Raw genomic sequence first — 71,711 nt, 5'->3', positions numbered from 1 at the left:
TTTAACATCAGCTGAAGCTGCTGAGGCACCTGTACCAGAAGAGCCTAAACCACCTACGCCCCCACCACCCAAAGGTAACCTTTTCATGAAAGCGAAAACTTTATTTAAAAACCTATTTCATTGTTTTTTGTCATTTGCTTTGTGCTTATTACAACATTAAAATAGGAAAATGTATTCCAACATACTATAAGCTTTGTCTTTAAAATTCATTCATGTAATAATTGTATTTTATGTGGCATCTGCAGAGCCCACAAGCGCTCCTGTGGATCTCTTTGTTGAGGATAAGAACGATACTTCGGTCACTATCATTTGGAGCCAGCCAGAGAACATTGGGGCTTCAGGTCTAGATGGGTACACCATTGAAGTCTGCAAGGATGGAAGTAAGCCCAGCTCTTCTCTGAACCACGTGCATCATATAGCAGCATGTCCACGAAAGGGGTCAGATAGTGGTATTAATATACCCTGACAGAAATGTCAGCTGACCTTTGAATTACTTTTTCAGCTGCAGATTTTAGGGTTTCACAACGTGCATCTTTAATTGCATCATAGTTTTTCATTTTTATTTTTTCAAAATATAGTCAGGAAATTCTTATTCTTTTCTGTTTTAAAGTGTGTCAGGCACATCAGCAGCAGCTGTTCCTGAAGTGTCAGCCGCAGAGTTATATCACGAGCTACCTAACTTCTCCCTACAAGGAAAGAGGCATTTCAGGAGCCGCTGCAGTCTTGCTGGATGTTCTGCATTTAGACTTACAGCACTAAGCTAATGTCAGCAGCAATACAGTGCAGGCTTGATTTAGCAGACCCGCACAGCAATTTAATGAATATGAACGCTGCAAAAAAGGAGTGCTCACTGTCCTGCATTTTTCTTAGTGCCTGATAATTTGTATAAATTCACTCAAAATCAAACTCACTCTTTCTACATTTTGCATATTGGGCAGACTCTTCCTTTGAAAAACAACAGCTTTTTAAACTCATTCATCATTGTGTGTAATTTTTCTCATCCAGCTGAGGATTGGAAAGCAGTTAATGAAGAACTGCAGAAGTCTTCCCGCTTTGTTATCAAGAACCAAACCACTGGTGACCGCCTGAAGATCCGAGTGGTTGCTGTGAACGAAGGTGGCCGCAGTCCTCCCGTTAGCCTCCCTGAGCCTGTGTTGGTGAAGGAGGTCGCTGGTAAGAAGTGTTTCCAATAGAGAACATAATCTGAACATTTTCTATAAGGGAATTTTACCTCTTGGAAAACCAATTATTTACAAGATAAACTAAAGGGTACTAAATCCTGAATTAACAATACTATTTAATATATTGTCCATACTATTTATGTATTTAATACCATAAACTAATTGTTTTACAATTAATCAACCATAAAAGCTGTAAAAAATCATTCCAAAATCAGGCCATTCTCTACTCTTATTTCCCAATTTTTACATCAGTGCTGTTTAATAAATCCACTAGATAAACAGACGTTCTACATCATATATATGAAATTAAACTTTCTCCCAGGTGCTAAATGATTAAATTTAGTGTTTTAAGAGGACAGTGCGTACCATCTGAAACAGATATAGCCTAAAGTTTATCACGAGAAAGGGGAGTTGCAAAGTGCAGGAGTCAAAGCTAAGAAGCTCAGCAATGTTTTTCCTCTCAGCTGTCCATGTCCTGTTGGCACATGCCTGCAATGTTGCATTTTAAAACTGTGGTGTTCTCTCTTGTTTCCACTTTAAGTTGAAACCCCGACCGAGCTGGCAACAGTGTGATAATTACACACTTGATAAGTGGACGGTTTTACTGTTGCTGCACACCTTACAGTGTTAATCATAGACAGTATATGTATCTGAGCTGAATTGCTGTGAAAGATGATTGGACCCTGAGGGCTTTATAAGGAGGAGCTGCATGACTCTGGGTCCCCTCACAAATCATCGTTATGTGTAATGGAGAGTCAAACACGGAGGGAAGGCAACTTGATCCCAGCTGAACTGGCAGTCTTTCAGTAGTCACATTAACCATCGTGTTCACCATAGCGGGTGGCCTCCATATAGAATCAACTTATGATTGGTTTCCTACAAAATTACCACAAAGCTTTAGAAAATAACTGGGATGTCTGTGCTGTTAACACAGACTTTTCTATGGAGGGTTTGGCATTGCTTCGTGATCCCTGCCAGGATTCACGCTGAGGGGAATGTCAGGCTCCCTTCTCTAAGATCGATGGTGTCAAGTGATCTGACTGCAAGCATTTAGGGAAGGGTTAAGAGCAGAGAGGGGGTGGATGGGAAATTCCAGCGTGTCCTGACTCAGAGTAGAGAGGGGGTGGATGGTATCCTTCTAACCTCTCAGATGACACCTAAATCTCATGACACCGCTGGAGATTCACTGTTTATCTTGAAACATGCCATGGACTTTACAGCACAAATCTTTATTAAGGTTAATCCTCTCCACATGAAGTGATAAGACACCTAACATGCAGTGTATACTTTCTAATACCTTAGCTTACCCTCTTTTTGATTTTTTTTTTTTATACAGTTAACAGTTTACATCCCATTTAATGTTTACTCATCATTTGCTTTTAGGAGTGTCCAGATGAGTGTCTGCTTATCTCATCTGCGATTTTAATGCATTCTGATGTGAGTGGGGGTAACCGAATCTCCAAATCATGCGTCATGAGAAGCGATATACTGACTAAAGTACGCCTGCTTTATTTAGAGACCTGACAAATGTTGCTGGGCTGCACTCAGCAGGTGTTGCTTCTCTGCAAATCACTTTTACAAACAAGCTACAGCAGGACACTTCCAAGTGTTTAACCATCTGAAACATTTCTGTTTTTCATTCACTGATTGTCAGCTTTCAGTTACATCGCACAAAAGAGACTACACAGCAAGGAACTAAACAACAAGTGTAGATCAATTTTTGTGAATACGATAATACATAAAGCAACAATTAAGGCATTCATATCAACTTTATGTTAATTTGATTTATATTGATTTTGGCATGAAAACATACAAATGTAATGTTTATAAAATTACATGTTCATAGGTCTCAGTTTCTTTCATATGCAACTTCATGTGTATGCCATATTAATAAAGATGCATATATATGAATTTACATGCCTGTACACTCAAATACTATCTTGCTTAAGTACTCTCCTATGTTGTAATGCACTAAATAGATCGAAAGACTCTATATAACTCCTAATCGCTCCCTCACTTACTTACTCAAGATCCTGTTGAGACTTTTCAAAACAAACTGAATCACGTGAAAGAGCAGATTGTTTACGGATGAGAAGTGAAAAAGAGCCGCCAGGTGCTAAAAAATAAACCGTAGACTCAAACGTTAGAACAGGCTTTTCCCCGCAGCACGCCGTGTAATAAATACTCACAAAGAAAACGGCGGCCGTTACAACTTATGTCTAAAAATGTATAGTTTCATGCATCTGTTAAAACACTCGACTCCAGCTACACGACGCGCAGCTGGAAACACTTCCCGCAAGTCGAGCTGCCAGAGAGTCACAGAATTTACAGAAAATGTTACATTTTTGTGATTTATATCGTTATCGGGACGATAGAATTCTTATATCGGGATATGAGATTTTGGTCATATCGCACAGCCCTACAGTCAACTATACAAACTCATCAAGAATAAATAAAAAAATATCACAGCTAGTGTAAATAACAATAAACCATTTTAAAAATGACTCTCTTGCTTGACAGAGACTGGAATATATTTTTCACACAACATAATGCAGGCAGCACGAGGATGTGGTGGTTAGAACTGTTATCTCTCAGCAAGAAGGTTCTGGGTTTCAATCTAGTGGGTGGGACCTTTGCGTGTCCTCTCTGAGTGTCCTGGCATCCTTCCATAGTCCAAAGCCAAGCATGTTAGTTTGAATAGTGATTCTAATATGTCTTTAGGTGTGACCTGTCCAGGGTGTATCCCTCCTTTCACCCTATAACAGCTGGGTTAGGCTCCAGCTCAACTGTGGCACTGAATTGTATAAGCGGAAGAAAATGAATCAAACAGATGGATGAATGGACAATGCGATGTTAAATAATGGTTCCCATTGAGAGTAAAACAAATGATAAATAATGATATCAGGCTAGTGTATAGGGCGACAGTACCTTATGATTCACAAGTCACTATCCTATGACTGAGCCTTGTTCTTGGTTTCTCTGTTCAATAAGGACAGATCATTAGAAGGAATTGAACGTGATTTATTGATCTACAGAATTCAATTATGCTATTCGCGATTAGACTGATGACTTAACACAAGAGAATGAAATTCCAGCGGTGATGGCATTAGGCCACAATCCTAGATGTTGGTGGTGGTGAAGATAAGATGGAAACTTAGATGGAGTGACTTGCGTGAGGCGGAGATGGGGTGGAGGTGGGTTCCAAAAGAGAGAAGGAATGATTTACACTAAGCAAGTTGGAGGGGTCCTGCATACATATATCTTGCAAACAGCATACGAAAGAAAATAATTCAAATAACCATTAATTATTTTCCTCATTGATTTCCTCTCCAGATCGTCCCAAGGTCCGTCTACCTCGTTTTCTTAGGCAGAGATATGTCGCTAATGTTGGAGACAAGATCAATCTGACCATCCCCTTCACAGTAAGATTGGAAGATTTCTGTGCATCGCTCCATGGGTAATAAATAACACACTGGAATTCACTGTCTGTTTGCTTCTTCTCTCAGGGAAAACCCAAACCTGTGGTCACCTGGACAAAGAACAGGCAGCCCCTTGACACAAAGAGGGTGAACATTCGCAGTACCGAAAGAGACAGCATCCTGTTCATCCGTGCGTCTGAGAGAGAGGACTCTGGAGTGTACGAGATGTGTGTGAAGGTGGATGACTTTGAGGACAAGGCTCAAATTACCCTTCAAATTGTTGGTGAGTAAATTTCTGATACTGTGTGAGATGCCTTTAAAACTGTCCTATTTGATACTCAACCCATGCCTGTTTGTTCGCAGAGCTGCCAGGGCCTCCTGCCACTGTAAAGATTGTGGATACCTGGGGTTTCAATGTTGCTCTGGAGTGGACTGCACCCAAAGACAATGGAAACACAGAGATCACGGGTTACACAGTGCAGAAAGCGGACAAAAAAACTGGAGTAAGTATTCTGTACCAAAGGGCCGCTTGTTTTCAGGTCATAACAGCTAACTCATTCTGATGATTAATAGTCGCATTCCACTGATAAATTACATACCGCATGTCCTGAATCCCCAATACGTCTGCTAATAATCCATCATGTCTGTGTGTGTGTGTGTGTGTTTAAAGGACTGGTACACTGTGTTGGAGCATTACAACAGACTGAATGCCACCATCTCAGACCTCATCATGGGCAACACCTACAAGTTCAGAGTGTTTGGTGAAAACAAGTGTGGAATGAGTGAGAGTGCTGCTGTTACAAAAGAAGAGGCCAAGATCTTGAAGACAGGTACTTTTTTTAAAAAGAGCTATAAGGCATTAGAAGGAAGATATCAGAAATGTTTTAATTTATTCATTCATTCAGCAGTGGATCCTGCCTTAAATTTGAAATTGTTGGCATCTGCCATCAGTAAGTCTTTTTTAAATTTAAACTAAATTTAAATGAGAGCAGGGACAGTTTTTTGTAATCATCATCATCATCATTGTTTATTTATATAGCACTTTAAAAACACACAAGGCTGACCAAAGTGCTGAACAATAGAAACATAATACATACCATACGAATAATAAATACGATAAAATAATAAACATAGCGAAAACAATAAAATACAAGTCAGTCAACCACTGAGTCAAAAGCCAGTGAATAAAAATGCGTTTTCAATCTGGATTTAAAAACCAGCACTGATGTCGATTGCCTAATGTGAAGAGGAAGATTATTCCAAAGCTTAGGAGCCACGATAGAGAACGCTCGGTCTCCTCTCAGTTTCAGCTGTGATTTGGGGACTGAGAGCAACAGCTGCTCAGCTGACCGGAGCGAACGAGTGGGGACATAGGGCTTCAGCAAATCAGACAGATACGCAGGTGCCAGACCATTTAAAGATTTAAAAACCAATAAAAGAACTTTAAAATGAATCCTAAATTCAATTGGAAGCCAGTGCAGGGAGGCCAGGGCCGGAGTAATGTGCTCAAATTTCCTTTTACCAGATAAAAACCGTGCCGCAGCATTCTGTACTAGTTGCAGGCGTGTCAGAGTGCCCAGTCCAACCCCTATTAAAAGGGAGTTGCAATAATCCAAGCGTGAGGTTATAAAAGTGTGGATAACAGTCTCCAAATCACACCTTGAAAGAAAAGGTTTAACCTTCGACAGACGCCTGAGTTGATAGAATGACGATTTCACCACCCCATTCACGTGGCCATCAAAGGTAAGTGCAGAGTCGATTTTTAACCCAAGATTGGTAATCGAGCTCTTCAGGTGAGGGGTCAGAGCAGCAAGGTCAACATCAGGGATATCAGAGGAACGATTTGGGCCAAACAGAATTGCTTCCGTTTTACGTTCATTAGAATAGAACTAAATGAATCAAAAATTCACTTCTGTAGCGTGAAGTGTGGTTGAAATCCCTGACAGCTAATCAGGGGACCAATAAACATTAAACTATTTGATTACTATTAAGAAAATGTATCACCCACTAGTACAGTATACTGTAATCCCTTTAATCTTAATCTTAAATGCAACAAGAACAGCTGGATTTCCATTTCCTTTATTGGGAGGAAATCAATTACAGGAACCGCAGACAATCCAGACAGTTTAAAATAAAAGATCTTGTGCAGACTGAATGCTCCACTTCTGAAATCTTTTTTTTTTTTTTTTTTTGTGTCCCGTTTGGATCTTTAGCCATCAGAATTGTTGTCTTAAGGCCAAGAAAGATGCCAAGCGGATTTATTTTACCAAGTGGATCATCATGGCCTTGCCATATTGGTCCATTTGATTGACCTTTATTATAATTATGAATTTATTTTATTTTCAGTTGCTACAAACGGGACAGACATGACTGGGGGATAGGACAGGGAGAAAGAATGAAAGAAAGAGGGAGAGAAAGAAAACCAAAGGGGAGAAGAGACGGTGAGAAGGGGGGGAAGAAAGAAAAAAAAAACAAAAAAAACCCCCAAAAACAAACAAAAACACCTGGATCACCTGTATGGAGAAAAAAAAACAGAAGAGAAAGCAAACAACAAAGAGCAACATAATAAAAAAAACAGCACCATCACAATAAACTTGCTAGCAGTAGATAACAGTAGATACTAAATAATAAACGATATTGTGCAGCACGCAAGATAGACAGCGCACAATGTGCTTTGAGGCAGCAGCCAAGAAAGCTGTAGTCCGCGTCTGTGAACACCCGTGTGCACACCTGTGTGCATACCTGTGTGGATCAGCATGCTTGTATTCCAAAGGTTTCTCCATGTAACGATCTGCTAGGGCGTGTGGGGAGCCATAGCCCCGTCCACCAGGGTATGAAGCAGGTATGGAGGAGATCCAGGCCCCAGATATCCAGAGGTCCCAGAGTACAAGGACCCGAGGAGGACCACCAAAGGGGGGGGGAACCGTGCCACCCTCCTGGGAAGAGCTGAGTAGAGCCCCAAAGGAGAGGTCACCCCGCAGCTATGGAGCAGAGGCCAGAGGGGGTTGCAGTGGCACTTCTGAAATCTTTGACAATTTTTGCATTTCTATAAAGGACAGTTCTGGAGCCAGAAATGAACATTTTGATTTGTTTTACAATAAAAACTAAAAAACAAAATCGATTTAGCTTGCTAAAAATTTGTATGACTTAAAATGGCTTTTGACCCCGTTAGTCACATTTCTTTCCCCGGACAACCTGGTCAGGATTTGTTTTTTCTCACATGTGGCACAAAACAGGAGACAGCCCACATTAGATGTGTTTCCACTAATAGAAACACATCTGTTATGTGATCCCTGGATAAAGTGTGATGCACAACGCAATATACACAACAGCAAATTGTTTTTCTGACATTTCACTGGATAATTACCTCTATTTTTCTTATGAGCGGACAGTCAGACATCACACTGACTTTTCACTCAGAAACAGGTTAGAACCCATTTGATGTGCGATATGACTGCATCAGACAGTTTTGTTCTCCATCACCTATGTGAGGGGATGTATAGAAAAGGCCATGGCTGCAATTCATGTTTCAAATTTTTTTCATTCTACATATTTTGTGTTTTCCTCTATTTTCAGGCATTGACTACAAGCCTCCTGACTACAAGGAACGTGACTTCAGTGAGGCACCCAAGTTTACCACATCCCTGGCTGACCGGGCCACTACTGTTGGCTATAGCACCAAGCTGCTCTGCTCCGTCAGGGGATCCCCAAAAGTATAGTAACATCTCTCTCTATTTGCACTCTATTAGCACTTCAACAGCACCAATTGTAAGCTCTTGTTGGTCTCAAGACAACAGTAGTGTGCTTTTTAATTTCAGTTCAGTCTACAGTCATTAACTTGATGGACCAAGTTACTGCTTGTAAGATAGATCACAGAGATCAATTGAAGCTTTTTTTTTATAAAACTTGCTTGATGAATCCACGTGAATTGTATTTACATTCTTGTAATTCTCTAATTCAGTTCATATATTCATAATATATGAACCGCTGTCTTAAGGTGCTTTATACTGTGAGGTGGAGAGTGAACATCAGTGATCAGTCTCCTCTGCTTGCTTAAATACTTTTTAATACGTTTTTCTTCTCCCACTAAATATCACATTTTAAAAGGACAAGCGAAATAAAAATGCTCTATGTCAACACCTCAATCCAAATATCTACTACAGACAGGTGTGAAAGCTATTTTATTGGCTACTTTCTGGTTGCAGTTTTGTTTGCAAATTATCGCCATATAAAAGTGTGGGGACGTACCCTTCTATTAAATTCTTCATACAGACTCTTACAGAAAGAAAGAAACATCACAATAATCGCAAGTAATGCTAAAAGGATAATAACTAGGTAAGAATCTTCGAAGTGCTGATCTCATGTAAAACCACACCCCAAATGTCCACCCGGGTTCATCATACTTCAGCACTGTAATTCACATGTATTATTAGGTCCCTGTTACTACTACCTGTTATTAACAAAATACAGAAGTTGAAGAATGTTTGCTTTGCTTAGATAATCGCTACATATGTAGAACCTCCGACACAGTTCTGGTCTTTAAAATATTAAAGTCTAAATGTGCATGCAGATTCGATTTTACCAGAGGTGCAAACTAGCTAGACTGTTCCATAGGCACCTTCTTCCTTAAACATACGAAAGCTGCACCCATTAGCTCATTAGCTCACTGTCTCAGTCCCTTACCTCTTCTTTCATGTCTGCAATCCACTAGGTCACCAACAGGATGTAGGATAAATGGTACTAAGCACAATACGATGCAAAGAGGCCACCAGATATTTATTATCTTTTAATGCCACTAAACTCCCAAGCTGTGTGTGTACGTTGTTTCTGCTTCAGTCCCAAAGCCACAAATATGTCAACAATACTTCTGTTCATAGTCTTTGCAAGGTGTTTTGCTCTTTACATCCAGTTATACTGTATGAATCGGTTTTTCTACAGCCCAAGATTGTGTGGATGAAAAACCAGATGATTATTGGAGATGACCCCAAGTTCAGGCAGATCTGTGTCCAGGGTATCTGCTCCCTGGAGATCCGAAAGCCTGGCAACTTTGACGGAGGTGTGTACTCCTGCAGAGCCAAGAATGATCACGGAGAGGCAACTGTCAGCTGCAAGCTGGAGGTCAAACGTAAGTCAGGATCTTAAAGCTGTACTAAAATCCGAGGTCTTTTGGATATGTGTAAAAACTCTATTTCAGCTGTAGGACTTGCTTTGCCAGTACCCAGTATCCTGAATATCACGTGTCTTTGTTATACAGAGCCAGTGATTGCAGATGCCGACAAGAAATAAGCTGACATCGTGACGCTCACAGGTGAGAAATCTGATTTATTTATTTTTTATACTTTGACACTTTATTTGCTCTCAGAATATCAGTACACCAAGTATACAACTTTGTCACAACACTTTTAACAGAACGGTAATATTTCGGGGTTAGCTTTGATTGTAGTGCTGTTGTAGCTGGACATTTGTGTCAAAACAATTAAATAAGATCCATTGGATAGGTTGATCTATGTGTGTCTTCACCAGCTGCCTAAATGACTTGGTGTCCATACTTGGAGAGAACTAAACTTGGAAAACATGGCCACTGCCACTGAAATGCTCCAATCAGTAGCACCCATAAATTAAAACTGTAATGACTCCCCATGCACTCAGTTTGGAGACTTAATCACATTTCATCAACTCAGCAGAAGTAGCTGCAGTAGCTTCCTTCAGGAGCATTTTATTTGTAGGTCACTTCTTAACACTTAAACAGTACAACACATTAAAAAAATACAAGAAAATTATTTATGTGTGCTTTGTTTCAAATCACTGCTGTTTTTGCAGCTTAATTTATTCCTTAGCATATGTTTTTGCTATTTGTTCAACTGATCCAATCCCAAATTAGACTCAGAAGGAAAGGGGCCTTTGCAGTCTCAGGTGCCTGACAGTGTTTCTAAAATGGTCATCCACACTGATAAAAAAAAAACTTTTGTAGTTTAAATAATGTCTTTGTTTCCCTGCAGGAAGGTGCTGGATTCCTGGAAGAACATGTATATATGGCTGGTGACCACACTGCCTAATGGATGTAGACTGATCTATCGCCAAGCGCTAACAAATATTATGATGAACAATGAATTATGATGAAAAATAATTACAATTAAATATTAAATATCATCAGTATCGCTACAACTGCATTTTTAAGTCCATATCCTTGCCCACAATCAGCTTTTTCCCCAACAACAAAGTCTATTGTAACTAAATTATGAATTTGTCAGACACTGTTCTTTCCTATTTTATCATCTAACACCAAGAATTTTGCAGGATGGATCTTCTGTTCCTCGTAGGAGAACTACATGTAACATCAATGAGTTTATACCAATAAACTATTTAATTTCTGGTTTTATTTTTTCAATACATTGTTTTCTGTAAATTGTAACCACTGCCATGTAATGGCTTCTATTGTGTACAGCAGTTTAAATAAAAACTTAATATTGTGCTATGATAATCTGTAAAAGCTCTATGGAGGGAAAAAATAAAGCAGGGATCATACATGGAGTACACTTATGGTGTTATATATTTATATAGATTGCAATTGTTTACGTTGATAAAACAAGCTATGCTTGCTGAGGTTTTTAGAATATAGTAACACTTCATTTTTTAGGCCTGTTGGTACTGATTTACTTTATTTACTAATTAAGTGTGCTACTAATTTGAGCAAAAATAAAGAATTCAGTTGCTCCAAATACAAATAATGGATTCCATGTAATTGTACACAAAGTCTTTGAGCAGGTTAGGTAAGCCAAACACATTTAAAAATGCTGTTTTTAAAATTCAATACTACCTGAAAGATAAATACAGGTTTAAACTCAGTTTTGAAATTCATATTTTCTTTATAATTTTTTTCCATATCCACACATTTATCTAATACCTTTCCCTTTCAATGCCAATACTGCTACTGAGTATATGAGGCTTCTGGATGAAGTCCAGTAAGAAACTGGAGACAGCAGTGTTGTTCATGTGACTCTTACAGACCCAAAAGTACTACAGCATGCCAGAACGTCCGTAATAATAATACCAGTGTATAATACTGAACTTGTAACTATTTGGTCTTGAAGTCATTGGCATAGTGATACAGTACCAGGCAGGATGCCAGAGATATCCAGGTTACAGAGACGCATGGGTTCACACACAGGCTGACAAAATTAGCCCTAGTGCTCCATCTCCCATGGGTTATTTTAGGGATCAGTAGCTCAGCTGGCAAAATGTGCTTTTAAGTCACAGTAGCCAACTGATATAAAATTTTTTAAAAGGAATGGATAAATAAAACTATTCTGGTGGCAAAGTAATAAAAAAGGGAAAAGTGTTCAAAACCTACATCTTAATGAGTGACCCAGCTAAAAAAGAAAAGTCAGCTTTATTCAGATTATTTGAGTGTGGCGCCCTCTAGTGTTTCAATTAAGTAATGACATCTAGAGGAACTAGAAATAAAAGGATAGACTGTCAAATGAAAACTATATCCATAAGTCACAATAAAACCCGCAAACATGACTTTTAGAGGTCAACAAAGATCAACACAGTCAAGTGTAATTTATATGTCTTTAAATAGATAGGCTCCATTGTTTCCTGACATTTTAAGGTACTTGCTTAATTTGCATAGTGCAGCTTTAACCTGTGGGCTATGAGCCATAATGGGTCTCAAGCCTACTTCTAGCTGTTCCCTGGATGCTGACATGCTGCAATAGGGTCATGGAGCAAGAGACTTCCTGTCTAATTTAGATCCTGCACTGAAAAGGTTTCCAGCTCCCAATGAAAGGCGTCATTATATCACAGATGGACTGTGTAAAAACATGCATTAAATAATATATTATATCCACCAAAAAATATATTAATAGTAGAGTGAGGATTACGGGTTTTTCTTCTACTTTGAGATCAAAACATTGCTGTAAGGCAAAAAATATATACTGCAGATATCCAGAAATTCTGTTAAAAAATTGTTAATGTAGTTTTTGGATATATTCCAAATAGCAGAAAGAACTCCCTAGAAGAAAGAGGTCCGTGGACGGCAGCCATCTGTCTCAAACAGTTACTCTGAGTGAGTGGAGGGAGCATTGAGGGAAACCACAAGGAAAAGCACTGGATATGTTGGTGAGGCCAGCAACTGCAGACCAAAAATGTGTGGTTACAAAGATACCTGTAGAAAGGTAGCAGGGAGACGTTTGGTTCAAAGCACAGCTGTTCATCCTCATAGTGCAGCTAACATCATTGTATTCTTTGTCTCGTTTCACTATTACATCTTCATTTTATATGTGAGCCTCATTAGACTCCCTGCTTCACCTTTATGAAACCAGACCTTCACAGCTGCTTCAGGCACATATTCTGCCTCTAATCTCCATGTTGAATTACCACCTTTCATCTATTCCAATTTATTGCTATAACGTTCAGCAGGAGGCAATCACCAAATATCTTCTGGCTGAATAATTGGATTCTATCAAAACTTTTTTTTCTCCATCATCCTCCCCTCTGATCAAGAATAGGAGCAAATCAGCACAGCAGAATGTAAAGTTCATAAAAAACCTGGATGCTTCAGTGATGCAGCATCTGTGACACATCTTGCGGTGTTGCTCTAATTGTGGGTAATGCGCCGAGCACTGCCCGGTCACTGCTACAGGATGTCAAGGGTAACGCCAAAGGCAACGAAATGGTGCGTCGCTCTTGAAGGGTAGCCTGACTGCCATTTGCTGCAGAGTTTTGGCTATGGTCCCAGAAGGTTTAATAAGCGTAATGGTGAAACTGGCCGTCACAACAGTGTCCTGTCGTTGCTTTTCATTAACAAATGTTGCACCAGTAAATCAGCTGGATAGACTGTCTGAGCACACTTTTCATTTGCCAAAGATTTAGGCTGTTAAGGAGGAATGAGAAGTGGATACTGTTATGCGCAAACAAACACATTCCTCCTCATTTCTTTTAAACATTTACAGGTACTGTTTGGGGAAATTGGTGCTTCTGGAAATTGTGTATTTTTATGCTTCTCCCCGACCACACAGTACGTGGATTTTTCTGGAGGAAACTGCAGAGGAAGGCTGTCCAGCTACCATATTTCAAATTAAGATGGCAGAATGAGATTTCATTTAGTCAGTTTCATTCTTTAAAAACCAAGATACTAAATAAATATGTGAAAAGTAAAAAAAAGAAAACAAAAACAAAAAAACAGCCGTCTTAAAGCTTATGGTATATCACAAAACCTTAAAGAGATGGCCAGTAGACAAGTATACAGTAATATGCTGTCAAACCAAACTAGACATTTCTCTGCTGGCATCCTGCTGCATTAAAGCTCTACATATATCACCTTGACTCACTGACCTTTGCACTTTTTGTTGTTGAATACTATCTCCCATGTGAATGACACAGTTATGTGTCTCATCCTACTTTCTAAATTATTTACCAGTTACATGTTGGGTGCTTCTGTAGAGTGGGTGAACTACTTTGCCATTTCTGCTTCACATTAACTGCTTCAGAAAAAAAACAACAAACTTCCCATCTGTGTTCTGCTTGCCTCTATACTGCAGCAAAAACAGCCCAAGTCACTCCCCCTCTTCCATCCTCTCTCTCCCTTTCACCTCCTCCCCCTTTTCCTCTATCCTCTCCGCTCACACCTCACTGCACTCAGGTCCCCATACAGTTCCTGCAGCAGGGAGGTACAGCACCTTAAATCGAGCTCTGTTTTGAGAGGCACTGCAGACTGCTGGTTTCCACGTTCACCCTTCTTTTCATCACTCATCGATCCCCCTGTTTTTATACTCCCTCCTGCTCCTCTCTTTGTCCCCCCCTTTCTGGTTTTCCTCCTGCGTCTAATTCTCAAAGCTCAGCAGTCCCTGTCTGCTTGTACTGAGGGAAAAAGTGATAGAGTGAGGAAGAAAAGAGGAGGAGCACAGCTATTAGTGTGCCAAAGAAAATCTAGACCCCTCCCTATCCAACTGATGACGAGGAGAGGTTTTATTGAGTTGCTCCTTAGCCAATGAGCATGCAGTGCCGGGAAATACAGCAGTGGACCTGCACCGGCTCTGGTGCTTGTGCTTATTTCACTGTGTTAGAACAATGTTAATGAGTGTATCCTCTCCTCCCTGCCCGATCTGAGCACGCATTAGCAACAAACTGAGTCTCGTTTATGTGTGTCTTCTAGGACAGAAACCTCCCCCAGGTGACACTGGGACCTGCTACTACTTTTTTTTTCTTTTTTTGCAATGTATTTCAAGGGTGGGATGAGTCAAAGGGCAGACTATTAAGACTTCTCTCATCTCTTTAAGAACATATCTGACCCTGTTTTCCGCTCTCCTTGGTTAGGAGACATCTCTCTGCAAGGTAAGCTGCATTTTCCCTCTATGTCCAAGCATTCTGTTACTGGTTCTTTTGCTGTGTGGCAAGTTGTCACAGAGGCACCTAGCCTCATTACACACATCCTGGATGAATGTAGAAAAAAAGCCCTGCACAGAGAAAAAGAGAGAATAAATGGCTCAGGGGTAATTAGAGCAGACAGTCTTAGCACTTCTCCTTTTAATGCAGGGTCTCGTATTAGAGAATCTGCTATAGTGGAACTTTTAAAGCATGCCAGTAAGTCCCTTAATGACTGGTGCGTAGCATCATGTAGCGCTGCAGTATAATGTTACATAATAAACAAAGCAGGTATGAGTGAGATAGAACTTGAGAACTGAATTTTATTTCACTGTTAAACAAATATTAATTGACTTTCATTGGCTGATTATGACAAAGATGATTATAAACTGATTAACAGTGAGCGACGATAGATTTTTAGTGCACAAACATTAAATTGTTATATGTAACAGATTTTCATTTGTTTCATTTGTTTCATTTTCTCACTGTTTTGTTTTTGTTTCTGTTATTTTATTGGTTTGCTTTAGTGTGCGGATGCTCTATAGGGATGATGGTACTCAGTTTAATGTTATACAGTAAAAATACACTGGGAGTGTGTGCAAAGTCAAATTTGCTGAGCCAGCAAGAGTGAAGGGCCCACATAGAGTCTGCAGAACTCAGTGTTTCAAATGAATCTGAGTGATCTTATTAGTACTTAGATTGGTGAATTTAAGTACTCCATTGCAGCCTTTTCTTTAAAAAAGATTAGATTTGCTTGGCTGAAGGTGATTGAAGGTAAAGCTCTCTGCATTACAGCCTCTGATGGATACTGAGTTGGGAGGCACATTCTATATGTTAAGCCCCATATCTCATCTCCAATATCTGTTTTTTTCTGTTTTCTTTTTTAGTTTCTAATCAATTAAAAGTGACTCACGTTTTGCTGCAGAAGAGGGGGAATACTCTCTTTTGCATCGTTTGTTCCTGGGCTGATTATGATGCAAAGGTGTGAACAGGTCAGGTGATGCTGTAGTCTCTTTACTCCCCAGGGATATTATGAGTACATGACAGGAACACTCCTCAGAGTGTGTGCCAAATGAGGATTTTCTTTATGCATTAGCAGAGATGAATCAGTGCATGTGCAGGTGCAATATGTTAGCAGCTGCATACATATGGCGCATTTTGTGCTGCAATAGAGTAACATCTTGTTTTTTGTTTGGTGATTTTTTTAAAAACATGTAAACAGTATACCGAAAGCTGCATGAAACAAAATCAAGCAAAATATCACATTAACATTTGCTGATTAACTGTACATATCTTAAAAGCAGTGGAAGACATGTACTCTTGTTTAATCCTAAGCATTCTCAATAAAATATGCATTACTTTTTATCCAGTTTCCTTAATGAAACCTTTCTACGTAGCACTCATAATTCTTATTCTCATGTATATATCTCATGTATATCTCATGCACATATCTTTCTTTCTACATAGCACTTTAATTCTTATTGTCTGCACTGAAGCACCGCAGCAATTTCCTAATGTTGTAAACCTCAACATCTGGCAATAAACCCATTCTGATTCTGATTCTGATTCTGATTCAAAATCAACACTAAATATATTTCGGATTACACAGAATTTATACACCATGTAAAATAAAAATATAATCACATATAGTTTTGGCAACTTTATGACTTTACAGCCACACATCAATGCTGATTGCAAAATCTGAATAAACCTGGAAAACGAAATCTTGTAACTTTTATTATCCCAAGTCTGTTTTTAATTTACTCTTTCAATATCAACTCCATTGATTTAAATCTGCACATGCATATTTCTGCTTTCATGATCATAATAACATTATTTTAGTTTTATTCAAATTGCATGATGCTTTTAAGATGTATTTTGTAGACCCTTTGTTATCCATGGACATTACATTTATATGCACCACTGACATCACATGTCATTTTTTTTCTATTCTCATCTTATTTCCACCCAGCTCTGTCATTCCATTGTTTTAAAAGCATTTAGACATTTATCTCTTACACACCTGCATTGTTATTTTTTCTGTTCAGTTTATTAATTGTACAGTTCTTATCATAAACTATAAAAACTGGAAGATGGTCAATGATTTCATTTACCAGTTATCAAATATCAGCTATGCCAGTTAGAAGCTCTATCTTCATATATCATGGATGCATATATATCAGTACTGTGGCCTAACAGAGTCTAGAGTTCTTCTTCTTCTTCTTTTAAATAAACACAAATGACTAAATATTGATTTGTTTGCTTTCTCATATATTTTATACATCTCATCTGTAGGACTTTTAAGATGGTCCAGATCAAGTTGCTATGGTGACTAATCAAAAAAGAGTGACAGATTTTGAGATTAACAACAAGACTCCAAAGTTGTACGACACATTAAAAAAATGGTTCAACTACATCAGTTGAGTCATTTCTAAAATGTCTAAAGAATCTTTGGACTATGAGAAGAAGAGGATAACATCAGTGTGTATTGTTTTGCACTGCACAGTTTTTGTTGCTGCAGTAGCAAAGAAGCTGCATACAAAGAGGACACACAAGGACTTGGTGTGTTGTGATGAAATCAGTATGGCATTTCACTCGGGGGGGGGGGGGGGGGGGGGGGGTGTCCAGTTGTAATTTGACGGACGTAATGTATCTATTAAATGGTTAAGTGTTCAGTGTGATTTCCTAGTGACAGTGTTTTGATCTTTTTTTTGTTTGAATATCAAATCAGTCTTACAGAATTTATCATAATTTCACACAAAATGAGGTAGCCCACTGGCATTTGTTGTTCCCAATAACATGTATCACAACAATGTTGGTTATTGTTTTAATTTTTCCCAGAGTATCACATGGGCTCCAACTTTGCAGATTAGTATGAAATGTTTGTCCTCAGTTATTGGATTACTATGGCATTCAAGTTGGCACCATCATGAGGAAAAGATCTACACTGTCCAAAATTTACTTTGTGACTAATTACTACAAATCCACCAAATATTAGAACGCAACTATCCTACTGATGGTTTCCTTTGAGGCCTTGTCTCACATTTTAATGCTGATAGCAAATGGGATGCTAACCATGTAATTATGAACATTTCTGATAAATTTTGTCTTTGCAGTTCGTAGACTAAGCGATTTGCAATAAATAAATATATGATAGCTAAAAGTAATGCCATGACTTTTTCATGTCAGTATGCTGATGTTAGCATTAAGTTCCCAGCTGCTGTTAACATAGTTTTATTGGCCCATTTCCACTCTTACCCGTACACACTCTTCCTCCACCACATTAAGTGCTTTTCAGGCCAAATAGCCTCAAATTAAAGTGTGATATGAAGCACTCCAAGAGCAGGTCTGCACCAATGGAAACTTATCAACCAGACTCAGTTAAGGAGTAGCATTAATTGTCCAAACAAAATAGAAATTTTCTATAGGTTGGTAAATGGTTTTAAAAATTGCTTCATGCTTTATTCATTTTTAAATGTTTTTATTATGCTAATAATAAAGAACATGAAAGAAAAAAAAAATTAAAAAGCTGCAGCATTAAAAAAAAAAATTGCCTGTCTGAATATAACTGGAACAGAAATTTTTTTTTATTAGAATAGTTTAACATGATCTTAATTTTGCTGTATCCTAAATGGAGCTCCATTAGAGAAAGGTTGTGGGATCTTAAAACATGCTTCTATATTTCTGCCTTATCTCTTAATTCAGAGGACTCTTTAAAAGACGCAACTCCACATGGAATTACAATTATCATACAGTGGGAGGTTGTAGGGGAATTAAAATATCCTTAATTAAATATATTAAAATATTAAAATAATATGGTTTTAAATTTGCACGTTTTTTAATTAATTTTTTTTTTTATTCGAATGACCCTACTGGTCTATAACCAAATAAACCAAACAAACCATATTTTGCTGCATGCCATAGCAACCTAATGACTGAGTAAAAGTGAAATTACCTAAACCAGAATATCACTAATGTTGTATTCCTGATTATAGACAGTTGTTTGTAGTCAGCTCCTGATACTCTGAGTTTCCACATTACATTTCCAGGTTTGCATGCCTGGGGCACTTCTGCTGCTTGATGGTTCATGAAATGGGAGGCTGTTCTGCAGTCTATAATCCCCCTCCTGTCAACCTATATCCTCATTCACAGCCTGTCAGGTGCATCAGTGTACATGAAGCACACTCAGAATGATGTTTTTCATTTACAGATAGCAACGTTTGTGTGTGTGTGTGCACATGGACCATTTACTGGTACAGTGAATATAAAGAGTGCCATGTCACAGCATGACATTTGATGATTTTTTTCACGTTGATAGGCAGCATTTTCACAGCATTTAAGAGGAATGAGAGGAATGTTGTTGCTGTAGTTTTGCTGTGAAAGCTGCTGAATTAGTGTCTTTGCTGGTGCTGCAGTATATTTCCAGTTGAATTCCATCAGTTTAACAGATAACTGCTCAGGGATAATAGGCGAATGACTGGTCTGTAAGGATCTGTTCTGTGTGTCAATACACAGCGCCAATACTGAATCTGACTTCTTTTGCTTGAACTGCTTTCAGTCCGCAACACAGTCAAGAATACATCAGCTTCTTGTGGTCAGTTTAGGCGCTCAAATCAAGCTAAGCCAATCGATGCAGTAACAATGTGGAATACTGCAAGGAATGCAAAAAAGTAGCTCACAGCAGGGCATCCTTTTGTCAAACAAGATATTTATTATTTTTACTGCATTTACTATGGTCTGCTGGTCATTCAGTCTTACACTGGCCAGATGCAAAAGTCTGGAGCATTGCTGGAGCATTACCTCTAATACATCTATTACACCAAATATCTGATCATGCGAAAAAAACAGAACAATAAAAATGATCCTCATGTCTTTCCACATATTGAGGCAGAGTGCAGACCTGTTTGTGAGGATTTGCTGATGAGAATTTTTTTTAATGATGCTAGTTTGTCTTATCCTCTCTCAGCATCAAACCCTTGACAGATCTGGAAATTTGGTGGAGCAGAAAATGGGGGATGTTAAGATTGATATATGATGGTCTTTAAAGATATTCAGATCTTTTAGATTTTAGCAGACTTATATATCCTGTAAATATCGTCCTGCAAAAATGGAAGCTCTGTTATGTATGTTTTTGAGGAAGAATAAGTGGGGAAATTATTGCTCTTTATTTAATTAGCGAGAGTCTACAATGAAATCTGATGTAAAATGGTTTTGAGGCTAGAGGAAATGTAGAGAAGTCAGATGGATCATATAATTAGTTGCTTACTGAACTAGTGCTCCTCCTGGCTTCTCTTTACTCAGCACTGATTTGTCTTGTTGTCCCAGATCTATGCATTTGGACAACTCATCCTTCACTGGTGGTGGTGTGGTGTATTGTCTCTCTTTTTTCTTCCTTCTTAGTCTCTAAATGGCGTGCCCCTCCTCCCTTCTATTCACAGCCTATATGTACTAGCGTAAAGTGCAGCATTTGATCCAGCTTAAACAATCTTAAATTGTAAACAATTGGAGCTAGAGATTGTGTGCTTGTTAGTTGTGATGATGGTCTCAGTTTTCCTTATGTACACACTGAATCTTTGTGCATTCATGGCACTTAAGCAATGAGAACTTACAGATCCAGTCTTAGATGGGCCGGACTTCCATCTAAAACACACGAGTCCTGTCTTGTATTCAACCATGTCCATGGACTTTTATTTTTGACTTTCTGTTTCCACTCAATATTTGTTCCAGTTAAAGACACCAAAATGACCCAGTTGAGTTTAGAAAATGTTTACAATGTAGATGCTAATACAAACTTTTTCTGTAACAGTCTCCTTCATTGTTTTCTTTAACACAATGAAAAGTTACATAAGGGCGACCACACCAACAGAAAACATTCAACTATGATTTTAATTTCTCCACAAGATTACACGCAGGCCCTCTATGGTTGGTTTCACACTGGACCAGCTGGAGGGCGGCTCAGCTGTGATCTGGTACTATGTTGTTAGCTGTACCTGACTTAAAATTCCCAAAAAAAGCAGATAAAGACAGATGTGTTGAAAAGGATCTAAAACACAGACCAGAGAATATGGCCAGCAAGGCTACAGATTATGACCACGTTGTCAATATTTGTACTATACTTGATTAATACCAGTTTTATATTGGCTTGCACAAAGAAGAGTGTTGGGATGTTGTCACTTTTAGGTGTGAGACTATTTTTTGAATGAAAAAACATACAAACAAGCAACTGAGTGCAAAACTTGCTGCTATGAGCTTTATAAAATTTCCAGAATATCATCAAAGACAAAAATAACTATAACAGTAGAAATACTATCCACCTGACTTATCTGATATATAAAAACTAACTTCTACATAAACCTATCAACTGAGTTGAAATATGCTCCTGAAACCCATTAAACTCTACTCTGCAATCTGTATCATGTAGCTTCCTTGTTTTCTAACTTCTTTAAAGAAAATAATCTATATTTTCTTTAAATGGCTTAAACTTACAAATGATTACATTTCATTATAATTAGGACATTAATTGTAGATACAGCAATACTCTGTACTTTAAGTCTTCTATTTATTGTCCCCCACTGGGTATAATGGAGAGATGTTAAATTTAGATCATTTAATTTGGATCTTTACTGGGGAATTCTTTATCATTTGCCACGTAGCATTTGTCACCACCAGTTTTCCATTATTTATTTATATTCTTACTTTTGAACTGAAAACAGCTTCCTGTTGCAGCTGTAACAATGCTGTAAAAGTGGTGAAAGAAGAGAAAAAGTTGCAGAAAGTTAAGAAAAGAAATGCTGCAGACTCTGGTGATAATTTTCAAAGTCTGTGAAATGTGAAAAGGCTTTTCAGTGACCCCTTTTATATTGTCACAGAGTTGTTTTTTTATTTTATTTTATTTTATTCATATTTAGAGTTCAATATATGCTTAAAGTTCAGGTAAAACATGTCTTTATTTTTCTATGAAAAAAATGGAGATAGTGGGTTTATTGACACCTTTACTGACCTTAACCATATTAGTGTCTGTAAAAGTATTATCAGTCAGAATTTCAATCATAATGCATTATCTACTCACAGTCGACACCATCAAAACAAAAGAAAGGAACTCAAAAGAACTTAAAAAAAAAGAAGTATATTACTTAAATGTTTAATAGACAAACTTCCATAACAAGGCTTTACAAATTGCCCCCCCCCCCCCCCCCCCCCCCCAACTGAAGATCTGCAATCATTTTTTTGTCTATCATTTTTCTTTTATCCCCCAATAACTTCCCATCACAGAGAAATAGTCTGTGGGCGTGATAGTTGCAGTAGTTTGCCTGTAAGCTAATATACATGGATGCACACAGGGGAAATTTAGTGGAAAGATGCTTTGTGGTTAATAGCTTCTGTTAGCTTTGCCCATGTGAATAGAATTATTTTCCACTTGTAAGTGGATGGTAATATACTGCATTATAAAATGTGCTTTCTATTTATTCTGGACAGCCAAACTTGAAGTTTGATTTTGTTTGGCTGTTGCTGTTTAATCATTCAAAGGACACGTATGTCTGTGAAGGTTCTCAGTCATCCAGGTCATTGTAGTCTAAGGAGCGTAGAAAAAGAAAAGCGTCTGGACTTCTTTAACCTCCTAAGACTCTTTCATGGTATGCATTTTTAATTTTTCTTTGCTATTTTGGTTGATTGCGACCTGATGAATTTAAAAACAAAGAATTGCCAGATTTATTTATTTTTTTTACCGAATTTTTGTTTCTGAGAAAAATTAGATCCACATATGAGGACATTCATTTTAAATTTTGATAGAACAGTGGCAGTATAATGCCCTTGTAAGTGTATATCAGGCCCTTGTAGAGGAAAAAATAAGTGTTTTGGTCCAGACATCCCAAAAATGTGATGTCCACATATGTGGACGCCAGGTCCTAGGAGGTTAAACTTTAAACTCAAAGAAGTCCAGACGCTTTTCTTTTTCCAAGCTCCTTAGACTACGATGACCTGGATGACTGAGAACCTTCACAGACATATTGCCGTGCACTTTGGGAAGAAGTCAAAGGACACACACATTTTTCCCAGAGATCAATTAGCTGTCCTCTCATTCAGCACCTTTATACCACACATATCCAATATTGTTTTAATTGCTCCCATGCTGAATTTACTGTGCCGACATTTCTTTCATTAGAGCAAAAATAAACAAGTGGACATTTATTAATCACTGCTGAAAAAGTTGTTGTCCAGTGGGTGACCAGAAAGACTCCCAAGACATTTTTAAAAGCCCCAATAGAAAAGAAATCATAATAAAATAAAATAAAAATAATAAAATGAGTCATGGCTGAATTTTTCTCAGCTATATCAGTTTCTGTGTCCTGTTAAAGTGTACACTCACTTTATCATGAAAATTTCACTAATACAGTTTGAACATTTGAAGAAAGTGGTTATTATTAATCTTAATAGTTATGAGAACTGAAAATGCCTGCTGTGAAAATGTGCTGTTCTCATAACTTTGTACATAGATAAAAACAAAACACAGCCATTCTAGAAATTGGTACAGTCTTTGTGTTGTTTCCAGTCCTCCATTGTCAGTGTCCCCAAATCCACAAGAAACGTGTGGATCTGCCTTTGTTTGGGCCACATTTTATCGTACTGCTAGAAAATGCCAAGTACTTAGATCCTCCACAAATGTCAAATAAGTATATGAAGCACAGGTGTAATTTATAATGTTTATGATGGCTGCTTTCCAGCAAATTGTGTTTGCAATCTATTGACTGCAAATAAATACTATGACTTGAACGTTCAAGCCAAAAAGGGGAAAACATGTTAAAGTATTTTGCAGATGGTCTTCTATTTGTTCTCTCTGTCTGCAAAGTTTGTAAAATCAGCTCAAGTGATTTCACTGGAGTGATGGAATACACACTGATATACTCTGTGCCATCTTTGCTTGATTATCATGACCTGCATTGCCATATGTAAGAAAATCAGTAAGTAAAGTCTAGAGACTCACAGTCCACTCATTTTCTCTTACACTTCCTAATCTATTCTCACTTCTGCATTGGCATGGACAAACAGGGCTTAATCTTTATCACATTATAGTCAGGTTTTCCACATCTCTCTGTGTGTGTATCTCAAACTTTTATTATTCTTGTTAGAACATGGTGTTAGCTGGACCTGCTGCCTATATGTGAAGCAGAGGAAAAATCAGCATGAATGACTCAAGGGGATCTTAAAATGTAAATGAGTTATTGTTAGACCTAGTCTTGTTCTCATGCTATATGTCAAAGTCAAAATGTCTGTCATAAACAGCGTCTGTACGAGTTGTGACGGCTGTGTAAATGGCCTGTATTTATATAGCGCTTTACTAGTCCCTAAGGACCCCAAAGCGCTTTACATATCCAGTCATCCACCCATTCACACACTGGTGATGGCAAGCTACATTGTAGCCACAGCCACCCTGGGGCGCACTGACAGAGGCGAGGCTGCCGGACACTGGCGCCACTGGGCCCTCTGACCACCACCAGTAGGCAACGGGTGAAGTGTCTTGCCCAAGGACACAACGACCGAGACTGTCCAAGCCGGGGCTCGAACCAGCAACCTTCCGATTACAAGGCGAACTCCCAACTCTTGAGCCACGATCGCCCATATTTAGACTGTCGTGTTGACAGTCTAAATATATGGTGCATACCCTAATAGCAACATTCCCGTTTCAAGTCTAGCTTCTGGCCTGCTTAATTATTTGGCTTTAAGACTTTGCCCAGCAGCCCTTTTGTTTTATTAATAAAGTGACTTTTTGTAACAAATTCATAAAAGTGCCCCAGTTTTCATCATCTTTTTTCACTTGCTGACATGTTGTCATGTTGACATTGATGGAGTTGTCAAGGCTTGCCCATCTTTCACTTAGATGAATGACATCATTCCAGCTACTCGGTGTAAAGTGTACACATACACACATACACACGCATACACATACACACGCACACGCACGCACACGCACGCACACGCACGCACGCACGCACGCACACACACACACACACACACACACACACACACTGTCCCCATGCTGACCAACTGCTACTTCTGAGACACCCAAACACTGCAAGTGATATACAGAGCCAACTACAAGCATATGGTCTTTTCTGTTTATTGTTGCCTGTGCTGCAGTAATGACTGGCCAGAAGATGATGAGTGTGTGTGTGTGTGTGTGTGTGTGTGTGTGTGTGTGTGTGTGTGTGTGTGAGTGATAGAGAGAGAGGGAGCAGGATACAGCGTATGCATGTGTGTATGAGTGGTACACAGAGACATGGCTAGAAGGAAAAATGCTACGACGACAGGCATAAAAGATGAAAGAAATTAGGAAACAAGAAACAAGGCAGGAAGTGGAGGAAGAGAGTTGCTAGCTGACTATTGGACAATCTGCCTTCTAGCTTCGTATTTCTCCATTACACCCCTGCATTGCAGCACTCCCTGCAGGAGCTGGAGAGGTGCAGTTTTTTCCACATCGTCTCTGCTGCCTCAGAGGAGATAAGTCATCTCAACAAAAATGTCCCAGCACAACTCAGCACGGGGAACACGTTGTCAGCAGCTGCCCTCTGCATATGTTTACTATGTGAGGCTTTGATAGTAGCTGTGTTGCTCTTATTGACCTCCTAATGTTGCACAGTGCTCAGGCCTGACTCATCCACTAGAGAGCAGGGATGGAGAGGGAGGGAAAAGTTTATTCATTCACAGGTGCTCATAAAAGAATGCAAGAACCAGGGAGAAGCTGAGTATCCCACAATGCAGTGGGAATTTCAGTAAACCATACTGTAAAAGCACAGTTTTTTGGAGAGGGGTTAAGGGCAGAATGAGAATTTTGCAACAATCTCACACTAACTGAAAAATATACTGTAACAATTTTAATAAATCTTTAACACCTATTTTAACATATAGCATTAAAAAAATCCATCCACGATCTTTTAATCTGACTGGTATTATCTTATTGATTGAGCATTTTGTTTTTGTTTCATTGTTTGTTTTGGTTATTTTGCGGCCATCTTGCGATTTCTATTTCTTCATATCTATGGGAGCTCTAATGCTAATATGCTGCTGATATCAAAAATAAATAATTTATTAAAAATACATTTCATAAGAATAAAAAAGCAAAACAGTCACTGACTTCTCAGAAGAGGTTTTTACAGCTTACTCATATTTTTCCTGGTTTCGTTAAATTGCTCTGCCACGAGGTGTCAGGCCATATCGGGTCACTCCAGGGAACAACCAGAAATCAAGTAAGAAAAAAAAAAGAAGGACAACAGGCATATCAGTTTCATGAAGGAGCCCCATGCAATCTAGGGCAAGGCAAAAGAGTGTCTTAAATAAATAATTAAAGATGAGATAATAACATAAGATATACTTTATCGTGAAGAAAAAATAGATTGTATAACATCTAACAGTCTGTTCATTTACAATCTCCTTTATTACAATGGCTTAACTTAAAAACCTTAAAAAGTGCAGACATCACTACTTAAGCAGTAGTAACTTAAATGCCCTATATCTTAAAATATCTTACACAAATCCATGAATTGGCCATATAACCCACCTAACTTCACCCTAGCTGCTTATTTTCTTCAAAGCCAGATCATTTCTGCTCCCATGGCCCCACTGCACAGCCATTTCACTCTACCAATTCATTAACTTCTAATTAAAGCATTAAGCTTTTAAGATGAATGCAGCATTTTTTAATTCACTCCTAGAGCGAAAATGTTAAAATAGTCTTTTGAAGGATAAGTCTTTTGATATTACGAGAAAATCACAAAAAAAAGCAGGAGAAAACATTAAGGCCTATTCAAGCATAATACTGTGGTGACTTATCCACAGTTTAATATTCTATCTAAAAAGAGGAACACTGTGTCATTTTTTTCCATAGCTAAATGCATTTAGCAGATCAAAACTGACCCTGCAAAGCAGAGAAGACAAATGTCTCTGGGCATAACTTTGCAGTTCTCAAAAAGAAAAAAAGAATATGCTCTGTGATGCAGCAGTTTTATATGAGATTCCTGCCCTCCTCTGGTAGAAGCAGCTAAATGCACTGCAACCTGACATACTGCAAGAATAGCCACATCAAGCCAGGCATCTAACAGATGACAGCTGAACTTAAGAATTTAGAAAGGCATTTCCCCAAGGAGAGCACTGAAAGAAAAAGGTTTTCAGGCAAAAGCAAGAAAAAAAAAGGTTAAATGCCAGCATTGCAAAGAGTTCAAACATGTACAAACATAACTGCTTTAGGGATGTTGAACATTTGAAACACATTTATCACGCAAGGTCAGCTACAGGCACCTAAAGTTTAATTTTTAAACCTCATATGTTTAGTTCTGCATCTGCGTAGGTCTCTGGCTCAAACAGCACGTTTCATTATGTAATAGTTTTAGCTCAATACAGTGGGATACGTTTTGTTTGTATTGCAACTCGAGAAGATGCTTTTGTTATCTCCTCACTTCTAATCATCACTGACAAGTCTCCTGAGGGATCAGTGAACACCGGACAAATAGGAGTAATCACTCTTTGTTTCAATTGTTCACTCTGAATGACTTAACAGAGATGGTCTATTCAGAGGGTTAAATCATACTTCTGAGATCAGTTGTTAGCAACCACTTAATTCCATGGAGTAGATCTGATTTAAAAAACAACAACAAGCAAACAAAAAACTGCACCGCCTTAAGACTTTTTCAGCTGTCCTAGTGCATACTTTTGCTTTTTATTCCTGACTTGTGCAGGCTGTGGCTTTATTAACATGAACCTGTTTAACATGAGTCTGTGCATATTGATCTTTTACAACTGCCCTCCAATACTAGACCGTAGAGTGGCATGCTGCAATCAGCTGTGTGAGCAGCATCACAAATGAGGCTGGGGGAATGAGAAAGATGGAGAGAAAGAGGTAAAGAGGTTGCGTACATAAGTACATTGAACAGAGAGACAGAGAGGGTGTAGGGAAATATGTGATGGGAGGGTGGAAAATGGGGGCGATGGTGTGCATTGGACAGAGGAGGAGGAGGAAGAGGAGGGGGAGGAGGAGGGGTGTAGTGCTGCAGTGGAGAGAAGTGAGAGGAGACTGCAGTCTCTGCTTATGGGAGAGATCAGACTATGTTACCACAGCTCTGAGGAACTGTAACCCAAACACTTATTGATTGGATGGGCCACCCCACGAGGGGAATACCACATTTGACTGGTGAGTTTTGTCTTGAAGATCTTTGTAGATTAAAAATGAGTTAAGATGCACAACTGGACCACAGTTATCTTAGAGGAATCTTCTCTGCATTTTAAACTGGGTAAACCATATCAAACTGCTTTGGTTGCACTGTATTCTCCGGACCTGATCCTACTTATGAATGAGGATGTGTCCGAGCCTGTTTTTTGTGACTGAGTGATATCGACCAGTGGTGAGCTGCCGAAATCCTAGGGAGATAAGGACTGAGTGCTAATGGCACAGAGGTAGAAGGTAGGCTAAAATAAGAGGGGAAGGTATGGGCATATTGTATTCTATTTCCATTCAGTCGCTTCTCTCATCACTGCTCTTCTCAGAGGAGACAGAATTAACTTAGGGAAGTTCGGGTAGTGGAGAAAATCATATCTGACTTAATGTTAGGATTTTTTTTTAACATTGCAGTCTCAGATGTGCTTCATTTTAGGGGTGAGGATGGGTTTAGAGACAAATGAAAGATACGGGCAGGTGATGAATAAAATGTTTTTGAAGAACCTTTGCTGGAGCAAAAACTTTATTCATAACCATTATACATTTCAGCTCAGTGGCAGCAGTCTGCATTCGTATCATGTCATGCCCACCACTTGGGCAGTGACTTGACACTGGCTTTGAGCCAACTGGTTATTTGATTGGTTGGTCACTTCAGCTATAGACGTTATCAGTATTGCTTAGCAACAATGATGTGCTTGCCCACAGCACATAGACCACCACTGTATGTGAACAGTGCACAGTCTACCTTACAGCAATAGAAAGTCTGTGCTAAAGTGCACATGTTGAAATGCAATACTTATCGATCTGTGGGCTGCAAATCAATTAAGATTGGGTTTTATCATCATTATGTTTGCCATATTCTGACAGTTCACTTTTACTTTGAGGTACTGATATCCTTAGCTGCGGACCACTTCCTTTGATAATGACACATAAGCTCGCTGTAGCAAATCTCTGTATGACTGGAGGGACTTTTGTGGATACAGTTGAATACTGTAAATGGTGATATCTATAGAAAAAAACATTAACATCTAGCTACTGTGCATTTATTTAGTGTTTTTAGACTATGATAGTTCTGTATATGCATCTACTATTTGCATAGTTGAGAACAGCTAGCAATGAGCCACAATGGCTGAGACTCCTGAAGCAATTAATTACAGATGACCAGACCTCTTCTTTGTGCAAGCATTTCTCTAACCAGGTGTTGCAAAGAATTGTGGGGAGCTACCGTATAGTTCAAGAAAGACAATAAACTGGATTCACGTTATATGAGGAGGACATGTATGTACATTTTACAACAATAAAAGTTTGATGATAATAACAGTAGAAACACTGTAAAATAACAGTGTAATAGCAAGCAAACAGCTGATAAAAAGCTGATAGTATCGTACTTTAAAGCTTACACAATAAAAAGTACAATTTTTTTTAGTTATTACATCTTTTATAGTAAGAAACTCGAGCAGATCACAGTAGATCAACTGAAAAAAAGGTGTAACGCTAGCAAACTTAGTTGCCAGTACTAATTCTATACTTGTCTTACATCCATAGCATGGATATAAAACATTATACCTAATGTGCTTAGCAATTTAAAAAAATATGTAAATCATGTTACATTTTCCTTAGTTGCTTGAACACATCTTAATTCCATGACCTTTTCTCTTAAATTGCTTTATTTCTTTGAATTCTTTACCCTGGAGTGAAAAACAAATAAATGTGGAAACATTAGCAGAGTGACAAAACGAATAAAAGGATGTCAAGCTGCCAGTTATTCTTAAGCACTATGCTGAGTTTGTGGGGCTCATGAAAGAGTAAAGGCAGCATCAAAATCATATTATTTAGTTTTAAAAAAACATATCAGTCAGAGCAGCAGCTCCTAGAAATATATCACACTGTGGTAAATAAGTAGTCTTACTGACACAATTTAAACCATTATGCTCCTGAGACATACATAGTAATCAAATAAATGACTAAATGCAGTAGGAAACAATCCTGTCCCAGCACTATAATACAGTTATTCATAGTTAATTAAAACTAAAGCAGGTGTTTTCAAATTCATCTAGCGATCTGCAGCACTTTGACAAACAGCAAGCTTCAATTAGACCAGAGCATTGACATTTGTGCTCAGCAGTAAATGTTAGTGTTGTTGCTGCCACCAGCAGTCATGCAAAGAGCAAACAGAGAATACATAACATAATGCTCACTTGGGGCTGAGAGTTAAATTGGAGTTGTCATCTGTTAAAAGAGGGCCCTTCTGAGAAGACACTCATTTTATTAGAGTATGTTGGGAGGTGAAACTGATTTAGATGACTGCCTTCTTATGCTATTTAAAGTCGCAGCTTAGATCTCCAGCTATGTCTAACCTGTTAAACTTAAGTCTATAAAATTTCAGAATCTATTTTAAGATTGATCTTAAAACATTTGAACTCTTAAGGTGGAACCTTCAACTATTTATTGGTCTGATCATTGATTCGTCGGTTATAAATAATAAAAATAAATACAGATTAGTTGGTTGGTAGAAGAAAACCCCTATTACCAAAACTATTCAGTCATTTACCTTCAAATGACTGAACTTGAGTGACATACATTCTTCATCCATAGGGTTGTGTGATGCTGGCCCAACATTTGCAGCCAGAACAGCTTAAACTCTTCTGAGAAGGCTTTACACAAGTTTTACGAGTCTGATTTTTGTGGGAATTTTTGCCCATTATTCCAGAAGTGTATTTGTGAGATCAGACACTGATATTGGACAAGAAGGCTTGGCTCGAAATGTGAACTCTAATTCATCTCAGTGGTATGTTATTGGGTTGAGATCAAGGCTCTGTGCAGGCCAGTAAAGTTCTTCATCCATAATTCCCTTTCCACCAAACTTTATACTTGACACAATGCAGTTGGACAAGTATCGTTCTCCTGCCAACCATCAAACCCAGACTCACCCATCGGGTTGCCAGACAGAGAAGCATGATTCGTCATGTCAGGGAAGGTGTTTCTGGTATTTTTCCAGAAAAATAGACGCTTAGATATGGTTCTGTCACATATAATAAGGTCTATCTTAAGGACCTCTAAAGCTCACTCATCATATATATTTTAAGTAACAATGCTCTGCGGTTTGACAAGCAACTGACATTTGCTAAATTTGAGTTAGCAGCTGTTTTCTTCTGGTTCAAGCAGTTATTGGGTTCAAGTCATTAAGATAAACTAATTATTCATCTTTAATGTCTCTCTTTATACTTACTTGACAAAATGATGCTGTTTATGTATTGATTATTCTAGAAAATCATTTAACAATTGTGCCATCATGTACATGTACAGATACTCACGTATCCTTTAATTTTGGATAACTTTTTAGACTCTCCTTTAGGTCTGGAAGATCATTGTGTTTTAAGGTGGAGGTGTAATCATCTCAGGTCACAGTTTCACACACACACTAAATTCTCATATCATCAGCAACATCAAGGGCTTTCAACTTCTGTGACTTGTGTGATGAGTGTGATGAGTCCCAGATGAAGCATTGTTTTCATACCCCCCATCTTTCACAGAGTTGAGTTGCAGCTCTCAAGGTCATCATCACTCAAACATAAAATTAAAAATTATAATGGAAAGCAAGTCAGAATAAAATCAATTTAGCAGCTTTCTGGAGTTTTAGATTACTAACCAGTAGGGGTGCAACGATACTCGTATTGATATTGAACCGTTGGATATAGTGCTTTCGGTTCGGTAGGCATGTGTATCAAACAATACAAAATTTTTGATTTATTTTATCAACTTTTCTTCTGACGATGCTGTCTGTGTTGAGCGCTCAGTGGATCTGTGTTCGACTACTCCGCCCGCCTAGGCTGCACTGTGGAGCGCAGATCCACTGAGCGCAGCGCAAGCTAGCAAGACAGAAGCTAAGCTCGTTGCAACATGGCAACTGCCTCAATGCTACCCGAAATTGAACCTCTCCCACCCTCATTCAGATCTGGCGTTTGGAACTATCTTGGTTTTCATGTGAAGCATGACCCTGATGGTAAGCGCGTCATGGACAAAAGTAAAACAATATGTCGGATGTGCCATGCAATGCTCAATTGGTGGGAACTAGTGCCTTAGCCCCACGCACGGGGCGATCCACGGTAACTCGTTAATGGAGATTTGCCGAGTTATGGCGTTAATGTCATTTTAACAAGATTAACGCTGACAGCACTAGTGGGAACACAATGAATATGACTGCACATTTACACCGACATCATCCTAGTGCAAAGACAAGTGGAAGCAGACAAAAACAACAAACACACATGCTACAAACTTTACCCGAGTCATTTAGACAGCCGTTAGCACATGATTCTCCTTATGGGGACCTGATATGTTTAATATGCTGCTGAGAATATAGCCCAGAAGAAGCGGATAGTATAGCTTTTATTTTGGAAAGAGCCATTTCTCTGTAATAAACTCTCTTTTCCAAAGATGAGTGATTCCTCGATCAGATAGATATTTTTATTTTGTTGTTTCAGCAACATTAAATTTAAAAACTACTTTTGACTTAAATATATATTTATAATTTTAATAAATGACAAATTAAAAAGGCATGAACATTTTTTTGTATTGAAAAAATATCGAACCCTGACACCAAAGGATCTAACCGAACCGTGAATTTTGTGTATCGTTGCACCCCTAGTGAATAGGTAACCTAATGTATTTGCCACCCCTCTTAAGAAGTTACTTCAGTCTTTTGCTGCTGTTGTTGGTGCAGATGGCTAAATTTGATTGATGTTCCATTATGACTTCCTGAGTCATAATGAGTTTCAATATTTCAATAGTTTTTCAATATTTTTCACTTTCTTTGACAAATCTTCCATGATACCACTAAAGCAATTTTTGTTGCTTCATATCCGATCTCTTTGTGTTTCAGGGACGCTGTGCCTAGTCTTTGACAATGAAGTTCAACTTGTTCAGACGGCCACAGGCCATGACAGCGGCCGAGCCCACCAGTGCCCCCACCATGACCATGGCTCCCACCTCAGCTGCCATGTCCACCTCAGCACCAGAAACTTCTGGCTCGAACAATACAGAGATCAGCAAGAATGACATGTTTGAGGAGATCAAGAGCAAATTCTTGAATGAAATTGATAAAATCCCATGTAAGTAATGCTGCAGAGCTTTTTACATCATTCCAAGCATTACAAAACATTAACATTTGGCAAACACCAAAGTTCCATTCAAACTCAACTTTTCCTCGTTTATTTTGAAATCAACAGTGCCTCCGTGGGCTTTGATTGCCATTGCTGTAGTGGCAGCATTGCTAATCCTCACCTGCTGTTTCTGCATAATCAAAAAATGTTGCTGCAAGAAGAAGAAGAACAAGAAAGGAAAGAAGGGAAAGGATGGCTTCAACATGAAGAACATGCAGGGTGGTGAGGTATGATGCCTCGCGCTTCCTACATGCTAAAGAGTCAAGGTTACAAGATGCATTGGTGAAATTTTGTCGATTATGTCAACAATAATTTATTATTCAAGTTGTTATTATTTATTATGATAGTTATTGCCCAGATTTTAACAATGTTGCTAACTAAATCTGATCTTTTACCAGCAGCTTTTTTAGCCCAGGCTGTAGAGGACACAAGGAGAGCTCTCTTCCCCTCAATTTGTGTTGTTGTTGTTGTTGTTGTGGTTGTTTAAACGTGTGCTCCATTGTGCTCCATGGTGAAAAACGGCACACTTTATTGCAATGTGGCAAAGAATGAGCAGAGAATGTTTCGTCAACTTATAAAACAAAGCTTATCATATTAAAAGGTAATGGATGAAAGGATGAGGCCTGCAGAAACATCAGGAAGTTGTGAATCAAAGTGCTATAAAGTTAAGGATAAATTCTTAATTTGATGGGCTAAACAGCTTATATTACCATAGACTGCCCCTGTACAGTTAATTAAAGCAATCAACTGCTTGTGTCCACAATGTGAAATTATCGCCCTGAGCCTAAAACAAGCGTGTCATTTCTCATCATGATTGTGGTGGTGGTGGTGTTGATTGCCTCTCTTTTTGAAGTGTGTTTGGTGTCTTGTGAGTTGAATCTCTTCCTCTCTCTGCTCTCCTCCTTTTCCGCTTTGTGTCTTGTGTGTGCCTCGTGTTTCTTGACTGTGGTGGACCCCTGCTCTACGGTAGGTGGATAGCTCATGTCGATGCTCTCTGGCCCCCAGGGCGGAGGGGGGTTTCATGGAATGAAAGTTGTAGCTTCCTTTGCTATTTTTTCTTTCTTTCTTTTTTTAATTTCCTCCCCATTATTTTGTAGTTTTTTGGTATGATAGCTTGAGAATGTAACAATGGAAAGCTATGATGTGCTCCATAAACCCCAGAGAGGAGAGTCTAACCATCTAACACATTGTTCTCGGGACAATGTTACTGTAAATCACACCAATATGGAAAGTATTGGATTAAAATATGATATCCAAGACTGTTAACACTATTAATCTGTGCATGTGATAAAGGGCATGGCTGGTTGTTTGGGAGACATGGAAACGGTGATGATAAAACTGCATGGTGAGCCAAAGATTTGCAAATCTCTTCGTTTTATGGTAATACTCAAGGAGGAGGTAGGATGTGACGACACTGGATGACCCAAAGAAAAGATTACAAAGTCAAGATCACCTAAGTTACTTAATAAGAAAAATCATATTGAAGCAGTAAGGCTCTAACAAAATTCAAATAGCTGGCTGTGCCCTTTAATCCTGATTTAGTTTTGTAATAATGGTGAGGTGAAAGGAGAAACATTTATTTTGCCACATTAATTTAAAGAGATGCAGGTTAACAAATTTGAAGTCTTAAAAATAAATCCTATAAAATAAGATACATCCCCTTGCCCTGAATATTATGTCATATTTTTTATTGATTAATATGCATTTGTTCCTGCTGTTGTAAGCTAGTTCCTTAGGGGTCTATCCAAACCTATATCTCCTCGCTCATTTGTTAAGATCTAATGCCTTTAACAACAAGAAATTATTCTTATTTTCAGTTTCACTATTAGGACGTGGCATTTATTACCCTTCTTAGTGGAACTAGCATGCAATGCCTCCACTGATTCTGGCTGTCACTGTACTGCTGAAGCATGTCAGATTTAAGGACTTGCCCACTGATCCACAAACACTGAGACAATCATTTCTACAGTTTCTTAAAAAAAGTAGAGATACCGATTACAGGCAGCTATGTCCTTTTAAATGATAAATTCCTGGTTTTTATCATCAGGTGCTGTGCAGGTAAGCAGTAACCAAAACATGTATCTCCCACATAAAAACTCCTGGAGCTCCAGTGTCTGTGGCATGCTGGCTGTTATGGGGAACCCTGTATCCTGACTTTTTGTACTCTTACCTTTAACATAGCTTTTTGTTTTGTTACCTTTACACTGCAGACACATCAGGATGACGATGATGATGAGGGAGAGACTGGACTGACAGAGGAAGAGAAAGAGGAAGAGGAGAAAGAGCAGGAGAAACTGGGGAAGCTGCAATACTCTATAGATTATGACTTTGAGAATACAAAGGTCTGTGGTTATCACATTTTGTGAACTACAAAAAAAAAGCTCTAGAAATAATTAACAATTTTGGAGGGAGTTTTTCATGTTTTCTGCTATATTTAAATTACCCATTTGAAACGTTTTAGTGTTTAAAGACATGTTTAAATTAAAGAGTTAGATAACCCAATTCATGTCATCTTCAGTATGGAACTCGCTGTAGTAGCTTGGTTCTGTGCAAAGATAATAAAAAAATGTAAAGTTATAGTAATTAAATTAATGCTTTTTCTTGTTTATTTAACCCGAAGTGCAAAGAAAAAACAAGCTTTTTCTTTCATGGGTGTCATGAATGAAACATTTTCTTTACCTGGGAGATGCATAGTAGCAATAATACCACATAATGCCTCTGTGCTGAGCAGTGTTGGTCAAGTTACTTGAAAAAAGTAATCAGTAACTAATTACTGATTACTCCCCCAAAAAAGTAATCCCGTTACTTTACTGATTACTTATTTTCAAAAGTAATTAATTACTTAGTTACTTAGTTACTTAGTTACTTTTTAAAAACACGATTTACAACCTGAAGAGGTGATAAAGTGATAGATCTTTCAGCCCAATTCTACTTTTTCTACATAATCCATCATACAAAATGTAATCAAATGGAAAAGTCTCTTTTTTTTAACTTGTTTTATCAGTTTTAATCTTTTAACTTTATGCATCAAGCAAAACATTTTATTATATGCAACATTCTCTGACTTGAATAAATTAGTTTAACATTTAAACCTATTTTCTACACATTCCAGCACATAAAATAAAATATTTTTTGTGTTTTCACTCACTCTTTCAAACAGATGCAAGTAAAACACAGCAGAAAATAAATAAAGTCAAAGACTCAGCGGTCCTTTTGCTCTATTTTCACCTGTAAAGCAGGAGCAGGGTAGGCGGAGGGTTACCCTGGTGCAGGTGTGCTGCGGTCAGTTGAAGAATCCGCGCGAGTGTCTCTGTGAGTTTCCCATCACGTCGTAGCTACTCGGTGCTTGCTCGGAAGTTTAGGGGTTTTTTTCGCTGTAAAAAGAAGTTTTCTTCCCACGCACGATGGACGCTAATGTTTTTGTCACTTTTTATGGAATCAAACTCAAAGTAAGGTCAGTACTTCCACACTTTAAACGCTGCACGCTCATACTCTCTCCCGCACTCGATATATTATCCATTGTTGATCTGCACACAGCTGCTGTCACCAACGTCGCACTTGCTTACGTCACTGTCATGAGACATTCTCGCAAAAAAAATCACGGTTTTAGTAACGCAGTAACGCAGCGTTCCTACGGGAAAGTAACGGTAATCTAATTACTGATTTTGCAATAGTAATCCCTTACTTTACTCGTTACTTGAAAAAAGTAATCAGATTACAGTAACGCGTTACAAGTAACGCATTACTGCCCATCTCTGGTGCTGAGTAATCCAGCTCATAATAAGGGACTCTAAAGGTGCCAAAACACTAAAGCAAACATTTTAATTGAAATATAATACCTTAAGATTTCTCTAGTTCGTTACTTACATTAATCCAATTCCCAGAAAGCTGAAACTGTTCGTCTGGACAGTGTTTTTAGTGGGAGAAACATTTTTTCACTCATCCAGGTCACTTCTTCAGTCGCATTCCTCCCACCGCTACCCATGAGCGGTATCAACTTTCTGAGATTTCCTTACCTGGATCCATCAAGACATTAATCAAATATTTTTATTTATTTATTTTTTGTAATGTATTCTGAAATTTCACATTCAATTATGCAAATTAGGCATCATTGCCAGTTTTGAAAACTTTTCTGGAACAGATATCTGAACATTGGTAAGAGTGAGATCAATGAGACTCGGAATTCTTCTTTCATTCTTTTGACGTATTAAAGTTTTTACAAAGGGCTGTTTTTTTATTACTCCATAAATCAGAAATTACTGTCAGCAGCCAGAAAAAGAGTAATTTTCCATGACATTTTGAGGAATAGAGAGTTCCCTAATTCAGGCTTTGAATGTGAACAAACACCAAATATAAACTTCACAATTTTAATAGCAGCAAAACAGGACAGTTAAGTTGATGTTACTCAAGGTTACATTTACATACTATACAAAACCTGAACAGGAGTATGCAGAAGATGAACATTGTCAGTAAAACCACAGTTATTTTTAGGGCTGAAAAGACAAAAGAGGCTAAACCTTAAAAGAGTAACTTGTTATAGTGGCTTCAGGTAAATCAAAAGACATTTATCTAACCGTGGTACTTCCAGCAGCTTAACTGATTACTCGACAGCATATGAGCAAACCTTCATGTGCTCAATTAAAATGCCAATAATTCACTAGATATGAAACACAGTAGAGGGTGAAATGGCTGTACTTTTAATGTATCTGTAAAATATAGACAGCTAAAATCTGTATTTTCTAGCACACAGTGTAATACATTTTTTAGAAGTTACCACACTGTGACAATTGGATGACACTGAGGAAAAGCTTCTGACATCCAGTATGTCTCCAGTCAGCTGAGACGCTTGTGGTGATGGATTGCGAGGCTTATATAACCAGTCTGAGGCAGTGACCCTCAAAGAAAAGTTGCATTTTTGCCTGATAAAATTCTGTTTTCACTGCTCCTGTTGCTTACATACACCCTCATTTTCTCCACACAGCTGACAATTGGTATCCTCCAAGCTGCAGATCTCATGTCCATGGACTCAGGTGGAACCTCAGACCCTTATGTTAAAGTCCTGCTCTTCCCTGACAAGAAGAAGAAGTTTGACACCAAAGTGCACAAAAAAACACTGAACCCTGTCTTCAATGAGACATTTGTTTTCAAGGTGAGTCTTGTTCTTGCATGCAGCTGTAAAAAAAAAGAAACATAAATCTTATTTGAGCAAGTTGTTTTTTTTTTTTAAATATCACAAATCATTATCGCAGCTTTTTGTGTATGAAACTGACAGTATGTCAGGTTTGTCTGGCTCTGTGTGTGTACCCACTGGCCTATGCAGCCTACATGCTGCTCTTAGATGCTCCTAGCTAATAAGCCCCGCTGGGACTTTGCAAGTCTCTCTGGGTCAAGCTGCAGGCGATACCAGTCTGCAAAATGTTAAAACTGCAGCAGAAAAATATCTTATTGTACAGGCTGCCCTTTATTGCCATCTCCAAAGGCCTCCCATGAGAATTTCACTGTCAGATTTATTGTTTCTCCATCAAAATTTATTCCAGATATTTTCTTTCTTTTTAAAACAGAAGATGCTTTTTTTTAAATTTCATGTATGCCTATGCAGTTTGTAGTAGAGGTGTCCTCATCTTCATTTTCACATAGATTTCTGTGGATTGGGGTGTAATAACTTATTTTTCCTAATATGTTTGTTGTTTGCATTTGAGAAAATAACCGTGCATTTCATTTAGTGCTTTTAGGGCGTATTATTTGTCTGGTTTCTCAGATTATTTTCTCTGATAATTTATAATTTAACATTTTTAGTTCACTTAGTTTTTTCCATTTAGTTTTGATTATTGACTGTTTTCTGTATAGCAGCTGCTAAACACTATAAATTTGTAAGCAAGTATTTGTATCATTTAATGAGGGGGTTTTTCAGTGGGACTAACTCGCCCTTTTCAAGAATTCCAGAGGCAGTTTATGTGAAGTTTAATGACATTAAAAATAAACCTATTTATCCTGTGAGACAGATAAATACAATCTATAAGTGACATTGTGTTTCTTGGTCAGGTACCCTATGAGGAGCTTGGTGGAAAGACCTTGGTGATGTCTGTTTATGACTATGACCGATTTTCTAAACATGATGTCATTGGAGAGGTAAAGCTGCCCATGAACACCATTGACCTTGGACGGCCTATTGAGGAGTGGCGGGATCTCGAGAGTGCTGATCAAGAGGAGGTGCTTATTGAACTGATTCATTCTGTGCTCTTTAAATAATAGACCATTGAAATTCTAAACTTTCTGGGTGTCAACCCTAAGAAAAAGCCCCAAACCAATTATGAATTGATGCTACTATCAAGTATTGTCTGTCTAGACAGAGATCAATTATATCTTATTTTTCTGAGCCACAATGCTCCATTGTTGACCAAAAATCAATTAAGAACACATTCAGCTGCACCATTGCACCAGCTTACATGTTCCTTCATTATGATAAATGGTTCCACTATAGTTTGTTTCTCGTTAGTCTTTCATGCTGCTTCCATGAATACTTATTTGAGCACTAACTGTGTATCAATTCAGGTTTAAACACAGTTAAATGTAGTTCACCAAAAATTCTCCCTCTTTATTTATTTGCATTTAATTTTACTTGAAAACTACAGCAGGGCTGAGGGGCTTGATGTCGACTCGGTTGGAGGAGTCAGCAAGATGTTTATGGCACTGGTTGATCATCCTATCTTTAATATTCAGAAATAATTTAGCTCCTTGATTAGTTCGCATTTCTTAAAAGATGGAATTTCATAACAGTGCACAAACATTCAGACACATAGAAATCAAAAATTTTATTTATGTCAGTGGAACAACAAATTTCTCTCCTTGCTTTTCTACACCTGTGAACAATGATGCTGAGATAGTTTGCTTGAATAATTAAGGAAACTATCTCACTTTTTTAAATTTATCACAACTGATTACATACATAACCTGCTAGTATCTCTAGTCTTTTCCAGTGTCTTTTTCGAGGTTATCCCTGCCCCCAGTCATCAAAGTGGATTTTCAAAGTCTAAAAGCTCAGAGCGATCATAAATCCAGATAGAGGGGTTTTATTCCAAATAATGTCACTGTTGCAGCAACAAAAACCCCTCAGTTTCAGTCTAAGAGTATAAATCTTGATAAATAAAAGCTATGTTTTGCACCCACCCATCACAGAAAATGCAATTTATGGACATCTGATGAGTATGTGTGCTTGTCATTTCTGTGTCTCTTACTGCTCAGCCTGAGAAACTTGGAGATATCTGCATCTCCCTTCGTTATGTCCCCACTGCTGGAAAACTCACTGTCTGCATCCTGGAGGCAAAGAATCTGAAGAAGATGGACGCCTGCGGTTTATCTGGTAGAAAAAAAACCACATAATACTCTTGTCCTTTGGCACATGCAAGAAAATTCAATTTGAAGAGAAAATTCAAAGAAAAACCATTTAAAATACAAACAAACAAACAAATTAAGAAACACTAAAGGTTGTGTCATTGACAGAATAAGTTTTTCTCTTTTGTTCATCATATTCATGTTTTTTCCAGATCCTTATGTAAAGATCCAGCTGCTCCAGGGTGGTAAGCGTCTGAAGAAAAAGAAGACTACAGTGAAGAAGAACACCCTAAACCCATATTACAATGAATCCTTCAGCTTTGAAATCCCCCTGGAACAGATGCAGGTACAGTACAAGTCATACAACACCTTTTGGACTTCACTGATATGTTATAATAGCTCATGAATGAATCTCCACTACAGTTTGAATGATGAAATGCCCAGAAAACAGATAATTGATTACATTTTCTCTTGCTGCCTTCTCAGAAAATCTTGGTGGCAGTCACAGTGTTTGATTATGACAAGATAGGTAAGAATGATGCCATTGGAAAAATCTTCGTGGGCAGTAAGGCTACTGGCTTAGGTCTGAAGCACTGGTCTGACATGCTGGCTAATCCACGCCGTCCCATTGCCCAGTGGCACCCATTGCAGCCAGAGGAGGAAATTGATGGCCAGCTGGCATCCTTGAATGCAAAGAAGTAACACATCTCACCAACCAGCTAATGCACTAACTCAGAAATCCAATCTTCATCCCTACTTTGCATGAATTTCATGACTTCACACATGACTATTTGTCAAAAGTCCTGCTCAAAAAAAATATATTAAAAAAAAGACATTGTAGAATATCTGAAACTCTTTTTGAGCATCACATTTCCCACATTAATGTATGCTGAGAAGAATGGTGTTGAGTTACCGGGTGACTGGTTAATGAATGATCGACTTTTAGTCTTTCCTTCATTTGAAGAATCTCATTCTTAGGGTGCTGACACTGAATGGAATTATTGGTGAAGACAATGCTGGATATATATATAAAAAAAAGGCTTTAGTTTAGTTTATAGAGCATGCTTTACTTACCTCCCCACTGCTCTGCGTGCATCACGCCCAGTATTGTGTCTTGCTAATAACTGTGCTTTAACTTGCAATAGAAAGTACTCTAATTTGGGGTTATTTCCTGCATAAAGTTTGTCTTAAGTCTATCAATGCGAAGAGATTCAAGTGCAGATGATTCAGGTTGAGATCAATGAATGCAACAATCAATTCTGAAATATGTATGACATTTTTCTTGATTTTATCAGCTCACATATGAGATGGTGCAAACAGTGCAGCAGAACCATATAGCAGGGATGATGCAGTTGTCTGACTTAAGTTGCTTGTTTTGTGTTGCCACGAAGGCCCATCTATGCATTTAGCTTCAACCCATATTTCTGTGTCTTCAGACAGGTGTAATGTAAGACAGGAATACAAGGGTGCCTTCCTAATATGACACTTTGAGAAGTAGTGCAGGTTTTATTGTTTATTTTAAAGTGGTTGAATATTGTTCAAAATGTGTCAGGGACACTGTGAATGTGCCATTTGAAATCTGGCTATGTTGACCACTTGGATGTAAAACCTTACTTATCCATTGTAGAAGTAAGGCACTAAAAAGGATTACCAATGATGCTGAAAACAGTACTGACTATGCTTCTTTGATTTCTGTTGTTTAGTAAAAGACAGTGCCATTTTGGTTATTATGTTTTGACATTCATTAAAACGATTCCACGTCATTGGCTGATGTTGTAGTTCTACTGTAATTCACTTCAATATTTCTGTAGTTTCTGCTGAAACAACATGAGGATTTCTGTCAAAGACGAAATGTTTTTATAGATTATTGAATTTGAAATGTAAGATGTAGCTTTGATTTGTATTAATGAGGTGTGTAGAATCTAAACATAGCAACTGTATCATCAAACGTATACAATACACACATCCTGGACCATCTGCTTGAACCAAATAGAGCTGCAGAATAGAGCATGTATCATGCCTCGCAGTATTTTGTCTTGTTTGAATCACTCGGTCGGGACACAAGCTTTTTGATCCTGGAGACAAAGTGCTGCAATATGGTGATGTTGAAACTTGTAGGCAAATTATTAGTGTAATGTTTAGTGGCTTGGAAGCAAAAAAGGACACAAAGAATTGATTATTATAAGGGAATGACTGAGGATAGAACATTTAAAATGTTGACATTTAAATTCCACTGAATTTACCAATGACCTGATCTCTTTCCTGTAGCAGCTCCTCTTAACTGAAGAATCATGACTGTCCCCATATTGGTTTCTTTGAGTTAAATGTAGACATATGTAGGATTAAAATTGTCATTTATTGCAGGAACCTTAAAAAACCCCAAAAAAATAGCTTTAGAAAATGGATGACACTTTCTCTAATCATACGTGATGACAACCTGAACCTGAAAAATCTTCCGAATTTACCGGGAGGGAAAAGAGTCAGTATCACTTTCTTATAATTCAAATCATTGTAACTGAAATCATTATTAATGACAACTAATTTCTGGCTTCAAACACTGTCTAGAGCCTCTCTGATGTTGAGTTTCACTGCTTACGTAGGTAATTTTGGATTCTGAACTGGCCATGAATTGATGGAACTGGACACATGTCCAGGGTTTTACCCCATCTCTTGTGGATTATCTCCAGGGATTGGCTCCAGCCCACTCATCCACTCAACCCGAGTTGATACATTGATGTTATCAGTGAATTCTAAGTGAGACAAAATCAGGGAATCGGTGTTTTGTGAATTACTTTCTTTAAATCAAAAAATCCAAAATCAGATCTTGGGAGGCCAACACATTAAAATATTTTCTCAGAATTTCAGAAACTGGAAAAAATGAACTCATAGAAACTTGTGTCTACATTTAGTGCTTTTAAATGTCAACATAGATTTTTCAGGACACTTTTATAAGGGGGCAGTTTGTTTAAAAAAGAAAATGTTAAGGCAGTCGTTCGTATGCATCCACGTCGCCAGCAGAAGTATCTAATGGTGAGCAGCGGCACATTGACAGGTTCATCCACAGTACTTCTTTACAATTGTTAACATATGCATCCCGCAAAATTTGTTAATAGGCTACAGCATGTATTTACAAGATGATGTAAATAGCGGCATGTTTTAAAGAGGAACCATAATTATATTGTGTATGTGTGTTTGTGTTCTGTGTCATTTTTATAATAAAACAGAGTATAAAAAAAGGATGCACTGACTGCAAAGTGTATGAATTTCTGCTGAATGTATGTCTGAACAATCCATGTTTGGCTTACCAGACTCCATGAATGCCTCAGTTAAAAACACAGCTGATTTTAGTGTCACATGGAAATCCATTGCGTTTTCATCAAACTGCATGATCGTCTGATTTTCCGTCATTGTTTTTATGTCTCTATGCTAGTGTGTTTTTTTCCTCAGGCTACAAGTCATGTAATAATTGTTCATTTCTGAGTGTATTAATACATAATCAGTTAATTGTATATATTTCAAAACAGGAGAATACTTGTCTCCTTAATTTTCTATCTCAGTGTACCTAAGTGTTTCCTTCATGTACTCCTGCCAGACGGGTGTCAAGTCTTAGTTAATCAAATGTCAGTGCCGTACATTAGCTAACTGACTTGTAGCCCCTTTTTCGTCACACGTCATTAAATTGTACCTCCTCATCTTCTTGCTTTTCAAGAAAATTAGCTTTTATTTAAATTGTAGGATAAATTAAACTGAATTCAGTTGTAAATTCATTATTCAGTAGTGTCTTCTTTGCTTCATAAGTAATTAAATATTATTACAGCATACCAGATTATTGATGCTGTTCTTTTAAGTAGCTACCATCTAATAATCAAGCAATCAATATTTTTTTTCATTACAAATGCCACTGTATGAACTGATATACTTTAACTAAGGGATTACAATAGGATGAGCTGGTGTTGTGTCGCTTGTGCATGCTCTTAGATACTGACGCTGTCTACCACATCATTTACAATGTGGGCCTTCATTTTTCTGCTTTTTGAGTCATTATCATTTACGTTTAGATAAAGCCTTATTTATAAGATGGAGTGCATGGAGATGAACGCGCCTAATCCTCTCTGCACTCTCTTTCACATTAAGACTGTTTCTGGTTTCGAGGAGATGAGCTGAAGACAGAGGATTAATGTCTAATTCCAATATCTTTTTTGTGGAGAAGCACCTCATTACATCCTTTAGTACACCGTGTGTCAGCACATCCTCTACTCTTTGATATAGAACTTATATTTTACATGTGCTAGTTTATGTATTTTCAACAGGAGTGTAGAGCCGGCATTCGTTAAATGGTCTTCTGTTAAGGTATGTTAGGTATGTTCTCTGCGATGCAGGCAACAAAATCCCTGTCTTCCTGGGTCTCACAAGCTGTCTTGGGCACAGAGCAGACCCAAACAGTGCAGATTCAACATTCAACATTCGAAATGCAATACTGCCAACCTGCTGCTTCGGTAATGGTTCCTTTACAGTCATAATCCTGTTAAGTCAACATAGCCATATAACAGAACATCCAAAGACAGTCAAGCTCGCTTGTATATTCACTTACCCAGCAACATAGACAAGCGAAATGCTTGAATGTCGTTCGTCATTCTTGTTTTGTCTTGTTGTAGAGGTGTGTCAATAGTTGTGCCTTTTTGTGAACTGCATGATTTAATTCTGTACAGAATCCATGTTTTTCCAGCAGAAAAGCAAACAAAAAAGACCAAAAAAGTTGTACTCATACATCATTCTGTGTAGAACTGAAGTACTCAAGGGAACCAAAATATGAGGATGTGATCAGAGCATATCTCTGTGTTGTTCATATGTAATAATAGGAAATAAAGGCATTTTAAGTAGCTTTGTCCCATGTGTTGTGTAAATGTATGTAGAGGATGCATTTCCATTTATGGTCAGAGGGTGGCGTTGCATGCATAAAATAAATGCCAAGAAACAGCTTAGTAGCTGAGTGTGACACATAGATGACAGCCCAGCGTTAAAAAAAAAAAAAAAAGTAAGACAGTTTTATGCCTTTAAATAAAGGATATCATATTCACCATTTAGCGATAAAGTCCATGTGATTTGATCAAAATCACCACAACTCCTACTTAATTGACGCTAATATGACAGATTAATAAGTGCATGAGATTGAGGCGATATTTTACAAGAAAGCTAAATTTGTTTTGACACTTTTATAGGGAAAAAATATATAAATACATAATTTTTTTAAACATTTTTTCTATTTAAACTTGTAAGCCAAAGATCGTGTTACTTGCAATATCATCAGTCAAGGTAAAGCTCTTAAATCAGAGATGACACTCCTACGTTCCTAAAAAATGTTTCTCATCCATCACCCACTGTCCCTGATAGTTCAGAGCCCATTTTCATGATCTGCATATGGAATAGGCCAAATATTGCTGTTTCCATGGCAATGCTTCTTTGGAAATACCTGCAATATTTTGTCCATTTTTGTGAAAGTGTCTACTCAGTACCAAAATTTCATATACTGTTTACTTGAGGACAATTTACTCACGTAAAGACAGTAATAAGAAACACGTAAACTGGCATTTGCCTTTATTTAGAAATATTTAGTGAGTTTACATTTTAAATTTTAAATTGATGCATTGTGCATTTACAGTTGGACAAATGTGTCTTCTTATATGTGAACAGGAGGATGGAAAATCAGTATTAAATCAACATCTCTTTCATCTTTCTAAACAATCAGTAGAAAGGGCTCAGTTTAATACATTCTGCTGACCAATGTACATATCTTTTCAGAGGATGGACTTATGCTTTCAGAAATTTAAAGGATACAGATTAAAATATGACTTCTTGAATCCTTTCTTCTTCTTCCTCCCTCCTGTCTGCTTCCCTTCTCACTTGGAGAGTTTGGTGATGACACGGATTAAAGCCCCATTCTCATCCTTTAGTCTCTGGTTTTCCATCTTAAGCTCTGCTTTAATCTGAGGGAAAAGAGAGTATAAAAACATAAGGGTGGACAGAGTATCTAAAAAGTCCTACAACTCGTCCCAGGTAGAGCATTTCTGCTTACAGTGGCTAGTATAAGGATTTGCTTGTTCTTAATTTGTAGTTTAAAAGTAAGTTCATATTTTGGTAGTGTCTTCATGGGCTACACACCAAGGACTGGTTTTTATTTCTGGTCATGTCAGTAATTTTTTCAGCCTTGGTCACATCAAATGGGAGGTAGCAGATTCAGAGTACAACAGACCACCCGCAGAACACATGCTAATCTACCTCTTAAAACAAAGGCATAACCTTGGATTCTTGCAAAACCACAAGTAAACATTTTTTTTGCTATAAACAATATTTACTTTGAGCACAAAATTTGTTTCACTAGATTTGATCGACAGTGACCACAACACCCCGTAACTGTCATAACATTTACATATAATATTAATAAATACAATGAATCTTGATCTGTGCAGAGACCACTTTTTAAAAGTTGTGCATAACACAGGAGAGAGAAACACAGGGATACAGAACGGTGTCTTCTAAGAGAAAAAAAAAAAATTCTTGCTCACAAAGTGGACAGTAACAAGGTCCTGCTTAAAGTGAAACTCATACAAGTTTGCTGGTGTTTATAAATGATGGACGTAGCTTCAGGGTCTGAAAAGTGAAAGCAATGCAAAAGTGCCTTAAACCTACAGTCTGTCTTATCACCAGCATGAGATGGTTCCTGCATGTTCAGTTGTATAGTAATCTATGGGAAAAAATGTTTTTTGGCTCCTTTGAGCTATGGCCAGCGTAAACACTCCCCTGTGGTCTTAGCCGCTACTTTTAAGTTCTCTTTTTAGATTCTGGACCCCATTCAAGTCAAATAGGATGGAAAAAACCAGGTATGCTGCAGAGAGGACCTACCTTGTGACTCATAGTTTGCTACTGTACAAGTGTTCAGTGCTTCTTGGTTTCTCAATCTGATCCATGGCCTGAGGCTTCTAAACCTATTTCTAACCAAACCTGATATCATACTGACTACGGTATGTCCATCTTTTATCTACATTCTATGAAGGTTTCTGGTTTCTACTCTTATTAGTAACTGGTACAGAAAGAAAACTGGCCTAAAGAATAAAGGACAGACTGATCTTTATTAAACAAATACAATAATGTGTTCATACACACTGACAGACAGATGCTTTTAGACCAGTTTTGAATAATTTCTCTGTTGTAAAGGTATATTTTTAGACCAGCATCTTTGTTTAGGTCTCTCATTCACAGACAACAAGAGGTTTTTGTTTGCATTCACTTGTGCAGAACACAGCAGACATTTGTGGGCTTTACGCTGCACATGAATACTGATTGCTCACTCGCTGCAGTGCTCACACATTGCACAGCCAGCAGAGCATAATGGTGACAAATGATGTCAGCTAAAACCACTGAAGACAAAACAGCTGAGACCACAGCACCAAGTTACAACCAAACACTTACTGTATATTCTCAAAAGAGACTTAATGTTCAAATTCAATTTTAAGGCATTTATAAAACATTTACCTTCAGTTGTTCTTCCATATCTGATATCCTCTTTTTAAGGCTCCAGCTTTCCTTTAAGTATAATCATTAAAGGTAATTAAAATAAACGAGTAAAAATGCTTAAAAAACACTTCTCCTCTTGAGTCCATACCTTTTTTTCTGCTTCTAGCACATTGGCCCCACAGTCATCCTGTCTCCCCTTCTGCAGCAAAGAGAGATTACTATGAGAAAAGATTGCAATTTATGGAAACAGCTTGATTATGGAGTCTCTGTTATCAATGTCTCATATTTATGTAAAAAAAATGGACTGTTGCCCTTTTCAAACAAGTGGTTAATTTGTTTCTCAGTAGTGTTTCTGGATCATTACTTCAGCCTTGCTTAGAGTACCTGTGCTCTCTCCAGCTGGTCTTGCATCATGGTGAGTTCCTGTTTACTTGTTTCCAGTCGGGACTTGAGCCTTTGATTTGTTGCCAGTGCCTTTTCATACATCTACAAAATACCCACATGTTAGGATTTCCACCACCAAACACTGCCACCAGGACACATTTTTGTGGTAGTTTCAGTTTTCATCAATTGCCATCAGGGTCAGATTTCTTCCTTAAAATATCTTGACAGACATTAGATTGCCATTAGGTTTAGTATATGTGTTACATGTATAATGAATCATATTGACTTTGGAGACTTTTTTCCTCCCATGATGTTCACATTAGTGGCTGTGAGGGAAATGCTTCAACAAGTTTTGGATGAATCACTCATGGCACTTGTGTTTGTCAAGATAAGCTGTGCTATCTTTGGTGATCATATTACTTTCATAAAGCGACATAGAACCCATTAGCATCGTAGTATCTGCCCCCCTGAATACGTGATTCTGATTCATTTTCATATAATTTCATATGAATAAACTATTTTTCTCATCTGACAACATTAAAAAAGTGCAGTGGTATTAAATTTACATACTTAATTTCTATTTGAAATTAGATTTGATTATTATCAGCAGTAGCTCCCATTCTATTCATCATTTTCATTAAATCCAAATGTTACGAATTATTGAGCCCACTGAATCTCTGTGTGCTCTTTTTATTTTTGTTCTTTTATTACAGTACATACGCATCTACAGTACTGTCAAAAAGTAGCACTCAGAATCTACATATTACAAATCTATAACAGTCGTGTATATTTGTATTTAAGGTGTATCACATACCTTTTTATAATCATTATTTGCTGTCTCTTCTTGTGCCTTTTTCCTTGCAGATAGTCTGTTCTCTCTTTGTAAAAAGTAGGACTCAGCATGGTTTGTTGATGTGTCATTGGAGACATCAGATGATCCAGATGATCCCAATCTGAAGACACAGGAGATGTATTAACTATTAATTCAGATTTAGCACACTCTTTGCCCAATTGAATGGATATACTCCTGTCAGTAATGGATAGATTCCTGTTTTTGTTGTCATTCTGGTAATACGTGGTAATGCCTTTCTTACTGATGGTGTAAATCAAATTAGAAGAACCTTACCTAGAGAGCCTCTCATGCTGAAATGAGAAGAAAATGTTTTAGAAAGGGGTGCAATCTGACCAAAGTTTAAAATAAATAAATAAATAAAAAAATACAGTATGACAACCACACTAATCACTTTTATAAACATTCCTGATTCTCTTAACCAAGATATCAGCTGTGCTTAACCCCTTACATTGCATAAGGAACTATTTCAACCCCATTTTCCAGCAAATGCACAAACATTTTCTTCTGCATAAGACTGTTACACTAAAATAAAGGTAATTTGGACTCAGAGCATGTTTTATTACAGGCACAATGTCAACAAAAATAGATACAGAATATATTATCAATATTCATGCAATTGCATGTCTGGGTTTCTGGAAAATTACTTGTTCAAGAATTATCTTGAAATGGACTTTTAGTGGGGAAAAAAAGGTTTATGGCAGTCTGAAATTCTCAGCCAAGTTAAAGGGGGGAGAGGAAATGATTCCTTAAATAAACTGACAAGCACAGATAGCTAAAACACATCCAAAAAAGGTAATAACTACTGCACCGACTACTGCTTAACTCTAAATTAGGAAATAATTTCCTCAGGAGATGACAAAATATAGGATAATACATCAACTTATAAGGTTAGTAAATATAATAAAGTATGAAATATAAGGACTATATATATGGTACAAAGTCTTCCACACCAGTTCTGCTGAGTTGACAGTTGAGATCCAGTGACTGGGAAGGCCATAGCATATTTTTTTAAAGTTTGTTTCCTTTTGTGATTTGAAATTTTAAAGTTAAGACCACTAGCAACAATAAGATGTACACTTGTGCTGCCACATTCAACTGTAGTGAAACTATAGACTGTATCTAAACAATGGACTTAGCTTTCTTTTCTGAAGACTATAGCCATTGTAAAAGTCCCTTGAGCCTCTATTCTTCCGTGGCCAGCAACTGGCAGTGCCTATGATGCAAATAGAAGTTAGACTCTATAGAAAACATCCACTGGCTCCTCTGATCCATGAGCTCAACAAACACTCTTCTGCCCCCTGAATAGTCTCTAGCACTTGCTTGAAATATGTTTACCATTACTGCAAAAATTAAGGCTCAAATAGAGAATTGTTTAGAATAGGCATATCTTGTCTGATAAGGTAGGTCTTTCTCTGGGGAGCATGTTGTTATGTTCTCCCCGTGCCTGCATGTGTTTTTGTACTGACACTTGGGCTTTCTCTCAAGATTTGTATTTGTGGTTTATCTGGTCATTTTAAATTGGCCATAAACATGAGGTAGATAAAGTACTTAGATTATATATGCTCGAAGCTCGTACCTTGTAGTCCAAAGCACTTTGAGTGGTCAGTAAGACTATAAAACATCACATGAGTTCCACTCCATTTCCATTTCCTACGAGCGCCTTCAGTTTAATGTCACTCATGAAATTTGGTTTCAAAACAGCTAGCAGTGGCAAACATGCTCAGCTAGAAGTTTCACTGCAGGACCAGTTATAGATGATGTCACAGTGGCTATATCCAGCTTTATTTACAATCTGTGAGTGTAACTCAGCACCAGTATAGGAAATAAAGCTGTTTTTTAACATGTGTTTACTGCTTTTTTGTGTATTTTAACTCAGATTGCTCTTGTTATCTAATGCTAACCAACTAGTTTCTGTGTCTGAATTCAACCAAATAGCAAGAGGAAATGAAAAATAAACAGAGAGCCAAGGCAAAACTAAACAGTCATTTTAGAAAAAGGTCAGACTGGAGTCTTCGTTTCAACAGTTGGATGTGTTTGCAAATGCGGTTTCTTTTGCTCTCCATGCTGACTGCTTACTTGCATGCACCCAAACCTGCTAAATCATCGGTCAATAGCACTCAGACTACAAGCAGTCTATAAACAGAAACATTGTCACTACCAAACATTATGTCCCTTGCCTACAGATTATGGATATCCATATAAAGAATTTCTTTATTAAAATTAGTAGGAACAAATTAGCAACACTATTATGTGCTTGGAGGACTTCTTGGATACTTGTTATTGTTATACTTCAAAAATTTGTCTGCAATAATCTGGTAAGATTTTATCATTTGATTAGCAAACGTTATGGGACAAACATCCTAACCTTAGAGAGCAAAAGAAAATATATGCCCAAGTCCTGTGGTGACATTAGCATTTAGCTGAAAGCACCGCTGTTCCTAAATACAGCCTTGTAAAGATACTAGCATGGCTGCCCACTTTTGTGTGATAGATTAAAAGGCAAGAAAGCAAAATACAGCCTCCAGTAGACAAAAATAGCTTCGCCACGTTTCTTTTCTAAACCCACCTTTTAATCCTCAAGTGTGCTTTCTGTTTATTCATCATAAGAAAAGCTCTTACTGTAACTCTTTTAGTGCAAACAATACGTTTGTTTAAAGCTTGTAAAAGTAATGATCTTGCTTTTTGCCTGTACTTCTGCATTTTGTCTTTTAGAAAATTCAAACAGAGAATTGACTTGTTAATATAAGACAGTCCACACAGTTACAGTTTACACTGCATCTTTATTCTTTCAGAGACCTTTGGTAGAGACTGTAGTATAAACTTCAGCCAAAAAACAGATATGTATCCTTTGCCTGAGGGCTACATGTCATGTGAAACTGATAAAGTAAGCTAAATTCTCTAAAGAAGAGACAGGGTTTTAAGTTGAAGGCACATTGTGTAAACACAGTGATACGCTTCACTTCAGACATTTATGGGACCTTTAAAGAGATGACATCCAGTCATGTCTGCAAACCCTGCCATGCTACGTAAATGACAATGAACAATATACTGTATTCAGACCTGGAAAAAGCTCGGATTTATATTAAGCAGTATCGCACAGAAACAGATGCTGATCAAAAAGTTTGTGTCTTTGTCTCATGAAGGACTGACTCCATCTGAAATCTGTCCTCCAGCCTTCCCAGATTCTGTGAGGGACTTTTTGTCTAATGACCAGCTATTCCCAAATGGAAAATATGAGCTTCCCTTAGGACTAGCAGAGAGATAAACATCCATAAATACTGGGTTCCCACAAGTCAGTCCTCCAAGCACTGTCCCTCTTTCCTTCTGTTCCTCTTCATCCTGTCTTTCATCCCCCCTGCTCTGTCTCTCTTTCTCTCTATTTTTCTCTTGCCTCCTCCTCCTCCTTTCTTCCTGTTGCCCTTTCTCTCACAAACTTTTCTCTGCGTCACACCATATATTTTTCTCAAGAGGTTCTTGGTTTGCATAAACAGATAAGACTAACTGCTCATTACAACATTTCCTTCAAGTTTTCTGCTCCCTTGCTCACGAACATCAACGTGTAGCTTTATTTATCAGTTTATGTGTTACTATGGTCATTTGAACTATCCCCATATACAGTAATGAACAATATAAAACTGCACATTCTCCACATGGTTTATTACAAGTATCTAATAATCTAACTCCACAGACCCTAGAATGCAATAAAATAAGTAATCCCAAAGATAAGCTATTCGAACTTAAAGGAAAACACACAATTTATTTAGAATGTAAAAATAGCACATTATTGGGTAAATATAACACTTTGGGCTGTATTGGACTAAATTACCACAAAATCCCCTCTGCAGTTATAGAATGTCAAACTGGACTACCAAAATAAAACATTGTAATCATGTTGCAGAAACAGTTGAAGACACATGAAGTCTAGCATATTTTGAGAAATTCTACTTCCCTAATTTTTCCTAATTGTACTGCATAAATCATACAAAATGATTAGCTAATGCCACACAATTATGTCCAAAAAACAAAACAGACCAAAAAAAAAAAAAATAGAATTGGATTGAAGGCAGTGATGAGTTATGTGTGTTCTAATGCTCAGAAATACCTCTGTGGCTTGTTTTCAACACATTTCTTCGACAATGACCGAACCTCAAAGTTAATGTTTTCCTTTTATGGCATTTCCTGCCACTAAACAAACACTTAAAAGATTAAAGACAATCAGGCCTTACCCGCAGGCTCTTAGTAGTGGCAACAGAAGAAACTGGACAAGAGTCAGAGAACTGCTTTCTGATGCGTGACGGATCTTTGTTGTGAGAGGGTAGAGATGACATCGCTCCTGGGCAGCTGGAACCACTGCATGCAGCAGTATTGTCGTCAGAAGTATGTCCAATTTTTTTTTTATGTTCTTCTTAAACGAAAGAGAAGTAGAGAGATATGTATTTTTTTTATCCAGTAAGATTAAAATCAGATTTGTTTTTTCTTTGGTTAAAGGACAATCCAAGCGTCTTCTTCACGTGATAGTGAGACATTGCATATCAGAAGAGAGTGAAACAATTGCACAAGTGTGAGATAGTGGGGCGAAGTGGTGGGAGAGGGGAGTAGGCGGGCTGCAATGTGTGTGCGTGTGCATGCGTGTGCGCGTGTGTGTGTGTGTGTGTGTGTGTGTGTACACAAGGATTTATAGCAACATTGTGTAAAGGAATTAACAAACCAGAGTAAAAATTACAAATACAATAAAAAGTCAAATTAATAGTATTTTAAAATGAATATACATTATTCTCTTTTTTAAAGAAAAGCTTGTTTTGTATATTATGGTGTAACTTTGATGCAATGTAAATTCTGTAAATGTGATGTTGTATGTAATGCAAAGGGAAGTAAACTTATTTCAAGGCAAAGAAGTATTTTTTTCCTTGTGAATTAAAATGTGATTTACTATAGAGTCCTTTAAGCAAAAGGGAACCAAGGTTTTTACATTAAAATAAATAAATAAATAAATAAATGAAAACCTACCAGTTTAAATAACTAGCGGAAGACACATCTGAATGTACAGTAGTAAAGGAAGGAAAAGTAATAATAAAAACATATAGGGTGCTTGGCCATGGAGACATGTGTATACTATGTCTTACAGTATATTCTGTCGTTAAAGGTTAATCTTTTGACCGAGCTCCAAGTTGCATGTGTCTGTGGTTACATTAGTTGCAATGCAGTGTAACCAGCTCAAAGGCAGTTTTTTGGCATTCATTTATCTAAAAAGGGTACATTTTCTGCAAGTTATTACCAAATAATGCACTGCTGTAAATTTGTGCCAGTGGTAAAGACACACTTTTTTTTTTTAGCAAAAATATCTGATTCTGAGTAATTTCTTAGTATTATGAGAGGTGAAAGTTTTAGGAATCTTAGTCATACCAAACTAGGGCTTGGTTTTATTTCTTTTTTCAGCCTCAGTGTACACATCATCTCCATGTACTCTAATCACATTAAAAATCTAATAATTCTACAAATTTAAATTTTTACAGGAATGCTGATGGGAGCACATCGTACATGATGTAACTGCAACTAAAGAAGAATTCTGGATTATTCTATTTATTTCATGTTGGACAACAGCGAGACAGTACAGTTTACATAAAGTGCAACATCCTAACAATGTAGGAGTCAGTCACTCACTTAAAAAGGGCTTGCTGTGGCCTTTTAATCAGTTTCAGTTCAAAGACCAAGGAAAGATGACAGTAGTCCACTTAACATGAGAAATCTGAGGTATCTGAGGTTACATTTAACAGTAACTTGTAAATTGGCTACAAAAATAAAAGAATAAATAAAGATTAACGGCACATATCCACTAGTTACAAAGGTTTTGTTTTCTCCATATCCCCTTTAATCAGTATGCTTCATCATCATATGGCAGTAACCAGGCACCACCTGCTGGCAGAAAACAGTACCTTTCACAAAAGAACTTGACACTGAGAGAACTGTGTAAAGTGATTTCCCGTTTTTAAATTGCTATAACTGACTTGTTGGCCTATAATATGTGAAACATATGTTAAATGCATCCCTCACGAATGATATCAAGTCATCTTGAGCCACAAACATGACATTCTTGTCATAAGGTAGAACCCACAATATGGGAACCTGACATTTATGTATCCTTTATTTATCCAGTTAAAAAGTCTAATTGACATTAAAAATTTATTTTTTTTAAAGAGAAATCGGACCAAGAGGATAGCAGAAATATAACCCCTTTGTAAATCCTGTTCACTAAAGTCTATTTAGTAATATAAGTAAAGACATTATAAAAAGCACATGGAAACATCAAGATTGGACACATTCACAGGGCTTCATCAAACCGTCATTAGGTATCAACAAACTAAAATGTGCTGAAAAGAACGGACACTGCAAAGCAAAGAAAAACACTGCTCCTGTAAACAGGCTCTAGCTACCGTCTAGTAGCTTGAAGACCCAAATACTGTCAAGACACACCTCAGCTTAGCAGTGTTGCCAATTTAGCGACTTTGTCGCTATATTTAGTGAGTTTTCAGACCCCTTAGCGACTTTTTTTTCTAAAGAAAGTCGCTAAAAAAATACGTGAAAGCGCGCATCGCTTTTACTCTCGACAAGCAGCGGGTGCTGTAACGCAGTCAGTTCTTCTTTTACTCTTATGCTGTTTTGTGGATCACAAGGTTTAAAACTACTTATAAACAAACAAACACACACAAACACACACACACACACACACACACACACACGCGCGCACACACACACACACACACACACACACACACACACAAAGTAACTCCACCAGAGTGCCTTTTTCGGGTCACTTTTGCCGGTCCAAGCCCGGGTAAAGGAGCAGGGTTGGAATTGTAACATTAAAAAAAACAATAATTGCTAAAATAAATTTAATTTGTAGTTCTAAATAAACTCTAAATGCATTTAGGACGTTTTTTTACTCACTTTATGTCTCTTCCACGATGTTATTTCTCTCTCCAACAACATAGGTGCAATTAGATTAGCATGATCAATTATGCAAAATAGGCGATGACGTCATTTAGCGACTTTTAGGACAACCAATAGCGATTTTCCTTACTGGGGAGTTGGCAACACTGCAGCTTAGGCCTCTACAGGCTTGGCGTTCTGATTCAGACGCCCAAGCACACCACAGCATTGAAGCTGCTCAGTGAGCAGCTCTTCAACAACTTTTACTGTTGGGTGGCTAATTGCTGAGTGAACCCAGCTGTGCACTGGCCACTCGGGGGAACTGGATGGCGGCCGAAGTCAGGCGAGAAGGAAAACGGGACACACTAAAACACATAACAAGTTTGCTAGGGCCGTAACAGTTACACGTTTATCTATGAAGTGAAACTGCAATGCTTCCATTATTTTATTTATATCTTGGTGCCTTGTTTTTAAACTCATGTATATATGACGTGTGTGTGTGTGTGTGTGTGTGTGTTTTAATGCAACTTCCGAAGGAAGGAAGGAATGAAATAAGTAACTATAGAAGTACTTAATATTAATTAAGAGTCCGGTTGATTAGAGGTGATAAAGTTAGATAATTTGTGCTTCTGTGATCTCCGTCACCTGCTGGAGGTATTGCTGTTGTAAAGACAGTTTCTTAAGATTGTGCTGATGTTACATATACATCCCTCTTCTCAGAGGCCTGACTGTAAAGGTACAAAGGACCAACACTAGCATTCACCACACTAGTTTCTCCAACAGGAGGAAGCTGCTTCTTGTTGCGGCCGGTATGATTTTTACTTCACAGTAGAAACAGCAAAGGGAGTTAACCAGAGTTGGGTGTCTTCTGTGAACTAAATTCACTTCATAGCACTTTTTTACTCTGCTGGAGCACTCAAAGTGCATTATACAACTTGCCTCATTCACACAGACACTTTTTTCCTATGCTTTTTCTACTTGAGTGCTTTCTTTCTAACCTTCACACACATTCATACTCCAATGGATGCATCAGAGATCAACTTGGAATTAGGATCTTGCTCAAGGATATCTGGCATGCCACCAACCTTCCAATTAGTAGATGACCTGCTCTACCTCCTGAGCTACAGCAACATATGTTTTCCCTGATATCTTTTCTATTTTTAAACATAGATCTACTGATAAATCATAAGCCTAAATGGCTTCATTACCACTAAATTACTACAAAATATGATTTTGAGGAATGTTTGAAACTACACATTACATGGTCAATAAAAGAGGAAAGAGCTTGACTTGTAACATTTTGCTGCAGTTCAAACACTAATATATTAATACTAAAGCCTTTTGATTTTAAACATATGAAGTAAGATGGAAATGCAGTCTTTTATGTTTTCTGTACCTGGAAATTTTCCATCTCTCTGCCATCTGATGTGACTGTCTTTAACTCTGTTATTGTAGCATTCAGGTGTCACACTGCACATTCACCTCAAGAGAGAGCTGTTTCATCATAATTCATACTAGTTGCAGTACACAGTTAACCTGGATATTTTGTGATTTGTGGAAAATAAATAAATGTAATCTTAAGATACTAGCAATGGCACTTCACATTTGTGTTGAAATGTTCAAACTGTCTTTCTTTCAAAATGCTTTGGATCCCTTTCCAGAATTTTAAAAAAGAGCAATTTTTAAACTATTTTTGCAACATCCACCATTTAAACAAAAATGACCACATTTTCCATTACATTTTATTTATTGGTTATATTATTTCCACATAGGTGTTTGTTCAGCTTCTTCCCAGGAGCTGTGGCTTGTCTTCACTCTGCAAAAAAAAGCAATATTGCTCTAAGGTTATTTAATCTACATACTGCAAACTCAAATGTTACAACAGACAATCAAATTAGTAAAAACTTTATGATTGTTAAACCTTGTGAATACCTCTGACATTCAGCATCATTGATGACTCCGCAGTGCCCAGTTTGTTCTGTATGGCAACTTTGTATTCCCCGTTGTCTTTGGGTCCCACTCTCAATATAAGCAAGGAGCAGACTCCACATACATTTGTGATGTGGTAGTTGGTGTTTGTGTTGAGGCTGATATTGTTCCAGTACCACGTAACACGTGGAGCTGGATCACCCTTAATGGCACAGCTCATGTAGCATTCATAACCTTGTGGGGCTGTACGCCTCTTCAGGGGAACAATAAATGAGGGAGGAGAATCGAAGATCCGGTGTTTTATCTCTGGCCTGTTTACTTGGAACTTTTCTGAAACAAAGAATTACAAAAAGTAATTATATTTTAACAAAAATAATAATTAAGTAGGGGAGACTGGGACACTTATGATAAGGGATGGTTAGTATTAATTAGTGAAATTTAAACATTATGTTGATTTCAAATCTGATTTCTTAGATTGAAGTAAAGGTTGTGATAAAAGTGTGTTATGCATTTATCTTTAATAACCATGGGTAATGAGCAGACACATTTAAGCTCACAGATGAGTCCATATTTATAGCTATCATGCACTTTCTTACTGTCAGTTTTGCCGTCTGTTATTGGCTGCCTGTGCATATTTTATTCTCGCTCACTCAGAGACCCCTGTTTCTTTCTTTGCTATTTTGTATTGAATACAGAAAAGGGCTTATTTAGCTTCTTAATTGACAATCTGATTAATATTTTTATACATTTGTGGCTCAAACCCCAGTCTAACAATGAATGAACGTCAGGGAAATCTAATAGTTTACTGTTTAAAGAAATCATCACTTTCTTGAGAACCTAGCTTAGCTTAGGAACAGTGATTTAGTTTGACAGTTTGCAAAATGATTGCAAGTTTTGTATTGTTTTCATGATAAAACTTGAAACACCTTTTTCCTTTTTGGTTTCAAATGCAGGGGACTCGGAATGTGGAGAAAGGCCCATGTCATTTTTAGCAAACACCCTGAAGTGATACTGCCGTCCAGGTAAAATGTTGACAACTGTGAATTTGTTGTTAAAGAGGTTGTCTGCCACTGTTCTCCAAGTCCGTTTGAAGGAGTCCCTCTTTGATACCATGTAGTGCAGCCTGTCATCCCTTTTTTCATCTGGAGAGGGAGTCCAGGACAGTGTCACTGTTCCTGGGATATTCTGTTCCAGCTCCACTGGACCTGGAGGTTTAGGATCATCTGGAGAAAAATTTAGAGATTTTAAAATACTGTTTACTGATATAGCAGGGCTAGGTTACTGATTTTCAGTCTAAATTGTACCCTTGATGGTTTGGACAGGAAATAGATTTTTGTACAGCTTCTGCCGGATACGCTTTGAATTAGAAAGATTTTCATTCAAGTAAAACTCCTAACACAGGTACAGCTAGCTGCAGCAATAAGCGTAGCTTGGGGAAAAAGGGATTTCTTGAAATAGGCAAAGTAAAAGGCAGAGAGAAAATTGGACTGGAGTATTTTGTTACAGTCACAGGATTATGGCTTTAAGCATTCCCTTATCTACAGTGTTGCATACCTTTAATGTGATCTTAAAGTAGTACAACCTATGTGGTACATTAAGTTATAAATACATGTATTCTGTTCCTACTTTAATCACATTGTATTTGCTAAAACATATGTTTCCGTGGTAGTATGAATACAAATAGAATCCAAGTCACCAAATTAAGTTATTATTCTGTACCGCAATTACCATGCAACTGTATCCAGCCAACTTACAGGATAAGTAGATTTCATAGTTTTACTCTAATTTGGCTACAATATATGGTCTTATTTAGCCTAACAATGACAAACCATTGCTATGGCTCTTGGACAGTTACCTGTAACTCTGATTTCAACATTGAAGCTTTCCTGGCCAACCATGTTCTTGACAGTAATGGTATAAATGCCAGTGTCCGTCCTCTCAGATGTAGGAATTAAGAGTTGAGATCCTTTATCAGAGTTGGTAATGGTTACATGCTTTGGTACTGGAATACCATCTTTTAACCAAAATATTTCAGGCATGGGAGACGCCTGTAGATGACAGCATAGGAGTCAAATTAATATATTGCTATATTAACTAACAGCATTGATTAGATTCTCACACAGTGAACAGAGTAAAAGCCTGTGGAATAATACCTCAAAGTTGATGTTGAGGCGAACAGTGTTTCCAGATTTCACCACCACAAAGGTCTTCATGTTGCGGTCTTTAAACCTTGGTTTGACTGTGAGGGATAGATTTAGAATACAATACAATTAAATTTGTAATTCATAAAGCTGCTGAGGGAGTTCTATATTTTGAATCTCTCTACTGTATTATGAGGACGTGCTCTGTGTATAGTTGACAAAAAGGGTATAATTAACCTTAATTCCATTGTTAGACCTCCCTTTTTTTAGTCATAATTCAGCTACACAGAAAACCTGTACTAGTAGTGAGAATAAAACTAACAATTAATAAGATGTTAAATGCACTCATTAGTTTTTCTTTTACAATTCTTCTTTGAGTTTGAACTACAGATTTAAATTGCTATGCTTGGTGATATGATGCATTTGAAGTGCAGTTTTTTTGTCCATGCTGGGCTTTATAATCCTATCAGATGTGTTTTCAGTCATAACCTGTCTTGTCACAACAATTCTCACCCGCCGTCTCGTATATCTACAGATATTAAATGGGTGTATAGCACACAAACATTATTTTTTGACAGCTGTAAGCTTTTTTGAGACAATTGTTCCTCTCTGTAGGTGTGTTGTATTAGAAGAAAAACTGCATATTTTCTTTGGCATTTTGTGAAAAATAAATATAAATATATCTCATTTTAGAAATAACCAATAACCAAACTATAAAAACTGCATTTCTTACCAGGAGGAGGCATAGCAATGATATAATTATCAAAGCTCTGAGGTTCTCCATCACCTCCATAATTGGTGGCAATTACTCTCACCCAGTATGTGGCCATTGCCTTAAGGCCAAGCACAGTGTAGGATGTTAGAGTAATTGGGGTGGTATTACAGCGGGTCCATTCAAGGCTCTCTATTGGTCTGATCTCCACATAATACCCTTGGGCTTCATCTTCTACCCCTTGCACTTCCTTAGGTTTAGTCCAAGCCAGCGAAAATGTCATGTAATTGGAAGATGTTAATTTAAGGTCTGTGACTTTGCCTGGGGGTTCTGCAATAACAGTAAGGTGAGAATGAAGCTTTTATATTACACGACAGAGAGAATTATATTTACTTTAAAGAATGACTTTCATGACTGAAAAATCCCCCCAAATACAGTAAAACATAAGTCTGTGTGATTAACTTACTCATTGGATCTCTTGCAATAACTGTGTCACATGGAATGCTGGGATCTCCAGCACCAGACAGGTTGACAGCTGACACTCGAAATTCATATGCTGCTCCTTCAAATACGTCTTTAACTGCATACTTTGTATCTATAGACAACAGAAGGAGCAATTATATCAATACAAATCTGCACTGATGTGTACAGGTACATCACAAGCATTTATTTTTACTCTTGAGCTAAATGTCCTGCACCTCAGCATTTAAGTTGTATACCTGTAATTGGCCCCTTTTGATTTACAAGGCTCCAGTAATTGGTGCCTTTCTTGTTCTTTTCCAAATTGTATCCCACTATTTTGGTTCCTCCAGTGTCACATGGAGGACTCCATGCCAGATTAATGCAGTCTTTAAAGGCACTGACCACTTTGGGTACAGCTGGTGGTCCAGGATAACCTGCGGGGGATATATGACACAGAAAAGTGAAAGTGAGTTAATTAATCAATGTTGCCATGCCATGTTTCTCAACATTACTTTTATTATTTCCGTCATCCATAATTAGCAGGTGGCTGAAAACTAAAGAATGTGTAAATGGAAGGGTATTTATTAGACACATAAATTCAGAGACAGTGTTTTTAATATATTTAACATAGCTTTGTATATATTCTTTATGGATTTCTTTTAACTTCTCCCAAAACATTTTATTAGCGGCTAGTCAGGGTTTTACTGCAATAAACAAAGTGTTTCCACCTGGATACTAAAAAGACATGCCTTGTAATACTTCCTTCTAAACTGAACAAAGAAAAAGTAATGAAGAAGAAGGCATTAACTGAAAACTTACGTAATACACCAGCTGGTATGTCCTCTGTCTGCAGGTAGTCACTGATACCTTCTGCAGTCTTTGCTCTAATCCGGTAGCAGTATCTCCTTCCAGGGTCCACATCTGAATCTTTGAAACTTGGGCTGTTGCCGGGTATCTCACCAAGACTTGTCCATTTATTTCGGCCTACTTGTTGTCGCTCTATGATGTAGTTTGCGATCGGACATCCGCCATTGTCTTTTGGTGGTTTCCATTTGAATTCAACAGATGTCACAGCACTTTCCATAATGTCCACAGGCCCTTGTGGAGGGGTTGGTTTGTCTGTTGACAACATGACAAGAAATGCGTCAGAGGCATTTATCTTTGCACATTCTACATTTTGCCATACCGTTTTTGTTCAACTAGCAACCAGGGCATTTTTTAAAATGTACTTAAGTTGCTTAAGGCCTTTATTTGACGCACGGTCATTTTACAAGCAGGGATTTATTTCTATGACTGTCTTTTAAGGTAATAAATGGATATTTTCATGTTGAAAGCCTCAATCCAGTACACTTCTGTTGGCCATGCTGGAATTCATGCATTATGGTAATTAGACTGTAGTGAATAATTGCACAGGTTTCTCTGTAGACAGGCTCTGCTCTTAAAGCAATATCTCCATTCTTGCATGGGGATGGGCCTCAAACCAGCTACCAACTAAATTATTCACTATTCACACCACTACGAACAATATAATTTGTGCTTTATTTACTTAATTTATAAAGTAAATAAAGCACAACATAAGCAAACAAACTGTAAATATAATAGAGAACCAACTTAGAACAGGTCATTATGCCAGATAATATGTAACAATTAAGCTAATGTCTGTAATTTTTGCTATTACAAAGTCATAATTTCCTAAACATACTCCTCTAATTGCTGTATTCATCTCCGGAAAATTAAAAGCATTATCATTTCAGTGGCGATAAAAGCCTTTGTTTATTTATTCATAGGGCTTTTTTTGTGAAACATTTGCCAGTATACCACTTGCACGCTCAAGTAGAAAATGTTATTTTTCCACAGCCTGTTTATGTCTAACATGTCCTCGGCTGTTATCACAGAAACTGCCAAATTATATCTGAGGAAAACTCACCCAGTACAATAAGTTTGGATATTGCCTCTGTTGTACCGAATTCATTTTTTATTTTGATTTTCACCTCTCCACTGTCTTTTCTTTGACACTTAATAAGGCGTAGTTGACTCTCAGAATCAGACGTTTCAATCTTCACATTGAGGGCTGGCAGCAGCTCATCGTCATTCTTGTACCACTGTATAGTCATTGGTGCTTGGCCTGAGAATGGCAGCTTCCATTCAGCATTTTCGCCTGCCTTTATAATGACTGGCTTTGTGAAATTTCCTAGTGCATCAGGGTCCATTTTTGGTGGATCTTTAGTATAGGAGAGACGGGAAAAAGTGTTTTATTTAAACATTGAGAACTTTTTTTTTAAAAGTGTTATTATATTATTTGTAGTGCTGTCAGTGTTAATCTTGTTAAAATGTCGTCAACGCCATAACCGCGTTGACACTGTGCAGCCCCACACACGGGGCGATCCGCGGTAACTCACTAACAGAGATTTGCCGTGTTAATGTGGTTATGGTGTTAACGTCATTTTAACGAGATTGACACTGACAGCACTAATTATTTGATATGTTTTGCCGTGCTACAGCCATGTTACTCATTTTATTCTGACCTTGAATACTAAGTGTTGCTTCTGATTTACGTCCTTCAGCTTCAAAGCGGTACACAGCTGCATCATCTTTTTTACAGCAATCAACTATCAGCCTGTGAAAGGCTCCATCTTTGATAATTGTTACCCCATCTTCATTTGTTAGCTAGACAAATAAGTAAATAAACAGTAAAAAAGTGATTAACTATATAAAATGTTAGTTATTTGTAGAAAAACAACAAAGTCGTAGTTATAGTAATTTCCATATACAGTGAATTGTGGCAATTTGTTACACTCCTGTTTTACTCCTTTGACTTACCAGTTTCCCATTTTTGTACCAGTGCCCCTCTGACGTCTCACTGCTTAGTTTGCAAGACATCTCCACCCGTTCTCCAATATTGGCATTCGTATCTGATAGCCCACTGACAAATTGAACACCTCGATCTACATGTGAAAATGTAAAAAATAATCACGTTATATAACAAATTATTGATTTGATTATTTTTAAAATGACACATCAGTAGCAAATTACAATAGAGATAAAACTGAAAGCACATAAGCGCACAATTTAATTTAAAAATCCTTGTCATTACAGTATGCACTTTCTTGTGGACAGCAGATGGGATTGGGAAATATGTATGATGATTATCTTTCACTAAAAATTGAACCACATTCACTTTTGTCCATTTTCTCCCTCTGGAATAGAAATGATACTTAAGCCTCAAACATTATATCTGATCGAACCTTTAGTGGAGTCATCCTGAAACACTGATTGAAAATGGGCTGATATTGCCAAGTTACAAGTATTTGCAGATACTAACCCTTGAGAATAGCTGAGCTAAATCTTTGACATTATAATAATCTGTAATCTGAGCATACATTATTCAGTCTTTAAACCATGTTGTATGGAGTTTTACCTAAGGCAGTGTCAGGAACCAAAGGCCCAGTTTGTGATTGCTTCTTCTTACTCGCATCATCTTTTGTATCTTTATCATCTTCTTCGCTTCTTAAGTGGTTCTTATCATCTCCATCAGTTCCATCACCATCCCTGTCACTAGAACCATCGCCAATTTTACCACTGGAACCATCCCCAGCCCCTAAACCATCTCTTCCATCACCCCCATCTTTCGCATCTCCGAGTGTGTTTGCAGCTTTCTTTTCAGCAAGTGCTCGATTGACTGCCTCCAAGTCATCTTTCTCTTTTGAAATCTTTGCCTTGTCCAAGCCTTGGTTAGACAGGTTATCATGTCCAATGGTTTTGGTTCCCTTGCGACCTTTCCGACCATGTGGATCCTCTGAGTTATAGTTGACACACATAGAGAGAACAGTTATTTCAGTCAAAAGGTTTGACTAAAATATAAATGATGAGCAAAACAGGTTCAATAATATCATGACTATCAAACAGTCAAGACTATTTGTCTTTGTATTACACCATTTGCATTTTTATTTATTATTGTACTTTGTGAGTACAAAAAAGAAAAATGTCCCACCTTCCACCATGAGAGAGGCCCTGCTGGAAGCAATACCAGCAATGGCATAATATGCTCCCTTATCTGCAATTTCACAATCTTTTACTCTTAATGTGTGAGTTAGTTTGTCCTCTGAGACAGTGATCTCATATTTGTCCCCATGTTCAAGTGAGGAGTCTTCTCTTGACCAAGTAATTCTGTTGAGTGGTGTTGACAAGACGCACTGAAATACAGCGTCCTCACTTTCAACAGCCTTAGCATCCTTAATCTTGTCTACAAACTCCACTGCAGGCACTAAGAGAGGAAAAAAGGTAGATTTTGAAACCCAAGATGATCTCATTTCCAAAATATAAATGTACTTGATTTGTTTTATAAACTTTAAGAGTAGTTTTACTTGCCTCTGAAGTCAGTTGTAAGAACATTTGCCTCTTCGACATCAACCTGGTAAAATCCAGCATCTTCTGGCTGAGGGTCTTTAATGCTAAATATATAATTTGTTCCTTTTTTCCTAAGGCTATGTTTTGAATTTTCATCATCTGCATAAGGAACCATTACGCCATCCTTTTGAGACAGAAGTAGTAACATTATTATTTATGTATTTATTTTCATTATTAAATTATTATTTAGCAAGTTTAATTAAAAATTATTATTATTTTTTGCTGTTTTAGAATGCTTTTAAATTCACCTTGTATAAGTTAACTGCACTATTGGGATCCCATAGCTGCATGTCAAATCCAAATTCAGCTTTTCCGTTTGGTTTCACTTCAATTTGTTTCACATTTTCCAGCTGCTCTACAACCTATAAAGGAAAGATAACAAGTTTTATCTAATGTATGTGTCTGCAAGTGTTGTTTTAAACTTTACTGCTTAAATAATCACGTTTTGAAAAAATGGAAGGAAGGAATTAAATCAGAAACATTTAAAATAACCAAGCAGACTTTAGCAGGATGAACTACCAGGGTTTAAAGTAAAGCTCAAGATGCAAGTCAACCTTCTTCCTTGGTTAAACTCAGTAACGTTGGTTCAGGATACAAAATCCAGAATTCATGTGTAACTGTTAATTTATACAGTACCTTTGCCTGTTCGTCTGCCCTTTCCTTCTTCATCTGGTTCAATCTCTTCAACATCCACCGAAAGTCAGTAACCCCAAATTCAAAGCAGATTTTTTCATAATCTTTCTTTGGTGCACTTATAAGCAGTTCCCAGAGTTTAGGATCAATTTCTCCCTCTTTCCGTGGTGGGAGTTGCTTTTTCCTAGTGACAACAACACTAAAAAAGGGCATTGGAGGCCATTACAACACGCAGAACACATTTTGAATAATTTGACTTTGATGTGAACTTACGTTTTCTTGAGCATTGATCTAAAATCCTGTGGTCCAAGCTGACTTCCTGAAAGACATTTTGACTTAAATTTAAAATAAAATTCTGCCATCTGGACACTTTTTTCACTTTGTGGTATTTTTTTCCAAATCTAATTGTGAAGGATTCTTATAAGGCTCTGTCAAGTTTTTGTTTAAATTTTACTATTTTGCAATAAAAAAGAAACAAATCTTTGCTATAGAAGTAAAATTTTGCAAAGAATAAATATGCTAAAAGTCTGTAATTCTAAAAAGAAACTTGTGGATTGGACGCTATTAGAAAGAGTAAACCACTTCATGTTAAAGTATGCTTTCTTACCTCCCTGGCTCTTCTTCCTGAAGCCGGCTTCATACATGCATGAAAACCACAATAGAACAAGAAGTCATTAATTACCAGACATGGTATATTGTAAAGTTGTTTAACTCAGTTTTTATTGTTAACTATAAAGCTCACCTGCAATGACATTGAGAGTGGTGGTGCAGACAGCTTTTCCGTATTCATTGGTGGCAAAGCACTTGTAAGTGTCTGCTTGGTCTGGATTGATGTTGATTATCTGACAAAAAATGATTCTCACGTGAAATATGTAAATATTTGACAACAGTGGAATCAATATCTGAGTCTATCTCCCAAAAAAAGTTAAACTTGGTTATGGAGCTTTAACACCATATGTCATGGTTTGGGGTCTATGACCAAGCTTTTTGGGTTTTCCTTTTGGTTCATGACCCTTTGCTTTATTAGGATATTTTAGGCTTGAGGTTATCTCTCGTTTATTTCTTCCATCGCATTATGAAGATGTTTTAAGTTCGAGTTTATTATCAGTCTGTCATGTCTTCTGTGTATGTTTCTCCAGTCGTGTCTGTGTTTGGTCTCGCTCCCTCTCTTCCTCGCTTCCATGTTTCCCTCTTGTTGTCTCCTCCCTTCATCTTCCCAGTCCGTCTTGTTCCTATGTGCGTTCTTTCCTCCTGTGTCAAGTGCGTGTCTCAGTCTGCATCCTAGTGTGTTTCCTATTTTATTTTGACAGTCTCTCGTCCCGTGTTCAGTGTGTTTAGTGTTGCTTCCCCTGTGTGGTTATGTCTATTTTTCCCAGCCATATTTCTGTTTCCACTCTCCTTAATCACCCTCTGTTTTTTCTTTGTACCCTGTCAGGTTGCCTGCATTTCATGCTCCATGTTCCAGGTTTCCATGTCCAGGTCTCATTTTCCGTAATCCCTGTGTTTAGTGTTTAGCTTTAGTTCGCTCAGTTTAGTTTATTAGTTAAATCTTGGTTAAGTTTTCGTTTGACTTCTATTTGTATTTTCATTCAGCCTAAATAAAAGGCTCCCCTTTTGTTTAAACCCACTCATATTTTCAAGTGTCCACGTTTGGGTCCTTATCCTCTCGCCACACAGTCTGCAGCTGCAGGCCCGTGACACCTACAATTACTACAAGCTTACCTCAATCTAAAAGTAAATGCATATTGTACACTTAGTTACAACTGTTGTTTTAATTGTTAATGAATATTCAAAAAAGAATTTCATGACTTCAAAAATGTTTAGCTTGAAAAATTAAAGTTGGGAAATTATCATTAGCCCAATCCTTTTATTTTGTTCTTACCTCAAGAATGTGTTCTCGAGCTCTTTCATCATATCTAGTCTTGTACTTTTCTGGGTCATCTATTTCACCTTTATTACGCCCCCATGTCACAGTTGGTGCTGGCTCTCCACTAACCATAGCTTTGAAAAAGGTTTTTTTACCTGAAATAATCAAATCATGACAGTGATGCAGGTGTTAATAATTATGCTCTATGGTTATTGTCAGTTTCACTGGCTATGGTTGTTTTTCTACCTTCTTGGACAGTCACAGCAATTGGTTTGCGGGTAAAGTCGGGGGTCGATTTCCCTGGTGGCAGTTGCTCCACAGTCTGAGTGATCATAACCCCAGGAACCCTGGACCTTTTCTTGATAGCCACTGTCAAGGGAAGGTTTAGTGTTTAACAGCATAGCTGGTTGATGCTATGAATGTAAACATGAACAGGAAGCCCGCTACCAACAGAAAAACATAGATGTTACAAATGCATGTGTCTGCAGAGTATATATTATTTAGAACAGTTGCAGTTTCACACTGGAATTTCACAAGAGGTCACCATTTCCTTACTTTTCTTAACATTACAGCTAGGTCATGGCAAGATCTTGAAATATGTTAAACTCTATTGACTAAGCTGAAGTTTGGATTAAATTCTACACATTTTTTGTTGTTTAATTAATTTAATGTATTAATTTAATGTAATTTTTTGGTTAAATGCTTAATTTATGTATAGATTTTTGGAGGACTTTGATTTTAAAATTAGATGGTTTTAACCTGTCAGCATGATACTTTTTCATTTATTTTTATTTCTTTTTATTTTAACCAAAAAAGTGACTTGGACAAGTTGTAAGTGTGTCTATTTAAGAAGTCATTATAGAGTTGTAAAGTCAGTAGATCAAAACTAAGTTTTAGGACCTGTTACTGTATTAAACACTAACTGTGTTCTTTGTGAGAACAAAAAAGACACATAGCATATTTTTCAGGGTTTTCTGTTTGTTTTTTTGCTCTTATCCAAAATTCCAATCATATAGACATGTTATAGAGCACTAAGTTTATTTAACTTATTGCTGGTTTTAGATAAATGCATGGTGTTCAGCTCAGCTGCATTAAGTACTCTGGGGCTTGTACATTTAGTACGTGTTTACTACTACATTTATATTAACATAATTCAGCATATATAATCCAATCTGTCTGAGCGTCATTGTAATATATTTTTTAAATATATCATATTAAACCATACTTTTGTTACCAAACTATGCCAGAGTTAAATATGGAGATACCAATCATATTCAGATTTATTCAGTGAGGAGGAAATAAACAAAACAAAACAAAAAAACCCAAAACAAATCTGATCAGACATGGAGTATCCAGGGATAACTTCTTTGGTCATGCCTTCTGTGAGTCACTTTGAGATTGTCTACTCTGCTTATTTTTTTTCTGTGGCCTTAACATAGTTTGAGGGCATTTATTTAATATTCATCAAACTGTATGTGTAATCTGTCAATGGGTTGATGCACATGCTTATATCATCTGGACACAAGCACGATTCTTATGACCTTGTTACTGAAGCATCGATTTAGACATAATCTAGCAGGAGAGCATTTTTGCTTTTTTTCTGCATAGCAATTACTACATGAAGAATTTTTTGGATTTTTGGCAGCAGGAACCTTGGCAGGAACACATTCGGTAAGAATTTGTTGACTGTATAAAGTAGATATTCCTGCTGTAAACCCAGCTAAACCATATGCTTACTTTTTATAATGTCCATTCATTTATTTTTTTTATTTTCATCTTTACAAGTAAAATCACAGTGAACGTGTATGTCAGTTTGTTTCAATACTGTAGACTCTGCAGATTATCCTCCTTGTGAAGAAGAAAACTAAAATATCTCATTTATGAGGCATCCTTTTTGATTTAATAATCCCTAAAATGTCTTTAGAGCTAGATAGGAGTCCAGCTGTGATGTAAACGGGTTATTATAGAGCCATAGGCCCTGGGCAGTGGACCCCCCCCCCCCCCCCCCCCCCCCCCCCACACACACACACACACACAAATTATTCAGTGTGAGAATAGCAGACTGTACGGCAGTGCAGAAAGAATTATTAATCCTAATTGTTATTCATATAATTTTTCCAAAATTAAATATGTGTCATAACCATAGGGAATTCTTCATTAAACAGTAAATGCATAGCATTGGAGTGAACACAAAAATGGTCAGTTCAGTTCAGATACAGGTGACAATGAAGAATGACACCATGTTAAACATCAAAAGAGATAAATATATGCATAAAATAACGATAGACATCATTTACACGATTCTCCAGTTTTTTAGTAGATTTGCCTGCAGTTGCCATGAGAGAAAGTGTGCTCCGAGTCCTTTTTTGCAACATTTGTTTTCTCAGTTCATTTTTATCCTGGATAGAAGCAGAAATGCCTGCTCTCTGTTATAGCTACCCACAGGCAGAATCAGCAACGACTGCAGCACAACAGTAATATTTGAAAACATTTATTGCAGTCTGTAGTTTAGAATTATCTTGAGTAATCCAGCTGGGGTTTTATTATCTCCAGGCTTGATGAATGATCTAAACTGAATTAGCTGATCACCCAAGGTGTGATGTAGGTCAGATGGATGTGCAGCCGACAAAATGTTGTAAGAACAGTGAGCTTGTCAACTGTGAAACACTGGTATACTACAAAGCTGGCCCATTAATGATTTCAGTCTCATCTGGCTCTGTTTTATTAGGGAATAGCTGTTCATAGTTTGTATTTGATGTTTCACATTAGCAAGTCAATGAGAGTTAAGAAGTCTGATCCTGAATGATAGTTAATCCTACTTATGGGTACAAATAAAGGAACCTAAACCTCCATCCCTTTATTTCCCATGGTAGACTTGCTAGACTCAGCAGCTGTCGCTGTTTTTATAGAAGCTAGAAATATATAATATAATATATAATATCACATTTTTCATACTTACCGAAGGCTTTTGGGTCCTGGTTTGTTTTTGAACTCATGGCGATGTTTGATTGTTGATTATCAGATCAGAGGTGCGATCCTTGTGTGGCTAAAGTACAAAGAAAGACTGTCACTGTTAACTAATGCTGTCATTATAATCAAAGCTGATTTTATTAGTATTAAAAAGCCTTACATCTACTCACCAGCCACTTCATTACACTTCATTCGTTACACCTGTTCAACTGCTTGTTAATGGAAATATCTAATCAGCCAATCACATAGCA

At 37.5% G+C, this 71,711-nt stretch overlaps 4 protein-coding genes across 9 annotated transcripts in view; 2 read left to right on the top strand and 2 right to left on the bottom strand.

Annotated features, from left to right (window-relative positions):
• Window positions 1–11,231, top strand: part of mybphb (myosin binding protein Hb) — a 12,506-nt gene extending 1,275 nt beyond the window's left edge. Inside the window, exons 2-12 of the mRNA XM_085353446.1 lie at window positions 12–74; window positions 246–380; window positions 1,006–1,173; window positions 4,515–4,603; window positions 4,688–4,883; window positions 4,964–5,103; window positions 5,271–5,430; window positions 8,177–8,313; window positions 9,539–9,725; window positions 9,855–9,908; window positions 10,600–11,231. Coding sequence (XP_085209572.1) covers window positions 12–74; window positions 246–380; window positions 1,006–1,173; window positions 4,515–4,603; window positions 4,688–4,883; window positions 4,964–5,103; window positions 5,271–5,430; window positions 8,177–8,313; window positions 9,539–9,725; window positions 9,855–9,886 — 1,307 coding nt within the window. The 3' untranslated portion in view covers window positions 9,887–9,908; window positions 10,600–11,231. The remainder of the gene's footprint in view (window positions 1–11; window positions 75–245; window positions 381–1,005; window positions 1,174–4,514; window positions 4,604–4,687; window positions 4,884–4,963; window positions 5,104–5,270; window positions 5,431–8,176; window positions 8,314–9,538; window positions 9,726–9,854; window positions 9,909–10,599) is intronic.
• A 21,844-nt stretch (window positions 11,232–33,075) lies between these two features.
• Window positions 33,076–41,365, top strand: syt2b (synaptotagmin IIb). 4 transcript variants are annotated; one of them, XM_085354598.1, is made up of 9 exons: window positions 33,076–33,280; window positions 33,398–33,558; window positions 35,542–35,673; window positions 38,313–38,480; window positions 38,538–38,540; window positions 39,374–39,541; window positions 40,574–40,691; window positions 40,876–41,009; window positions 41,150–41,365. In XM_085354598.1, exons 1-9 carry the CDS (start codon window positions 33,076–33,078, stop codon window positions 41,363–41,365), a joined length of 1,305 nt encoding a protein of 434 aa, XP_085210724.1. The 4 variants fall into 4 exon arrangements, with proteins under 4 accessions (XP_085210724.1, XP_085210723.1, XP_085210727.1 ...); XM_085354597.1 differs by lacking the exon at window positions 38,538–38,540 and adding an exon at window positions 33,961–33,972 and having other exon boundaries at window positions 35,551–35,673; XM_085354601.1 differs by lacking the exon at window positions 38,538–38,540 and having other exon boundaries at window positions 35,551–35,673.
• A 4,920-nt stretch (window positions 41,366–46,285) lies between these two features.
• Window positions 46,286–53,954, bottom strand: LOC146632690 (protein phosphatase 1 regulatory subunit 12B-like). Of its 3 annotated transcripts, none has more exons than XM_085354594.1 (7): window positions 53,639–53,954; window positions 49,686–49,702; window positions 49,374–49,512; window positions 48,560–48,661; window positions 48,324–48,374; window positions 48,194–48,244; window positions 46,286–46,647 (listed from the first exon to the last, which is right to left on the bottom strand). In XM_085354594.1, the coding sequence occupies exons 1-7, from the start codon at window positions 53,738–53,740 to the stop codon at window positions 46,561–46,563; spliced, it is 549 nt and encodes a 182-aa protein (XP_085210720.1). In that variant the 5' UTR covers window positions 53,741–53,954; the 3' UTR covers window positions 46,286–46,560. The 3 variants fall into 3 exon arrangements, with proteins under 3 accessions (XP_085210720.1, XP_085210721.1, XP_085210722.1); XM_085354595.1 differs by having other exon boundaries at window positions 48,324–48,371; XM_085354596.1 differs by lacking the exon at window positions 48,194–48,244.
• Window positions 53,955–58,254: 4,300 nt separating this feature from the next.
• Window positions 58,255–71,486, bottom strand: LOC146632689 (immunoglobulin-like and fibronectin type III domain-containing protein 1). The gene is made up of 22 exons (XM_085353547.1): window positions 71,450–71,486; window positions 68,737–68,859; window positions 68,506–68,645; window positions 67,366–67,465; window positions 67,231–67,257; window positions 66,897–66,942; window positions 66,627–66,822; window positions 66,239–66,352; window positions 65,952–66,114; window positions 65,575–65,847; window positions 65,002–65,379; window positions 64,404–64,528; window positions 64,109–64,250; window positions 63,511–63,804; window positions 62,403–62,702; window positions 61,841–62,017; window positions 61,588–61,716; window positions 61,143–61,451; window positions 60,422–60,507; window positions 60,124–60,316; window positions 59,195–59,491; window positions 58,255–58,598 (listed from the first exon to the last, which is right to left on the bottom strand). The coding sequence occupies exons 1-22, from the start codon at window positions 71,484–71,486 to the stop codon at window positions 58,255–58,257; spliced, it is 3,993 nt and encodes a 1,330-aa protein (XP_085209673.1).
• Between the last annotated feature and the right edge of the window lie 225 nt (window positions 71,487–71,711).

Source organism: Diplotaxodon limnothrissa, linkage group LG5 (assembly GCF_057381915.1).
Source record: "Diplotaxodon limnothrissa isolate DT_005_m linkage group LG5, D_limnothrissa_male_GT1.1, whole genome shotgun sequence".
Classification (NCBI taxonomy): domain Eukaryota; kingdom Metazoa; phylum Chordata; class Actinopteri; order Cichliformes; family Cichlidae; genus Diplotaxodon; species Diplotaxodon limnothrissa.
Note: the sequence above shows the minus strand (reverse complement) of the source record. Positions and strands in the feature narration are given on the sequence as shown.

Excerpts from the sequence above, each read along its gene's own strand:
- LOC146632689 (XM_085353547.1), bottom strand. The coding sequence starts at position 71,486 with ATGAGTTCAAAAACAAACCAGGACCCAAAAGCCTTCG. Across the intron at positions 65,380-65,574 it reads GGCCTCTCTCATGGTGGAAG|AGGATCCACATGGTCGGAAA; the intron begins GTGGGACATTTT and ends ACTATAACTCAG. Across the intron at positions 63,805-64,108 it reads AGCAACACTTAGTATTCAAG|ATCCACCAAAAATGGACCCT; the intron begins GTCAGAATAAAA and ends CCTATACTAAAG.
- syt2b (XM_085354598.1), top strand. The coding sequence starts at position 33,076 with ATGAAGTTCAACTTGTTCAGACGGCCACAGGCCATGACAGCGGCCGAG. Across the intron at positions 35,674-38,312 it reads ATGACTTTGAGAATACAAAG|CTGACAATTGGTATCCTCCA; the intron begins GTCTGTGGTTAT and ends TTCTCCACACAG. Across the intron at positions 41,010-41,149 it reads TCCCCCTGGAACAGATGCAG|AAAATCTTGGTGGCAGTCAC; the intron begins GTACAGTACAAG and ends CTGCCTTCTCAG.
- LOC146632690 (XM_085354594.1), bottom strand. The coding sequence starts at position 53,740 with ATGTCATCTCTACCCTCTCACAACAAAGATCCGTCACGCATCAGAAAG. Across the intron at positions 48,662-49,373 it reads CAAATAATGATTATAAAAAG|ATGTATGAAAAGGCACTGGC; the intron begins GTATGTGATACA and ends GGTATTTTGTAG. Across the intron at positions 48,245-48,323 it reads TGCTAGAAGCAGAAAAAAAG|GAAAGCTGGAGCCTTAAAAA; the intron begins GTATGGACTCAA and ends TTATACTTAAAG.